The sequence below is a fragment of the Struthio camelus genome, chromosome 2 (assembly GCF_040807025.1).
Source record: "Struthio camelus isolate bStrCam1 chromosome 2, bStrCam1.hap1, whole genome shotgun sequence".
In the NCBI taxonomy this organism is placed as follows: domain Eukaryota; kingdom Metazoa; phylum Chordata; class Aves; order Struthioniformes; family Struthionidae; genus Struthio; species Struthio camelus.
In genome coordinates, this window is record NC_090943.1 from 109,814,880 (window position 1) to 109,886,968 (window position 72,089).

General features: G+C 37.2%; 1 protein-coding gene and 1 long non-coding RNA gene across 4 annotated transcripts; both read right to left on the bottom strand.

Moving 5' to 3' along the window:
* Positions 1–20,351: 20,351 nt before the first annotated feature.
* SOCS6 (suppressor of cytokine signaling 6) lies at positions 20,352–49,639 on the bottom strand. 3 transcript variants are annotated; one of them, XM_068932072.1, is made up of 3 exons: positions 49,362–49,639; positions 27,158–27,259; positions 20,352–26,317 (listed from the first exon to the last, which is right to left on the bottom strand). In XM_068932072.1, exon 3 carries the CDS (start codon positions 26,190–26,192, stop codon positions 24,588–24,590), a length of 1,605 nt encoding a protein of 534 aa, XP_068788173.1. In that variant the 5' UTR covers positions 26,193–26,317; positions 27,158–27,259; positions 49,362–49,639; the 3' UTR covers positions 20,352–24,587. The 3 variants fall into 3 exon arrangements, with proteins under 3 accessions (XP_068788173.1, XP_068788172.1, XP_068788171.1); XM_068932071.1 differs by having other exon boundaries at positions 27,133–27,259; XM_068932070.1 differs by lacking the exon at positions 27,158–27,259.
* Positions 49,640–57,047: 7,408 nt separating this feature from the next.
* LOC104143026 (uncharacterized) lies at positions 57,048–61,721 on the bottom strand. Its single transcript, XR_693822.2, has 3 exons — positions 61,636–61,721; positions 61,209–61,253; positions 57,048–58,746 (listed from the first exon to the last, which is right to left on the bottom strand). It is a non-coding gene; the product is annotated as an uncharacterized lncRNA (long non-coding RNA).
* Positions 61,722–72,089: the final 10,368 nt, after the last annotated feature.

The following is a 72,089-nucleotide window of genomic DNA, read 5'->3' on the forward strand; positions in this document are numbered from 1 at the left end:
CTGGGAACCTCCAGCATCCTAGAGTAAGTTCCACAGAGCTAGTAATTTAGAAGATAGAGGGAAAAAGCATGAATGGGTGGAGACAGGAAGAAAAATCACTGATGTAAATGGGAGAAAAAAAGTGTAAAAATAGGAGCTCCTATAAGGAAGAATGATGTTATTCAAATTACATCAAAGAGGAAGGAAAGCAAACTGGGGACTGGTGTCATCTGGAGTGACTAGACGCCTGCTACCATCAGTTAGCTTGACAACAGAATTAATAATTTGTATTTTTTTTTTTTTTTTTGGAATGGATAGTGATTTAAAATAATCACAGAAGTGAGATGCTTGGAGAGAATATAGCCATGCTCAATAGTTACAGTTCCACAGCTATCCTCAGTTTTTGAAGTTCCAAACCAATGACTTCCAGGATAAACTGCTTCTAACACCCAGTTCCACTGCGTTAAAGGTACAATATTGTTCATGAGGTCAGAGTAAACAAATTGGGGAGTAATCACAGGATCATTTAGGTTGGAAGGAGCTTCTGGAAACAATCTAGTTCAGCCCATGCGCAAAGCAGGTCTGGTTAAAGCAGGTTGCTCGCAGCATTGTCTCATTGCCTCATATCTCTGAGGGTGGGAGTTCCAGTGTTTGACCACCCTGAAGATTAAAAAAATAAATTCTTTATATCTAGAAGAAATTTCTCATGTACCAGCTTATGCCTCTCATCCTATCACTATGCACCCCCAAGAAAGGTGTGGCTCCATCATCTCTACATCCTCCCATCAGGTAGGTCTGGATAGCAGTCATATCTCCCCTCAGCATTTTCATCTCAGAGCTGAACAAACCCAGTTCTCTCAGCTTCTCCTTGTACATCATGTACATCTGAACATCTTGGGGGGTGGGGAGGTGCACCCAAAACTGGATGCAGGACTCCAGATCTGGTCTCATAAGCGTCCAGTGGAGGTAAAACAATTACATCCTTTGACCTACTGGCTATACTCATGCTAATACAGCTCAGGATGAATATAGCTTTTTTTGAAGCAAGCACACACTGCTGGCTCACGTTCAGATTGTTGCTCACCGGGACCCCAAGTCCTTTTCTAGGAAGCTGCTTTCCAGGGGATCAGCCCCCAGTCTGTACCGGTGCATGGAGTTATTCAGTCCTACATGCACGACTCTGCACTTGACTTTTTCTTCAACTTCATGTACCTGTAAGCCTATTTCTCCAGCCTAATAAGATCCTTCTCAGTAGCAGCTTTGCCCTCTATCATCTGCTGAGAGTTCAGCAGATGTCCCATTTCTGTCCCATCATCTAGGTCATTAATAAGCTATTACACAGAATCAGCCCCAGAACTGACCCCTAAAGGTCACCACTAGTAACTGGCCACCAGCTGGACTTTTTACTACTGATCTCTTTGAGACCAAAACTCCATGCTCAAATGCAAAAGTGGACAATTATGGCTCTCAAACTGCTGTGACTTTTGAAAGACATTGACAGTCTGTAACATTGACAACAGCAGGCTGTCCCAGGCCAGGAGATGCTGGGCAATCCAAGTTCCCAGCTGTGGGAGAAAATGAACCAGCCAAGAATGCCAAGAGGCCCACACTAGTAATTCACCTGGAAGCACACTGTTAATTCAACAAAATTTGCCACGCTGAAGCGGTGAAGTTTTCTGTGAGCTGTTATCATCTCCTACCTGAGACCTACTTCTGAGAGGTATTGTAAAGTGCAGCCCTCTTAGTAAAAAGAGTCTTCGCTTCTGGCCAAAACAATGTACTAGAAACATTGTCATTCCAGTGGGATTTTGAGCAAGTATCAGTGAGGCAAAACTGACTGCAGGAAAAAAGGATACATCAGTAACTGAGATACAAGACCATGAAACTCTTAGGAGTATAGACAGTGAAAGCATCCATATTTTATTCAAAACTGCCTTACAAGACCTAGATAGCGGCCAGGTAAGGAGGACCTAGATGGTGCTAGGTATGAGTGTTCTTTATTATGAATAGTCTTGCCCTTTATTTCAGGAAAGTACTTGTAATACACTTACTCTGGCTTAAAATCATGAAGCATTGGATGGGCTATAGGACCAAATCATGCATTGTATGAAGGAGGGAGGATTGTTTTGTTACAACAGACCCACAGAGCAGGAAATCTGGGTTCTGTTCCCAGTTTTATAGCAGACTTCCTATGTAAACTTAATCAAGCCTCTCTCAGCCGTATACTCTTCTAAAATCTACGTAAAAACACTCTCACAACTTTTCAGAGAATTTCAATGAGTAAATTAATAATAGAAAATAGGACTACTTCTTTTACTGAAGGCTCCACATTTATTAAATACTATTCATTCTTATTAATAGCCACAAGTTTAACCAACAATCTCTGCAAGGTTTTTGAGATATTCAGTGGAAAATGCAAAGTGTCATTATCAGTCAGTTACTGTGTTACTCCTTTCAGAGTGTATTCAGACTCAGGCACTGACAAATCTCCAAACCAGTTTCCTCCATGCCCCAGCTCTTCCCCTGACAGTGCAGGGCTTATACTGCTCCCGTCAGCTAGGTGGATCTTCTCACCAATACTAAGAGTGAAGCCACCCAAAGTTTCACTTTGAAAAAGGAAACGCATTTTCCTGAAAACATGCCAGACTCTACTCCACCCTTTACTCTCTGAACTGATTAGTTACACATAGTTTAATGTCATGAAAGCTACTGGAGAGTTAGCGATCCACTACCACGCTATCACTGCATTTTTAGTGACAGTTACTTATCTATTGTACTATAGAAAAAAGTAGAGCTGAGAAAGGGCATAGTAGTGAATAGTGTACATAAATGAGCCCATGAATCCTAGGTTACTCTACAATTTTCTTTTCCACATGAAAAACATTATGCAAAATGTCAGCAAAGATGGTATTCTTAAGATAAAAGCTAAGAAACAGTAAACGCCAGTTTTGCAGAGAAACTATTCCTAGGAAGACTTAGTAATGAGTGTATAATTTAGGGTAAAAGAACTAGGTTGGATCTGAGTTGTTTATATAAAATATAAAAGTCTTGATATGGCAATATCAACCAAGGACATTTGTGAAATTCCACTAAGTGTTATGCATACCATGCTATGGGTTATATACTTGCTCAAGTTAGCAAAGTTTCTAAAGAATAAATGAAGGGGCAAAAATAACAGAGCGATAGAATGACATTTTTAGTAAGATATTTTTTAACCAAATCCGCACCAAACGATTAACTGAATTTGTATCTTAGATATAGTTTAAATCATGAAAATAAATCCCAATTTTTCCTACCAATCACTCATGATTTCAGGAGACCTACGGTTGACTGAAAGCTATTATTTCTAGGACTTATTACTAGATGTATAAATATCTCTTATTTCAAGGTTACATGATTTCAGCTGGAACTGTTTTGTGTAACACGGCTCACAGAAGTAATAAATGAATAATTCTGTGATTCTAGATCTAAGCTCAGTCCTATAAACCATGACACAATAGGATCTAAAAGAAGGCACTTAAAATAAATTGTTTGCTCAGAGAGCCTCTGAATTGCTGTTCAGCATCAGTTCTTATTGAATAAAAAACAGGAAGTTTTGTTGTAATTTTGCTGAGGATTTATTTGTTCATTCTAACACACAAAAGTTTTGCTCTTAACTTTTAGTTTCACAAACATCTAAAACATAGAACTGGAGTTTTTGAATGATTTAGCTTCCATTAAGCCCCCAGACAAGATCCTAGTTTCAATTAGGTGGGCATAAACACAAAGAAACTTCATTGATTCTCTTTTGCATTTCAGAAGATATGAGCATACTATGTATATGAGTTTCCTCAGTTGTGTCCTCTTTTCCTATCCATAAATTTTGTTCAGATGAAATTTGAGGGATTTGGATATTCCTCCAGGATTTTTTGGCACCCAGTAATGCTGTCATACCACATTTTTGAAAACACATAATTTGTCTGTTAGAGTGCCTGTTTATATCCTGGATTTAGGTGATTTCAGGTTACAGTTAACATAAACCAGCCTGGGACTGGAAGTAGTACAAGTCTATGCACATGGCCATGGGCTGCATTGACTTTGCACAGACACTGTATTTTCTGAACTTCATTTGCATAGGTTTGTACTATCCATTCTTTTCTCTTGGGTATCTAAATCCTCCATTACCCATGAAAGTGAGAGTTAATAACAGTTGGTTCTCAAAGGAGATTTGCTTTTCAGGGTCACAAGCACACCGGTGGTAGAGCATTGCCCTTACCTCCCAGAGCGCTATAACCTTCAGATTCCGGGGAATTAAACAATCCTAAGTAAGTATAAATTTATCTAAACTTTTTAGCCCAAGGTGATTCACAAATTTGGTTTCAAATGTTCCAAATTCTTGCACACTTATAACATTCCACATCTCTTATTTAAGCAAACACACTGCTGTGTTTTCATGGGTACCTGGTAGCACGAGCAAGGACTAAACAATCCCAAGATCCAGCTACCCCAGGCACTGAAGGAACTTTGGAAGGGACTACAAACAATAAGATACTTTTCAGAGCACTGAATACCACAACAGTTACTAATACTAAATCTTGCACAGTCCTACATCAGAGAAACAAAAGGACTTTACCATCAATCATCTCCATTCCACCAGTGCCCACACTACACTGAACACCCTGCCAGCAGAAACAAAAATAAGCACACGATAAGCAACAAAGATAAACAAAGCACACATTTTGCTGTAATTGCAGGATGTCTGCCACAAAATATTTGCTGTTCTTCTCCTGCCACAAGAGTCATATAAGATAAGACTTACCTTACTGGTTATTGTGATGGACAAGCAGAGGGAAAGGGAAGAAAAAGGAGAGATGTCTCCCAAGAGCTACAGCTATGGAAGCAATATTTGAAAAAGCTGGAACTAGAACACTCTTTTCCATCTCAGAAATGTGTATTTTCTCTTGGTATAAAGTAGCAGCTAAAACACCTCACACGCAACTACTTTGCTCCTAGTTTTGCAGCTGTCCTCTTACCCTTCTGTAATCCATGTGAATAAGAGCTATATAAGTATATAACCCCCCCCTCAAAAACACAGTCCTTAATGGATGAAATTATGAATGATAATGAATCATTATGAAGTGCTATAGATGTGAAGGTTTTATGAACTCAATCAGGAATAATATAAAAAAAAGTCATTGTTAAGATTCCATTTAATGTGATATTTTAATTAAGGACTTCAGAGGGAAAGAACAATCCATATACTTTTAGGGTTAGCTAAAGGCCCACCTAGAAATATCTCCAGGACAAATCATCCAAAAAGTAAAAAAGATATTTTGGCTAAAGAAGTGACAAATGACTCTGCTGAGCAAGTATAATAGTTACCAAAATCTTGTGTGTCAGCTGTACAGCTGTAGTCTTACCTTCAAACTCTTCCTTAAAAGGCTTCTGTCCAAAAATTGTCAATGTAGTTCCTGCAGTTCTCAAAACAACTGTCACTATTCTGTACATTGAGTAGATAACTTTCTCAGATATTTTCTTTTCTGTACACGGCTCATTATGCTCCATAGCACATATCCACACTTGGAAACACTGTCAGCATTCACCAAATAATAAGTTATCTCAGCAAAGCTTTCAGAACATTTTGTCTGAAATGTAAACATTGCCAGATTATGTTGACTCAGCGAAACTAAATTGTTAAATCCAGAGATGTCATGTTGTAAAAGGACTCTGCACCTTTTAAATATATATATTTTTATTTCAATAAAAAAATTAGATACAAGAGATACTGACATCTATAGGGCTTAGTTGCTGGACAGCGGCCTAAGACATGAGAGCCTGGTCTCCACATTCCTGAGGTTAAAAATCGAAGACGAAAAATCTTTCTACCAAATAACAGAGACTTTAACCTGTATCTCATGCAGATCATATCGGCATTCTAGATGTCAGGAGAGAAAAAAACACTTGCATGCAGCCTTAGAAGCATTCAGTAGATTTTATTTGCATTTGATCTACATGGGAATAAACACTTCAGAGCCCCCAAGTTGTCATAAAACTAAATTTTCACCTTTTGGTTCTTTAACTAAACTGTAATACAAAGCTGATTATTTGTATGAAGGCACCACACAAGACATGACTGGAAAGCTAAAACTCAGGCATTCATCTGGCTAGAATAAGGATGATGGCTTCTATTTGCCTACTCAGGTAAATATGTACAATTCACTTCAGTCTAACCACCTACCACCAGTAAATGCCCTAACCGCTAGCTAGTAGGTATTGCCGTGTTTAATACTGAAGAATCAAGCCTTCTTTGTGGATCTAGCTCTGTCCCTTATAGACTGTCTTTATATGTCTAAATCATAATCCACTTATTTCATTATTTTTCTCATCTTAGTGCAGTGAATCTTACTGAAATTTCTCATTTTTTTGTATACTTTACTAAGCTATAACGACATTCTTTTATCATGAAAATTAGGGTCAACTTACTTTGTGTTTGTTTCTCCTAGATTTCCAGTATTTGCATACAATCACCCTAGGAACTCCCTTTTCCCCTGAACTTTATAGGGAGAGTTTAAGAAGAAACAGAAGTTTATGCCAAATGTTTTCCATGTGATGTAAATACATAGTCAGAATACTAGTTACATAATTCGTTCAACCAGCACCCAGAGAAGTTAATGTTTAAAAGTAAGAAGGCTAAAGGAGGCAGAATTAATCTTATCTTCAGCACGAAGAAAGTTTACTATGATTTCTCATTGTACTTAATTTAATAAGTGAGGGATTTTCTTTCCAGCCACTTAATGCCAGGATTGTTGCTAACTACCCTTCACAAAGCTTTAGGTGGGTTCCCTAAGCCTTCTTATTCTACTTCTGCATAGAGAAGAATTTATATATATATATATATATATATATATATATATGTATATGAGGAATTTATACACTAAGTTAACGATTTAAGAGATCCTTCTCAGCCGCCACTTGAACTGACTTGTGCCCTGTAGTATGTGGCACACTCGTCTTCATTCCATAGTCCATGCCAGAATAGTATCTCAAACTTTTTTGAAGACACATTTGTGAACTTTCAAAAGAAGAGCACTGTTTGTGTTGTAAGTGTGTCAGCAGATACTTGATTGCTTCCCAGTCATGAGGGCAGGAACAGTAGCCATAGGCAGAGTAGCTCCATAGACCATCGAACAGTCAATTAGGTTAGGCTCCAGTTCAGCTGATTTTAAACTAATGGTGAAGAACTGAGTCAAGATTTAAACCAGAACCAGTAATAAAAAATGTGGAAGAGCAAAGGGGGACGGGAGTAGACTCACATATCTGGGAACCACTGGCTTTCATTGTAGTGTAACGTATCAGGTCAAATGATAACAAGAAAATATATTCCAGTCTCATTATCTTGGCTGAATATTGGAGTGAGAATAAACTAGGTAGGCCTGTCTCAACCTTGCCATTTTGTGTCATATTAATATGTCAAAGAGAACAGAATTAACAGCTTATCCTTGAACAAATTACCTCATCTACGCATACAGAAATACAATATAGGCTAGTGTCTCATTTTCTCTTCCAGCCATCCTGCACCGTAATCACAAATTTATGGCTAATTGTCGAACAGCATCCTTTATGAGTAATTAAGTTTAACAGGGAAGCTTACATTCCCAGAAATAAAATGTGTGAAAGGGTATTTCCCTCTATCACATATTCAAAGATCCTTTTATAAATTGATGTTACTACAGTTGACTTTTCCTTCAAATGCCAAAGCCTTTCCTATGTAATAGCACGTGAATTCTAAGTAGAAAGACATTATCCTTTATGAACTGTTTCACTGCAACACCGTAAATCACTCTGCTAAATGATTTCTCCATGTTACATGAGAGAAATGCTGAACCTATCAATCCCTCTTTCTTTATGAGTCTCAGGATAGCAAAGAGGCATGAAAGCTGAAGGAGTATACATTAATCCTTTGGAAAACTCAAGACTCAGCTAACGTAAAGAAGCAAGTATGCCTGACATTGCACATTTGAAAACTAAAATGAGTAAGTCATATGGGGAAGGTATTGCTGTCACATTCTCATGAGGAAATGTAACATATGGCAATCTACTGTGTGTATATCAGCAAAATTTGATAATGTTAATAAATAAATCCTTCTTGCTTAAGATATTTAAATGGATACTCTTGCTTTATTCTTCCTGCTGACTGGTAACTGTACATTGCAATCATACTCTACAATATTTCTGAAGGAGATTATTAAATCAAGATTTTTTAAAGTGTTACAATTACAGCAGTATTACTAAAATTCCAGTGATATCCTATAAATTCCTTACCACAGTCAAACCACGATGATACAAATATTCCTCCACCTGACAACAGCTTTTTACAGTGATGAGCTGGCATTGTGCCAACAAACGTTTTCAGAGGTTAAAGAAGGACATGGATACCACACGATAGCACCTTTGCTCCACTGGCAACTACTACTTTCTGAATCTCTCTGGGAGATTTGTGTGATATCTTTGGGATATTAGCTACACCAAAAATAAGCATAAGGAACAGAAAGCAGTCGTCTTAGCTGACAACTGTTAACGATCAACGTACGATTAGCATACTTTTAAATTTGATTTTAAGTATGTGCCTACCTTCCTCCTTACGTTGGATTTTTCTTTTAAAAGAGATAATATTTAATTTCCTAAGGTGTGGAGTCAGTATTTGGCTAACTGCCAACCACCTTCACCAGGGAGTCCCACTTACATGCATACCAATGCTAGACAAATATGACTTTTTCAGACTTTTTTAATACAAAGGTAATGCTGAAGTGATCATTATCCTGGCACATGCTTGTCTCATAAAGAAATGGAAGATAGAGCTGGCATCCAGTTTATGACACTATCTAGCTGACATTGTCTTTGATTAAGTTGAATAGAAAAACAAATACCAGGTGGTTGATCAGAGATTTCTCTTCGTACACTACAAAAGGTTAAATAGAGCACTCCACAGCCACATAAATGACTGACGTCCTTGGGGGAGCAACAGCTTTATGTGAACAGGATCAATTCTAAATTAGAAGAGTGATTCAACAAATCTACTGATCAATAATGATCTGATAATTCCTTAAAATACTTGTCCACATACTACTGTCTCCTTTGTCACAGGAACTATCCCAGCTGCTCAATTATATAATAAAAATAAATAAAATGTATTGTGGAATTTGAAAAAAAAATTACTCAATGCTATTCTAATACCTCCAAAAGCAACATTCTTTTGATTTCAATGCAAGAAGAAATAGGACAACACCAAGATGAATTCTCTCCATATTTCTTTCTAAGCACATACAAAACTTATGACACTCTTAAGTAATTAATTCAATTAAAAAATAATCTGTTTATCAGATAGTTTCTAAATCATAGTCTAATGTATGGTCTATACTGCGATAAACTTTGAAACCTCTGGTAAGGGACAGAACTCTCTCAGACTCATTCAGTTTTAGGCTACTACTTAATTCTTCTTTTCAACACTCAGGAAAAGCTAAAAGGATGGACATAATTTTCACATCTTGAACAATGCACTCATAGGTATGCTATATTTCATTTATTTTCACCTCCAGATTACCACTAGAGTAATCATCAAATTATTTAGGCATAGAGAAATCAGAGCTGACAGAGCCTAAGAGACAAGTCTAATAATATGAAGAAAAATGTTACTTGCTACTTATAATTCTTACCAAATCCTAATTCCCTAAAACAAGTCAACATCCACTAACCTAGAAATGTTATAAAAACAAATAAACAAACAAGAACCCTTACAATACAGACACAAGTAGTTTCTTATACCTCCCCTCTCTGATAAATTAGCACTTCTGTTTTGCTGGCGTAATCTTTTGGCTTGATTCAGATGCTAGATATACTTCCATTACAGTTTTGATATATACTTCTGAAGAAATTTCATCCTTGTTTAAAATATTCCATTAAGCTACTATCAACATCTACAGAAGTAGAATTGCCCCAAAATCTTGACTAACAACAGTGTCAGAACTGTGCTGTGCCTCATTAATATTCACAGCTCATATTGGCTTGCTAAAGCAATGTCATAGCTTTTAGTGAGAACATCTGTCGTGATAGGAATTGTTTCTGATTTTCTACCCAGACAGGTCAAGTGGATATGCTTGTCCATACTTATGGTTCAAAGTAATTTCAGTATTATTCATATAATGCAAAAGAATCTGAGAGTATGTTTTGGTCACGGATCATGAATTAATGAAGGCAATTTTTTTTTAATGTCAAAATGCCACATGTAAGCCCAGAAGATACTACTGCTAATTTAGTTTACAAGGAAATATTTAAAAAGTTCCACTCATTCACTGAGTTCTAGGATTCATCTCTTAAGCCACAAACACTTCATATCATGTAGCCAAACCTCTAACTCCAGTAGTGAGCCACCCGGATTCCATTTCCAAATTCAACTGCCAGAAGAAGGTATATCAGACTTATGTCTTGCACCGAGCGAACTTGACATAAGAGAGATCCTTTGGAGCTTAAAACAAAACAAAAATGAAACAAAATCCATTCATCTAGTCCAAAACAACTCTTTTTGACACACATTGTAAAAATCACTGCATGCACTCTATTTTACTGCTCCATGTTATTCCTTCAAAAACTGCACAGCTTTAACTAACTAGTCACATATACCTATCATTACAGAAATTCTTGTGCTAAGCAAATGCTTGTACACACGTTACCGTGAAGTAGATAATATGTTTGTAATGGCATAATAGTAATGCACAAATGATTTTAAGGCTTTAAATGCTCATCTGAACTGTCTCAACATCTTCAATACCCTTCCTCTCCCAGTCATATGTATGTGCACATAGATACATGCACAGAAATGCAGAGATCTATTATATATTCAGATAAATAACTCTTTGGGATTATTCCTTTGAGCAAGTCAACTACCTGAGTAGGCTAGATTATCATTTTGAAATCTGCATCCAGTCTATTGTTTGCTTCCCTGCCCACGCCAAATTACTCACCTCAAAACCTAATGCTTTGCATTGAATTAATTTTGCTTTCCTAGCTATTTTATTCCATGATCTTCTGGTTTTGTCCAGTTGTTCTGCCAAATTTATTGAGGCTCAAGGAAATTAAATAACTTGCACAGGGTCACCTAATAAGTCTAGGCTCAGCCAAAATTAGCACCCAAAATTAAAAACAGACATATATATGCATACAGAATAGAAAAAAATACATATAACCTCATCATTTGGGGGCTTTTTAAAGCTACAGATACATTGAGGTAGATTTCTTTCCCATTCAGAAGAGGTTGTCTTCTTTCCTTCCTCCTGGCAGGCCTTTGATTGATTCAACTCCTTTCACACAGGAAAAGCAAGGTTCATGGCAGCTTTTCTCCACTTGTATCATCCCTGAAGAACAGAGGGAACAAGTGAACAATGTCGCATTTGATTTTAAAAAATGGAAAAGCATCAACGGCTGCTGGTAGCTACATTAAACCCTTTGCTAGACAAGAAGGACATTACTTATTGTTTTCTGTCTTGGAAGCTGAGAGGAAAAACAGGATGCTAGTCCTCTGAAGGGAAGAGGATTACCTCATTTTTGGTTGCAATTTTTAAATAGCCTTATATTTTCATGCCTGCAGATAACTGCATTTAAGACAATTCAGAATGTGAAACACAGTAATAAGATAAAGGATCTTATGAAGTAATAAAATATTGTCCTTATTAATATTATTGTGTACCTGAGAAAAAAGTAATAGAAATATTTGAAAAAAAGACAAGCAGGGTCCATGACTCAGACATTCGAAACGCTTAAGGTTGGCTCAAAAATTGTTAATGTATAGTCCCAAAATAAAGCATGCTCTACTAAGGTTACATATTATAGGAGGATAAAATAATATACCAACCTACTATCAAAGATATATGATATTATAATAATATATAACCTTTATGTTTTGTGTATTATACAATATATATATAAACATGTGTGTGTATATATATATATATATATATATATACACACATATTATTTACAAAATATGTCTTCAGTTCTTGTCATCCTCCCAGCTGCATGCCAATTGTATTAAGACTATTTAAAGTATTATTTAAAGTATATATGTTTTTATATCTAAGATTTGAACTGTGTAAAGAGTTTGCAGAGGAGAAAAAATCCGAGTTCATATTTTTTCCTCCTTATCTCCACCCAGCCCCCCCCCCCCCACCAAATAATTTGGATGTTTAAAATAGAACAGTGACTATAACTTCCTATCAAAAGAATAGATTTAAAAAACAAAACAAAGCAAAACTTTCATTTACTGTATCAAGATACTTGATTTTCTTGCTACAATACTGTCTCCAGGCTCAGTTCCAAATATCCAACATCGTCAGCTAATTTCATCCATGAGAGGGAAATGGCAATTGCACAAGCATTGAAGGACCTACCGGAACTTTCTTCTACCTCCCAATGCTGCATATAGTAAACTTAGATCCTCCTAATCTTCTTTTAGAGTTAGGAAATGACTCACTATGCATTCACTTCTTTTAATTACCTCCTACCATCTTAAAAAAAAACTATGGTCAAACTCCTTGGTGGATTTTAGTTTCTCTCCTAAAGAGAAATGTACGGTATTTGACATGCCCTTCAGCAGTAGTACTTTTGGACTAAAATACATCTTGCCTTTGTTCGTTGTCAAAATGTATTTATAAATTTCCATTGGGAAATATCTGAGATTCATAAAGCAATGAGCAAAAGCACTAATCCGTTCATTAGCTGCATATTTTAACTTTTCCAAGACTATCCAGGAAAGAAAAATTAGGCTTCAGTATTTTTCTCCTACAGAAATCTAACCTTTAAGAGAAAAGTAATAAACAAAAAAGCTATTTTATAATAGAAACAGAGTCTTTGCAAATAAAATCTCTGAAAAATCTCCAGAAGCAAGCTACAAATTGCCTCCAAGAGAACAAATAGATATACAGACATAAACTTACAAAGTTTACATATTATTTACATGATAGTACAGCCATGAAACGCTACAACAAAAACCAAAACTGTAACATAGTGTTGGTATTCATCTTTATCCAAGATGTCTTGAACCATTCTAATGGTATTTCTTCTTTTATATTTATATATATACATACAGTAAAGGAGAAGGATGGACTTTTTCCTCACTTCCTGCTGGCTATTTCATCACCTCTGCAACCTAAAGAAAACCTGCAATATAACATGAAACAATGTTATGAATGCCAGTATGCTTCTAATCATAAGAACGAGCAAGCAGGATTTTTTTCTGGTATAAATTGGTACACAGAGATTTCGATGATTTTCTGTGCAGGAAAGTACGCTCATGGAAGTAGTGTTCTGGCAAGCACAGGAGAAAGAACATTAGTTCAAATTTGCTCCTGCTCTTCTCATGTGCTGAAATATTTATACTGCACCAATATTTTATGTTGGTTCAAATACAGATTTCTCTCTTGGATAGGATGTTCTTCAAAGCTTTCAGTGCTCAAATGAATCTGAAGCAGATCTTGAATTAATTTTAACATTGGCTTTGCACTAAAAAAAGTACAGAAGAGCTTCATGAAAAATCTGTTAGATGCTCCAGCTGGGAGCAATCCTTTGCCTTGCGAATGCCAAATTACTTACTGTTCTGTTTAATGTTTCTTTAAAGAAAATTAAAAAACACTTTCCACAAAGTGACGAAGAATGTTCTCATCCTTAAAATTCCTACTGATCCTGAAATATAGCGCAATAGCTGTTAGACAGGAAAGGATTTCACGATTCACAATCTCTCACCCAATTTAAAATAATAGGAACAGACACAGAGTCAGACCAAAGATCCTTATAGACCAAAACTGCATTCATCCAGTTAGAACTAGATTCTAGGAAAGATCACGAGAGTAGGTAAAGCATACGTGGTATTTTCCTCAAATGCTGTCCAAACCATCCTGAGCAAAAAAGGATCTCTCTGTATTTAGCAGCACTTAAAGGATTTCTAATACATAAAGTTACCATGTTCTCATCCACATATGTTCTTAGGATATAAAACATCTTGTGAAAAGGAGCTTCACAGTTTACCATGTGCTCTATGAAAACCCTCACCTCTTATTTGTTTTGCACCTCCTGTTTTGTCCCTCCTACTTTCCCTTTACGTCCCTTAGGTCTTGTTCGGAAAAGACATCGAATAACTGGTCCCTATTCACGTTCACCATGTTGGTTAGCTGAAATAACTTCATTGTCTCCATCCACCAGTCCATGTCCTACTTTAACATGGGGCAGGTTGCAGTGACTCAAAGTAACTTCAGATCACTCTTAGGACAGGTATAAACCTAAGACTGGGGTTAGAAGCATTGGTTATAAACAGAAGCTTATTTCTCTGCCATATTATGCTTTTTCTTGTCACAACAACTCTTGAGAACTCCTATCTTAAATCATGAAAAGCCTTTGGCACTAATACCTATGTGGAAAATTTCTACAGAGACTTCCAGAAACAAATACCTAATCTGCTCACTAATTTTAGGATAATTTCCCTCAAGTTGTCAAGCAAAAATCATCGCCATGTTGCTGAAAGCAGACAAGATTTAACCCGGAAGCCTTTATAAAGAGTCGTACAGGGTTATACAAATCTTGATGCAGTTGATGCACATACAATACTAGCTAACTGAATGATGTTTATATTGTTACTTCCTCCCCCACTGTCGCACCAGCAGCCCCCCCCAATATGAAACGAGAGAGACCAAAGAACACAGTTTATCTTTAAGTCACATTACAGCTCTTAATAAGAGTATCCAATACAGCAAGCATAGCAGAAATGCTGCAAAGGCAGCTAGGGAAAAGGACCATAAAAAGAGAAATCAAAGGCTAGGAAAAGACTGAGTTGTAAATGATCAGCCTGGGTAAAAGCGGGGAAAAGTGCCAGAACTGAGAGTTACTGCACTGAAGAGAACTGACGCTTAGTTCTACCCATTCATATATTCTGATGCAGGTATGTAGTGAAGAAGCATCATAAGGCACAATGACATTTAAAAAATAAAATTAAAATTAAAAACATTATCTGTTACTCTTCAAGTAGATTTTCTTATATAAAATAATATATTTTGTGAAGGAAAAGAAAAATCCATTAACAACAAAAAATTCCCAAAATGTCAATCTCTAAAAAAAAATTATAAAGCCATTTCTTCAAAGCTTTGTTCTAGGAGCCTAGAGCTATTATTTTTGTAACCAGTTTGTCCCCTTGTATTGCATTGTACATAGCATACTCTATACTATAAAATATTGAAAGTTTTACAAGCACAATGTTGTCCCAGTGACCAGACATTACCTACTGTAAACCAGCAAATCTCTATCAAGGTAATCATTTTTTAACTGAATCTGTGCAAAATGCATCTCATATTTTTAAGTAGCAACAATTGGAAAACAGTTCATAAAAAAAAAAAAATTAAAACCCCAAAAGCATAAAACTCACTGTAAGATAATTCTAACATATTACAATTAAACCTATATAAAGTTACCTAATAATTTGTGTATTAACTCGGAGCCATTGCTTACCTAAAAATCATCCTGTGTTGAATAAGATTGTAATTCGCACACGGAGGGATAACTACTTTGTTGAGAAGTTGCTTGAAACAGTTTTGTAGGTTACAAATTTTCCTCAAATTCATTCTTGAATAAAATTTAAGCTAACAGAATGAGTATTCAATGATTACATATCAAAAGCTATATTCTTATCCTGTCATGTTTTCCATTTAAAATATGCTTCATTTTCATATGTCACTTTCAAATGACAGTATCATTTGTTTGCATATTAATAACAAGGCCCTAGAATTATAGAACTGGTTTATTAATGCATCATATGTGCCGTTGAACTCTAACTAGATTAACCATACTGCAGCACAGACAATTAAGATTATTATTGTAAATCTAAGTGCTAATTATTTTCTTGCAGATCTTTCATAAATCTTTCACACTCACAGTGCTGCTGTACAAAAAGAAGGATCTGAGATTTCTGAGGTAGCTGGAGATTGAGATTGTGTCATTTACTTAAAACAGACTTTTCTTTATCATTGAACTACGATGTTAGTCATGATGTCAGGAAGCTCCCACTTTGTGTTTCAAGCATTTTGGTAAGACAGCATCAGTGAAAATTCATCTATCACATTACCCTTGGAAATCCTTTTTATTATGTTATATTAGAATAAAACAATATACTACTGAATTAATATACTATTGCTTTTTTAGAGATGGGGAGAAAATAGTCATTATGGGGAGAAAATAGCCATTAACCCTAATAACAGTACTTACTGTTTCTGAAATAGCTTTTGAAATAGTCTTTACTCTTCTGAAACAGTCTTTCAGTTCTAATATTCTGCTTCTTGACTACCCTTAGGAAATTCTCTGTGCTAGGAATGCATGTAAAATTAATTATATCTGAAACTTTTATTGAGGTTAACGTTCATTTGAAGTTGTGACAGTGCCAAAAACTTTTTTTTTTTTAATGAATATGAACATGTTCCAAAATCAACAAGTTGAAGAAAAATAGAATTTAAATAAACTTTTCTCAAATATTACCACTGTTGATTGGAGAAAAGGTAGTGATCTAATTATGAGAGGGTATGAATTTCATTTTAAGTATTCAATTATCTTCATAAGAAACTTGGATATGGAGTAAATTAAGAACCAAAAGATGGTGGTGAGGTTATCTTCACTTTCAACATCATATTAGTCCACACTAGTAGTTAATTAGCTCTCAACTAAAATGATACTTTGATGCATGCTTCCAAACATCCAACTGCTGTGAACATGTCAACAATATCAATATTAAATGTCATGTTACAGTCTATAATCAGATCAAATTTCCCACTGAACATGAGACAATAAAAACAGTTTCTATTCTGTATACTCATTACTTTTTTTGATGCATCCATTGAAACTGCAAAGAAAAGTGAAGACAAAGACAATATAAGGACAAGTCAGAAAAACTGAAATTGGTCACTGAATGTCAATGATGAATGACAAAAAGAAAGTATAACTGAGCAAATCTGTGATGAATGTGTGCCTTGGTGTCTTTTACCTTAAATTCAGTAAGTACAGCCTAGAAAGATAAAGAGTTTCTCAGAACGTTATCAGCTAGTAATACAGTTATTAGTGGTAAGATCTGAAAAAGATGCCAAAAGCTAAAAAGGAACTCAAATATTAGGAGGTCGTAGATCCTATGAACTCTCTCAATACAGACAGAAAACACTTCAGAGTTCACACCTTCAGTATGACATACTCTGTGCACCAGCCGCTTGCTCTCTTTCATGGACGACAAGAGTTCTCTTCTGTTCTGCCTGGAGTCAAAGAATCAGTCTCCTTAACACCTCCTCCTTTCAACAGAGCTAAGCAGATGTTTTCAGCTTGACAACATACAGTTAGAAAGCCTGAACAGGAACAGTCTTCATTTTTCTGGTGTTGTTGAGCGTCCCCATCCGCCAGTACTTCCATGCAGAAGTTCAAAAATTATATATATAAAAAGATAATGAGATGAATTTCACAGGCTTTTGGTTTTCCAGTCTTAACGTTTTCCAGGTTTTCCTTTATGTTCATGAGAATAACACCTTAAATGGCTGTAAGTCTTGAAGCTGAGACTTTCAGGGATTTCAGTATCATACCAAAGAAAACATTACTCACACAGAACAGTTCAGGTAACTTTTCCAGTAATCTGCCTCGGTCTTGAAATGCAAATGGGACTGTTCCACAAATTATTTCACTTCAGACAGGATCACGTTTAAGGAAGGTGAGAATGTTTACGGGCTTGTATATTTTTCTGCTACAAGTGATACAGGAACAACTACGAAAGAAAGGCGTTCTAAAAAAATGTATTAAGTATGCTTTTCAGTGGAAAACTGAGTTAGTGGTAACGAACACAGAAAACCTTCTGACAGTCTGAGAAATCCAAGGGCTGTTTTCCTTTCCCTCCGAACTGAAAGGTATATAACTGAAAAGATGGCAATACATTTCATTAATGGCCATAGTACTGATGACATGATGATAGATGCCTTAGGCCCATGCACCAAGAATTCTGGAAAATATATCTGAATTATTTCCTCCATCTATCTAAGCAACACTTCCCACTTAAGATAGCTTTAACTGACAGGGGTTGCTTAACCAAAAAAAAAAAAAAAAAAAAAAAAAAAAGGCAACCCCCAATCCCCAAAATCTTCCCCTCGGTACTGCAGAAGACTGCCGAGAAGAATGCTATAGAGCATCAAACAGCTATGATAACTAGAACGTCTAGCAAGATGGAGTCTCACATATATATTTATTCATGTTTTCAGGACGTAAAATTCAGCAAGTCCTCCATCAATAAACGTAACAATTAATTTAAATAAGAAGAACTGCAGCTAAAGAATTCTGTGAATAAAAATGAGAATTAGACAAAAATTTTGCTAACATAGTTGCCCCCAACTTCTACAAAACTTGCAATACCTTTACTACAGCTCCTTTTCCTTTCACTGCATGGTAACTCTTCCCTTCTCAACAGTTGCCCAAACGGCAGTCAAACCACCAGCATCAGGAACTGTAGAGACTCTAGCGAATACCTGTCCTCCCTGTGCATCTGAACACATTCATGTTCTGACCTACTGAAGCAAGTTTCATTTACCTTTCCTTCCTCATTTTGTGTAAGAAACACTTTTTTAAGCCTGTTCTGTACGGGCTGGCGCCCTGCCCATCTCAAACCCTCAGAAGCAGCACTGTCTTCAAAGCTTGCATTTCAAGTAATTCAGTAGAGTTTACTGACAACACGTGGCAAGTTCGCCTAAGAGAATCACAGATCCCAAGCTCAGCAGGAAGAACACTTCCTATTTCCAAGTCATCCCTCAAAATTAAAATAAGTTTTTAATTTTTCTGCTCTCTACAATATCCTATTCCTGCTTTACATGGCTTTGACCGGAAATAGCAGAAATTTGCTTATCAGAAAAGACAAAGATGTGTGTATTAATGTGACAAGAGATCCCAAGATGCTTGGCTGAACCTTAGTGTTTACAGGAAAACATGTGAGGTAAAGAATGCAAGCAAAGTCTATGCGTTGGAGGGAAGTAATAGAACACTGTTTCCTAAATATTAAGAATTTCTACTAGATCTTACCTTACAGCTTTGCAGTCTCTGAGGTCTTAATTGCAGGAATGACTTCACCATGCCCCATAACTCCTGCCTTTCTATCTTGGTACAAATGTTACAGACCAGACATACAGCAAGTTTTTGGTATGTGATAGCGCCTTAGGTTTTCTCTTCTACTCTCACAACTATGAAGCAGATGAAATGTGAGGTACAAATAATTAGGATTACAGGCACGTGGTGGCAAACATTTCAAATCCTTTTGAATCAAGCTAGGCAGCTGTAACATCAGCTCCTACTAACTTTCACTATTTATCAATGAAACATTTGGGGATAGGTTTCTTTTGCACCAGACTTACAGGAGTTAACGGAACTTGAAGAGCATAAATGCAGACTTAACAACACAAAATCCCAGCAAACCTTACCTATGTAAGGAAGTAGCAATCACACATCATGTTGAGTTCTTAATACTAGTCCCATCAGTAGGAATACAAATAGCAGCTGACTCAACAATTGCATTGGCATATATTTAGATTAGTATCAATCCAATAATTAAAAGAGACCAGTTTTCTCTAAAAATACCAAAACCTATGAATTACTTTTGGTTGCTGTTTTAGGACTTAATTTGCAAAATACATAACACAGTACATGTCAGTAGTGGACAATAATTACTTGCTACTACTTCAGATTTTCTTTTACATGGTTACAACTAAAAGCTAAGGAGCAAGTGGTATTCTCTGGGATTTGAATAACGAGTCTACTAAGTCAACAGTAGATAAAGACACATGAACACCTGCTCATGTTTTCTAACATACAAACTGTTTATCCTTGATCATCTATTTGTACGAATTCCCAGAGTTTAAGATGTCATTCCTCCTGAAATTGAATCTAGGGTAGTATCAAGTGAATATATGGAGAGCAACACTGTGTATTACCTTTTATTTTGGAACTAGATAAGAACTACTTGCTAGCTTGGAGCCCAGGAGAATGTATAATAAGGGAGACTGGTGGGGTTTTTTGTTTTGTTTTAATCAAAAAATACAAGGAAACTTAGCAGAAAGTTAACCTACAGTACGTGTGCAGATCTTCTAAAAATTGCATTCTAATTATGTTCTGACAATTTTTCATCTTGCTTTGAAAAGTAGGAATGAAAAAAATCAGTATATACAAATAGCTTGGTGGAAAAGAAATATAGCATAGTTCTAATTATAATCACTAAAATATAAATGCATAAGTCAAATGCCCAAATCCTACAAAGTCTTTTGCTTTTTGTTCTTCATTAAAGTATAGAATACTCCACAAATCTTTTTGTGAATGAAATTTTTATTTACACACTGTATCCAGAAGCAGATACATAAATCCTTATACAATTATTTTTCAAAAATGTGCAAGAAATTACTATAATTTTGTTTACAAACCAAAACACATTAAAATCAATGGACTTTGGATAATTCACCCTGTGGTGTGCTTAGTACAAAGAGTGCACACCAGGTCTGAAACAGAGAAAAGTGTAAACTACAGCAATCTGGATTGCAAGTATTAACTTCATGGCACTCCATCATCACTATAAAAATTCTTTAAGCCAACACATATTCATACAAAATTCTCTAAGAATTTTTCCTTATCTCTGTGTAGAATTTAGAACACTTTGCAGATACAGTAATGCCATATTTCTCATTTTATGAACTACCGCTTAGCCCATTTTTTATTTATAAAGAATGCCTGTAATTTTTATTCTTTGTAGTTGTAAAAAGATTAAAGAAATTAAATAGGTAATCACTTATATCCATAGCTTATTTCAGAATTTGAAAGTTCAGTAACGGAGAAATATTTCTCATTAGACTCATAGCCCATATATTGCTGGTATACTGTTTTAAATTTATAATTCTGGTATTCATTTAGATGAAATGCATCACAAGAAAAACAGCACATATTTCACTTAGCCCAGCAGTCAATATTTATAGAAAGAAATTGGCTGTAACAAGATGTAAAGTCAGCTCATTTGAGATGAGCTTTGCAGTTCTCATCCTTCTAAGAGAAAAAGATTTTGATAAAAAGATGGCATTCACTATGTCAACAGCAGGGTAAGTGCTATATCCTTCAAATAGATCAAAGAATACAAATCACTTTCAGTTGTTTATAACACTGGTTTACCAAAAAAAAAAAAAAGTGCAAATTTATTTTTCTGTATCTAAATAGAAGAGTAAAACAAAACCTTGGAAATGGTAGAACAGCCAATATCATCACTAACTTCAGTCATTTCATAAGCTCAAAACACCCCCACCAGTTTTATTTCAAAGTTTCACATTCCAAAACATTTTTCCATAATTCAGTTGCATTAAAAGTATAACTTTTGAACCTTTAGACTGTTGTGCTGAATAAATAGGCATTTTTCTACTCTTACAATGATCACAGTCAGTTAGGCTTTAGTGTTAGTGAATCTGTCTCTAAAGGTATGCAAAATATCCTCAATCATTTTCCTTCTGTTTGTCAAGGACACTTTGTTCGTCTAATTTTTATGAAGCAGAAGTCAAAACAATTTTTGTGGTTACTCTGAATACTTCTATATTCTCATAACTAAGTATTACTGTGATTTTTTTTTATTAATCTTTACTATAGGAAATTGTAAGTATCCTTAATGCTTTCAAAGTCATTCTTCTGTGTTCCTTCTCCTGGCAGGAGAGTTATCCCAGAAGGAAAAAAAGGTTCAGAATAATGAAATTTGTAAAAACAAAAACAAAAAAAAATTGTGTTTACTTACTAGTGGATTTAAAGTATTTTGAGTTTAGCAGGAATATCATCACCATTTTTTATTTAGAAAGAAAGTGCCATATGGTTCTCACATCTTAGGCCTCAACTACTTGAAAGTGTTCCGTCTGCAGATGCTTTATGGGGAAACAAAAGTAACAATGATAACTTGATCTGATTAAGTTAACAAATCAAGAACACAGTGAGGAAGGCAACTCAAAAATTGGATAGCTGAACCAAAGCATCAACATGTATGAGTGAGCAAACTGAAATTTATAAAGCATGGGCAAGAAATTTAGCACGCGTGTTCTTACACCTTTTCAATTCAGCAATAAAACTGGGATATCATAGCTTCAAATATTTACGTTTCAATGCAATGACTGCTAGATTAATGCATGTGGCATAATATAAACATATGTTTAATGCATTCAATAGTGGTATTAAATGGCAGAGAAAATATTTAACATACTATAATCTTTCAAAGATTCTGTAGAATGCATAGACCTCTAGCTTGTACAGGGAAAGAATTTTTAAAGTGAAGAAAATGCCAGAGGTTTTCTTCTAAAAAGTATGTGTCTGAAATTCATAAAAATGACTTTCTTCCCCCACCCCCACAGACAGAATCAGAACATTGTACCATGCAATAGGTTATTGTGCCTTTTTTTTTTTTGAATCAAGTTAGTGATCCTGATTCAGAGCGGAGGAAGAAAGTCAGTACAGGAAAAAAGGAAACAGAATTCACACTTGCATACATATATCTCGATGGCAGAGCCAACATATCAGGCATATAGACTGCTCTAGATTTTTAAGTTTAAAACTTTATCAGACTAAAGAAGAAATCTTTATTCTCTCCCTCAAAAGTAAAGGCAGCCGTTATCTACCTTTCTTTTTTTTTTTCTTTTTTTTTGTTAAACATTATGGTCAAAAAATAAATTAAAAAAATATAAATTTAGTCTATCAGTTCAGGCAACCCAAGATGTAGTGCTACTGCACCACCTTGCAGCAATACTGTATTCATTACTAAAGACTCATTTCAGGGGACAAAAGGCTAGATCAAACAAGAAGAAAATGACCTAAAAAAGAAAGCTGTATCAAAGATTAACAGCCTCCTTCTCAGCTGATCTTTACTGACCAGCAACTCCTACCAATGATGGGGAAGATAACATTCTCAAATATAAAAGGGGGGGGGGCGCGCGGGAGGGGGAAAGAGGGCGTTGGGGAGCGAGGACAAAGTAGGCCTCCTTCCGGAGTTAGCCAAGACCCCTTTAACGAATAACTCATAGAAGTGATAGACCATGGGGGAAAACAAACAAAACAAAACAGGAATATGCCATGGATTAACCTTGCATGAAGAAAATGTTACAATGTAGAAGTTGTACTCCCAACTTAAACGTCATTTTTTCCCTAAAAAAAGGGTCAGAATAACATTAAGCTTTTCAAATGCCAGAATCTTTGATGGATATCAGAAACATTTACTTAATTGATTCAGTATTTCACATGTCAAAACATACTCCATGACAGTTAACTCAAACATTTTCTGTGGTCAATGTATATTAAAATCCAAACTCCTTTTCCCCTGTAATTTCACAAGCTATGAAAATGGAGCTTTAGAGATAACATTTTAAGCATCTTCCATCCAAATTATCATCAGTCCCGTTCCTCCCTCCCCAGAGAAGGGCAAAAAGGGAAAGAAAAAGAGATTCAAAGGACCTTAGTGTATTACTGAATTTCAGAAGTGAAAATGCAGAAAAAGGGAAAATGTTACAATTCCACACAGTTTAAATATATATTGTAGAAATCATCCTGGAGGAAGGGAAGCTATTAGAAGTTTTACCACATCTCTAAAATTGCTTGTCAACTTATGTTCCCATAATAAGGATCCCTAGAGTCTTCCTACTAATCCATGTAATTTTTTTTTCAGGGTGAGGTAAGAGGGGGAAGGTCAGGAAAGAGAGGAGCTGGTAGGTGTTCATTTATTTAACTGATGCCATGATTTTAAAATGTTTTTCATGATCTCTCAATACTGCAACTTCCATATAGGTACTATGCATTGACTTTCAAAGACTTTTTTTAAAAGGCCATTTTTAGAAGGACAAAATGCTGAGACAAGAAGAAAGCTGAACCCACTTCCTTAAACATAAAATAGTGTACAGACAATGCAAGGTTTAGGAGGAAGGTTTTTTCCAAAGATATGCTGCATAACCATGTTCTTATCACACAGCTCTGTCTATAAGTTCTACATTAGGGCATATTTCTATAAAAAGTTGTAATTCAGATGCAAGGAAATAATTTTTAACATATATGCAAATTCTGTGATTTAGAATACCAATATGTTTCCATTCACGATCATCTTTTTCAAATAGGCTATTTTAAAGAAAAAAAATTCCATTCAACAAGTTTCATTTGACTTTACTTATGGTTGAATACACATGAAATGTGCTTTCAATGCATAAAAATCACAGTGGATAGCAGCAAAGGACTTGGGGGAAATTAAAGGAGAATTTGATCATTCACATTGTGATTAATCTGCACATTGATGAAAGATAGCTATTTCACACTTCTAAAAATAAACTTGAGATCATTCTTTTCAAAAAAAGCCCCCCAAAATACACAAAAAAAACCCAAAACAAACAAAAAACCAAATGCATTACTTTTCTTTTACACACAAAAATGAAATATTGTTATGGCAGCAAAAGATTTTGATAATAATGAAAGTCTGTAAACTGTAATTCAATCTCTTTTTGTTGTTGTTGTTCCCAAAGTGCAAGATGCAAGATTCCCATAAGCTTTCAGTAGTGCTTTTCCTGTAAATAATCCTTCATTTTGTTTGGCAAAGGCAGTTTCTGAATCAGGTCTATTCTGGTATACTGACGTATTACAAAACGACACAGGTACTGTAAGGAACGCACCTGCATAAATCGAGATACTGGATTTGTCAGTCTCACTGGATAAGTTGCAGATCCAGGCAATCGGGATCTTGAATAGCAGAAAGCTCCATTTTCAGAGTCCCTGATTGAATGTTCAATTAAATCAACTATAGATGTATGCCCCTCCACATCTGGTTGTTCGTAAAAGCTAAACCTACCATTTGAATGTTCAATTCTAGTGTGAAGTGTTTTTCCATGGGAACGAAAACTCAAACTTAACAGGTAACGATCATCAGAACTATCTCGAACGAGAAACGAGCCATCAGGCACATTTGCTAGTTTTCCCTCTGCCTCCCAACGTGTAATTGGGCCCCAGTACCATCCTTGTTTTGCAAGTTTTTTCAGTTCTTCTGTGAGACTTGTCACAACCATGGGACCACTGCTCTGTACAGAATCATAAACTCTTCCAACTCCTGGGGCTGTGTTAGGATCAAAATTCAAATGGCAGCGCATACTTTCAGCCACGTGCGCATCTGTGCCATTCAATCCATTAAAGCTCCTTTGGATTTGATTATTCTGCATTGGAGGTAGCAAAGGTGAGAGTGGAGGGACATCACTGTGATTAACTCTTGGGCTTTGCAACATGACTCCTGTGGTACCAATCAACAAACCGTTCACCGCCGGGTCCACAAAGATATCTGATGCAACAACTACATCCTGATCCACTTGACTCTCTTCTTCATGGAAAGCATTTCCCCCCACTTGAGACGAAACAGTTGAAACTTCCATGGGTGAGGAACTATCCAGACAGTAACTACGTGATCCTTCCAAAGGATACATTCCCTCATCTAAAGGCACAGTATACTGAATGTAGTCCTGAGGCATTAATCCAATAACTACAGGCACATGTTCGTCAATACGAAGATGTAAGTCCCCATTCTGAGATTCTGTATTTTTTAATGCATTATTTTGTTCCTGGAACACGTTATCTGACTGCAAGTCATGGAAGTCCTTTCGAACACCATTCAGTGCTGGGCTTGGATTAGAGGAGTGGACCAAGGCCTTGACTTTCACTTCCATTTTGATACAAGTCTCTTCTGAATTTGTAGGTCGAAGGGGCCATGGAGTTGGACTATAATGGTGATTACGGAGGGAAGTGGATCTTAGAGATCTTTGAGCTCGCACATCTTTGAAGGTTATTGGAGCAGAAGATGAAGAAAAGGTGTCATCATCTGCAGAGCTTACAGATGGTGTGCTGCCTTTGCCCTTCTGCTTCTGTTTTGCTGAAAGCCTCCTTTTTAACGTACCCATTAAGCTTTCACTTTTTGATCTATTTTTGCCTCCTTTTTCATCTTCACTATTGACTTCACAGCTAGCCAAATCTTTACCATAGCAGCTGCCAAACAAGGAGTCATCTTTTCCAAATTCACTTAATGACGGCTGCTGAACCACTACAAAGTCACTTTCATCTTTGCTTTTATTTAAGTTAAAGGACTTGCGAATTGTTTTGAGACTAATTTTCTTCATTATGACAAGTTACCAAGTCTGGTTGATCAGCAGTGCTTCTAGAGATACAGCCCTAACACATGCAGAGCAGCTTCTGCTTCATTTACGTGTTTTATCCAGCCTCATTTAACTTCAGGAGCCATTTCCTGGAAACAAATAAAAAATAATTAACTTCACAAAGGAAACAGCAAAAATTATCGATAAGCTCCCTCCCCAAAACAAAACAGAAATTGTAGTACTTAAATAACGGGCATCATATAAAAGTAAATATAAGAGCTGACTTGGAAACCAATCAAGATTTAAAAAAAAAAAAAAAAAGTAAGTCTACTACATCTGTCTTGAAGATCACTAGTCTTTTTCTGCGCTCACAATCCTAGTTTACGTATAAATATATCACATATATATGTATGCATACACATATATATGATATATATATACACATACACACACACAGAGGCAAATGCATGCATATAAAGGTTTCAAACACTGAAACACCCCTCTCTCTTTCAGTAGGCATCTTGTAAAAGAAACACAAAAATAACTATAGAAGATAAAACTACAGAAGATATTATATCCAACAGGATTCATATACCCAGGTTCGATCACACCAATGGTGTGATTAGTCCTAACAAGATGGTCTTACACGGTCACACTTTGTTTGCACAGGAAAAATGAACAGTAATCGATAATCATATAATTATAGGGAAATTAATTGTAATTAAATAAATTGAGTTAAGCCAGGCCTTCGAGTTAAGCTGGGCCCTCGAGTTAAGCTGACGCAAAATAGCATTTATTTAGAGCAAATCATTGGAATCTCTTCACAAGTTTCTATGAAAGAAGAGATGAAAGATTTCCAAACTCTGTTTTAGGCATGAAGGAGGTCAGATCACACGCACTCCCGCCTAGCAGTAGTGCCTTTCTTCCTCCAGCACTTCTGCCAGGACTAAGTGGACACATCTACGTAAGTCCCAGTTGACTGCTCCAACCTGGCATCTTCCAGAGTCATGTTGCCTGTTCCTTCCTCCCAAATTTGACTTTTCAATTCGTTTTTCTTTGATGTCTGTTTAAGTTTCCAAAGCAAGGCAGCTCTGCAGACAGGGGAAGAACAAGAAGTGGAAGAGCAGAGGGAGTTAGATTGCCTGGCTGTTTCTGTTGCTTCCAAGGAGTAATGGCTACTACTAAAGGCAGTTCCATGTACTTCCAATTACATACCGCGTTAGTTAAGACAAACTGCAAAAGCAAGCCTGGCTCTGTGCTGAATACGGCAAGCTGGAGGAGACTAAGATCAACCTTTCAAGAAGTCTTTCCAGTTTGGATGACCATGGGAGAGGCAGAACAACCTTTACACATGCTTTTCCCACTTTTCTACCATTAGATCACAATACTTGCAACTGATAAAAACAGACAATGAACAGAAATAAGTTGCATCAACTATACACTATGTAATAATGTAAAAGAATGAAAGGATAACCATTACTGTAGTCAAAGAGCAGTTCATTGACCATTATTTTCATCCAGCCCTACTTCAATGGTATAAACACTAAGAACTTCCTAAAGAACACAAAGGTAAAAGGATCTTATCTAAAGCTATCTAAAAAACAGTGCAAGGAACTGTTCAAAACCTAATCTACCTCAAAAATTTTGAAGTGAAGCCCTGCTGCTGGGGCAGCAGGGGAAATAGTATTCTTATAAGCAGCAGAATCCCAAAGCTTGATTTACTATGGATTTTTTCCCTCGTTCTCTCTCTCTTCTTTCAATTCCCCACGCTATCCACATTGCAATACCTCAGGGACCTCTTCTGCCTTCGCCATACCCTCCAACGTTCTCCAAGTCCATCTTTAAAATATCTTCAGTTCTTCCCACTTCCTTTTCTTGATTAACAAACTAAATAGCACTTAGTCTCTGCTCTCCTTTCTCTCAAAGGGGAGAGACTTACAGATTTGTCTTCTGCCTATAAACTCATTCTCATGACACTAGCAAAAACTGTGTGTCTTTCAAAGCATTTTCAAACACATGCGACCAAAAACCCTTATTTCCCTAAAAAAATGCCTAAGAATAATCCCCTACTATAAACAAGTATTTAAACCTTGGAAAAACAGAACTAGTAGTTTATTATCTTATTTTGGGCATTGCTGAGTTTTAACAAGTCTGATACTTCAGAAAAATTTAATTCCCTTACAAAATTTGAAGAGGATAGGAGTACTTTCAAAGACCAAGACTCTACTCGTTTATTTGTTTGTTAAGATAGATATATGCAAAACCATCAAATTTCATTTTTTTTAAAATGCTTACATTTAATAGGAGCTTTAAATGTTTTGAAAGAATTAGGAATTATGGAAAAACTGAAAAAAGATCATGAGTAGAATACACTAAACACTTCAAGGGTTTTATATGCCTAAAGTCTGGGGTATCAGAACAACTGACCAAGGTCAGTAATTAAGAAAAAGCCACAAATATAGAAAATGGGAAAGCTACGCATCAATTAAAAGTAGGCTCAAAATGCTTCATTGGCGTTCTGCTCCTAATCGTTTAGATTATGACAACTAACCAATTTACAGACCTCTTTTCATCAAATGTAACAAAATGAGCCTATGAAAAGAGTGAAAAAGATACCTTCATGATTTTAGGTGGTTCCTAACCAGAATAAATCAGAGCATTTGCTCATTTGGTAAATTTAACTGTGCCCATGTATCTAACACCAGACGCCTCAGAACACTCACATTAGCCCCTACTTGTGAAACCCACAACATTCTCAAACTGGTTTTGACTAATGTCCATGAGCTGCTATTTTTTCCATCTTCCCAAATATGTTCCCCCTCATCCTTGCAAGATGTACATCATACTGCTTGCAGTTCCAAATCCTATAATAACAAGCACAAAACAAAGCAAAATCTCCCTTATGAACTCGGGACGAAATAAAAGAGAACACTATCACACAGTTGAATGCACAGATCCCCAAAGTGTCTGATTCATTTTGTTTTTTTTCTAATTGGTGGGCGTCAGAAGAATTAGAATTAGCTAAAATTTGGCTGAAGGAGCTATCTTTCTTTAGCTTCTCCATAACTAAAAGAACTAAGCGAACCACTTCAAAGAACAGATTTTTATCACGTACTAGCTTTTCTGTATCAAAATGTGTTTTTACAATTGAAAAATCAAGTATCTAAAAATAGTCTCAAGAGATAAATCTCTATGGTAGCAGAGAAAAGTTGACATTTTGTACTTTGAGAGCAATCACTGAGCATGCCTGAGCACAAGTGTTCTACATCTGTCAGCCCACCTTAGTAGCCAATATCTTTATCAAGCAAAAAACTATCCATATGCATGAATCACTACTTGTATTCTTATTATATTTCATATAAAGAATACGGGCTTGAAGTTCAAGTAAACTGCATCTGCCACAGAAAGAACCTACATATATCCAGAAGCGCAGTTCATTCATCCAGGAAAAGACAATAACATCTCATGATTGACCGTCCTGGTCAAAACTCACTGCAGTAAACTGAAGACACCCACAGATTAGACCAAGCCTCCAACCAAGTCCTCCGTATGAAAACCATTCTATGTTGCGACATCCCTCAGGATTTTGTTATCTAAGACAGGAGAAAGCAAAAATATCTGGAAGTCAAATACCCTCATTGATCCAGATACGCTTCCTTCTTCGCATAACTTTAAGAAATACCAATAATTCTGCACTACATATTCATGCACTTGAAAAGCTCTTTATAAACAGCCCTCAATATAAGATTTATTCATACACTTGCAGGAGTAAAGTTATTCACTGTCTACATCTAGAAGAGCTGAAAAAGAACAGCTAAGCATGCATTTCTTCCTGGAATATACTAAAATTAGCTGCTGAATTTCATCACAACTCTCACCACTGCAACAGCTTCACTAGTATTCTGTAGGAATTATGGTATCACTGAGGTCTCCCACAGACGCACTCTTCCAGTGCCATCTGCTGTACAGTGAATTTAAAAAGGCTAACTATAGATATCGCTAGAAAGTCTTTCGGTAGCTATTTGCAACTATAAGCAGACTTTGAACTATGATACAGTACTCTCAAAGCTTGGCAATTATCTAAGTAGAAATACTCAGAACACGTTTTTTGTTTAATTATTTGCAGAAGTATTAGGGTTTTGTTTTTTTTTTCCCCCCCCCCCTCACTAAACTCTGGATAAAATATATCCATCCATTACTTGGAAGGTGCATCAGTAACAGTATCTTAAGGCAACAAAGATTTAAGTGCTGTACTTTGGAAAATCCCAAATCTGTAAATTTATTCCAGAATTCCTAAAACTATTGATGTCAATTGCTAAGAAGTTGTTCTAGGTATGTGTTCCCATTGATTTTACTTTATTGCCACAGTTATTCCATTAGTGAAAGTTTCCTCTTCAAAACAACAGCAGAAAATGCTGGCGCAAGATATTTTCTGCTTGCAGTTTCAGTCTATACGAGCATAGAAGTTATACATAAAATATTCGTTAAATAAAATCAGATTAAATACCTATTATTTCAAACAAAATCAGTTTCTGATGGAACATATAAACAACATGGCAGCTTTCAGCTGTCTTACTACATACCAACAAGTATATTGAAGACGGTGAGGTTTTTCCCGTCCTTGAATTTCAAGTAAATTCCTATATTATGTTATTCTTTAATATGGAGGGATTGTAAACAAAGCAATTTAAAATTAATTGCATACTTTTATGTTGATGCTCCATACTACCTTAAAAACAACAAAACAGATTAACAGTTTTAGCAGTGACTTGCTTGGTAACAGATGAGCACTGTTTTAAAGTAAGAGTGCAAATTTTGTAAAAGCTCATCCCATCTCCTCCTGGACAGCTGCTTTGCTATTGATTATAAAGAAGCTCACATTATGTCATATAAAATTGGAACCAGATTTTAGAAGAAGCAGATGAGAAGCCCATCTGATAGTACTTTGTATTCTTCCACCATTCAGGAGTACTTAGAGCCTTCTATTTTTAAGTTAAACAAATCAAAGATCTGAACACTAAGCAGGTATTACTCACCCCATGTGTAAAACTTCCAACTTCTAACATTTGAACAGCTAAGGAAAGTATTGTCCCCTTCTCTAAAGGCCAGTACAATTTAGGAGGTATTATACAGATTCAAATTTCAATCAAACAAACAAAAAAAAGCCAACAGTAAGTCACATCAGTTCTGCTATTTTTTTTTGTTTTTACAAAGGTTAAAGAGAAAACAGTCCACAGGCACTACTGTTCTAACAACTTACGAGAGTAATCCTAGTAACTATTAGCAACCTTCAGCAGCGAGTAAGCAAGTCATGCCTTTAGTAATAAGTAGAATAGTAAGGTAAAATAAAAATGAAAACTTGATACACAAAGGGGGATTTTTCTTCACCGCTATTAGTGGAAATAACTGTATGCAAAACCAGTAACAGAACCATTTAAAAAGTCTGAATACCTTGATGGCTTGCCTCTGGCCTCCTGTTAAAAAATGATGTCCCTGACATCTGGACTGCCCTGACCTTTTTTACTTCATCCATGACCGTCTGCAGCAAGTCCTGTTCTTCTTTCCCATATTTGGTTGCAGGATAGAATATTTCTATCTGATTGGTAGTTTTCCTCTGGGGAGTAACCAAAGAGTGTTAAATGGCATCTTTGTATTACAGTTCATCTGCGTGATATGTTCAGTCTTGTGACTACAGCAATCGCCTAACTACACTAGCCAAAAAGTTACCAACATTAAGGGCCCTTGCCAGAGGTTTTATCACCCTCACACAAGGATGGCTGCTTGGGAAGCCTATCTGCTCCGGAGCTATCCCAGGCACATTAACCTGCTATGTTAAAGTGAAGTCAGCGCTGGCTGACATCAGCACAATGGGCTGAAAACGCATCAGCTCAAGCACAAATCTCATGAGAGCACTACTGCTGTTGGAGCAGGATCCTCTGTGGGGTGTGTGTGGATGACAGCTACAACAGTCACTGTTTCAGTCGCTCCTGTTAAATCTCTCACCAACTGGGAAACAACAGGCAAACAGGGAACGAGGCAGATTCTACTTTGTATACCTTTACTACAAATGGCACTAGTACCACCTTACAACACTTTTGTTTTGTTTTGTTTTTTAAGTAGACTTCTGGTAACAACGTATGCTGCTAACAAAGCTTTTCAGGGACGAAAAAAAGTGAGGAAAATACAGGGTAAAATAAAGTCACAACTTGGCTAAGACCCTGATGAACTGACAATAAAGGAGGAAAAAAAAAAGAAAGAAAAAAACACCCCAGCAAACCAATTTACTCCAAGTCACTGAAAAAGAAAAAAAGTGAAATATTTTTACTGAATCAAATAAGAAAAGGCATCAAAGAAAACTGGTGTGGCTAGTATGTGTACATGTGTTTCATTGTAGGAAACATCCACTACAGAATCCAAGTAAATCTTTTTTTCTTTTTCACACAGCTGTGCCGAAGCAGGCTAAGAATGGGAACAACGCTCAACCAGGCTCAGTCTTTATTTCTTCTTATTTTACAAGACTGCAGCAGCCTGTTTTGCAGCAGGCTGGCTGTCAGGAAAAATTAGGTTTAGCTTCACAAGCAAAGGTTAGATTTACTGGGAGATGATAAATGAGAACTCTTTTTCCTGTTAAGGCTCCAGCTCACTTCTCCATCCCGACAGAAGACGAATGCACCAAATTTTTTTTTCCTCTTTTGCAAGGTATGGTGGCAGCCTCAGCATGATAACAGGGAGGCTTATTTAAGATTATATATTATATAACCCACATATAGCAATATATACATGTAAGTATGCACATATGTACATACTTACATATACATATATCTACATGTGTATATCTATGCAGATATACGTTTATATGTTATAGCTGTGCAATCCTCTTAAACCTTTGCACAGTTATGTTAGCAGTCAGAGAAACTGACTGCAGAAGTCCGAGACTGCAGCGCTCTCCAAAACAGGTCCTCAACAGCAGCAGTCGGGAACAAAATCACATTCTGTAAAAAGAATAATTTTTAAAGTAAATTTGCTATAAAATTTTATAAAGTTACTTGTAGAAGCCTGTAGACAAGTTCCTACAATAATAAAATGCCCTAGGCAAGGGAAAGATTCTGTGCCTACTTATTTGAGAACAGATGACAGAGTATTTGAAATGTATATAGCAAAAAGGAAAGGCAGAAGGAGAAAGACAATCAGTAAAACCATAAAAATTTGCATTTCTCTGCTTCTTTTTGTAGAGTAGTAGGCATAAAAGCGTGAATCCTGGAATATGCGTTGAAAAAACATAAGCTGTCCAATTCTATGGATGCAGGCACCACAAACAAATTCTAAATGGAGCTTGTTTTTGAATTCTGATGCATTTCAAAAGTAATTTTAAAATGCTGTCCATCTATTTAAAGCATACACCAGAAAGACAGAAATAATAAACCAGAACATTTTCTCAGTGTTATTTTCCAGTCAGCATTGATCTGACCATTCTTTTAATACTAATGACTAAATAACATGATTGTTAGAAAAAGTTGTCAAGCCCTTCCCAAAAAACATTCAGCAGACGTGCAATAGCTGAACATTACTACTTCATACTGACTTGCACTGATGCTGGTTTTGTTATAACCGCTTATATTGTATGTTGGTTACTTCATGCTAGTAATTCATCCACAAGCAGAGAACTACTGTCACTGTGTGTGACTTTCAAAACATAAACAAAGCCAGCTGAAAAGGGCCTACTGCCAATAGGTATTTTGATGAGGAGCCTTAAAACAGGTACCATGAATAATGATTTCTACATGGCATCAGAACATTGAGCGTCTCAGGGCAAACCTCCACCGCACGCTGCACAGCTACTGAAAGGACAATACAGAAACTCACCACTCAGTTAATGCATATATGTGCTAGCCTGCACCTAGGAAAACAATGCTAAGAAAGAGAGGAAGATGACGTGAGGGGAGGGGGAGGAATACAGTAATAAGAGTTAAAAAAGGTAATAGAAACAGAAGCCTCATACTATTTTTCTGCTGAAAACTGTAAAGGTTTACACAGGATCACCATATGCTTCATGACAGTCCAGTGTATTATTTGCTAGTATAAGCACATTTTTGTTGCCGTTCTCCCTAAATTAAAAGCTAATTCATAATAAAGTTTGCTGTCTGCCTAATTTATCTGACAAGAAAATTGAAATTAGTTACAGTTCCAAAACTGGAGGGTTAAATAGCACTTACACAATGTAACACCAAACAAAAAGTATGACCAATAATGATAATTATTCTTTCCTAAAGTGCAATATGGAATACTCCCTTCTTGAGACACAGGGTCAAAAAAATCCAAGCAACATCTCAGGACAGCTATACAGTCACATTCATTTACAAAAAAAAAAAAAAAAAAAGGCAAGCTAAAATTAACTTTCATTTTAAAACCCTGATTAGGCAAACTCTCTAGCCAACTAGTGATTTCATAACATACTTGCAGAACTAGTATTTTGACCAGCAAGTTGTAAACTGCTGACTTTCCCATCACCATTTATGCTTATCTGACAGATGAAAAGAAACCCTGGCCTGAAATATATATATAGGTAAATTGGCCTTTGCTCCTACAACGGACATTCAGCTGAGATCAAAGATTCGCAAAAAGTGAAACACAGTTCTGCACAAATTCCTTTAAGGTAGTGCAATTACTTTCAAAGCGCCAGGGGAAAAAAAAAAAAAAAATCACCTTTTTAAAAATATCCCAAGAACTTATTAATTAAAACAAACCGGGAAGGAACATGGTCTTCTTCAAGCAATAATCCAAATTTAGATATCTGAAATCTATCCTGCTAGTAACAAAAGAAACATTGTTAAACTCTAAGAGAGAAATTTATTCCGCACAGAGTTCACTAATGCTTCTGTTACAAGAGCTGAAACACAAGGAGTGGAAACAGGCTTTTAAAATAAGTGGTATCTAGTAGGAAAATTCATAATGAAGAAAGAAAAAAGAAAGGATTCTGCTTTTCCACCGTATCAAGCACATTCGTATTCTACAGCTAGAGTATCTGTGCTCGAAACAAGACTCATTTTCTCATTTCAGACTCCTCTAGAGCGCTTGCATGACCGCACAGCAACACACTGCTCTGCGCGGCTTCTGGACCTACCACACTGCCTCCGATCTTGTGATTAATTACAGCTGCACCTGTGGCTTCACATCAACCTCAGCTGGGTGAGTTTCCGACAAGGGGCTGAATTACCTTTTAATTCCATACGATCAGGTGAGATTTCTCAGTTCTTTCTAGCTGTCACCTCTCCCCACCTCTATCATTTCACTTTCAATAATAATAAAAGCTTTCTTTCATTAGAAGCTATCACTCTGTCCTCTCAATTTAAGCCACGCTGCAGCAACCCTTTATTATTTTAATCCAGTTAACCCTCAGTAAACGGAAAGATTAAGTGGACCCATTTATGGTCTACGAAGCAAGTGAGCACACTGCCTCGATTAAAGAGAAACAAAAGTGGAACGATCTTTCATATACCATCTGTGCAACATTCACACAACACGAGAAATCTTCTTCAAGTGTGCAGAGGAGGAAGCAGCAATTAATAAAAAACACTCCTTAGACTCACAGAGAGGAAGGAATTAACCTCTGTTGTGTGATTTTCTTTACTAAATTATCAGAGACGGAAAAACAATTTGCTTGCTACAATCACACCATAAGGAGCCCTCCCTTCTCCTCCAGATCGTACAAAAAGTTTAAGACCAATACGGCATAATACTTGTCTCTCATAGACAAAGATTTAAGAAATTTCAAACTTGCCTAAAGAATCCTACTTCTGTAGATTTGCTTTTTTTGTGCACGTAAAAATCAGCTAGTATCCATAATTTCTAATAGTGGAAAATTCTGACACAAGACAAACAATGACAACTGATACTCTACTCATTCCCTGGGGTGCAAAGTAAGAGGAATCGCCTTTTTCTGAAATTCACACAGCTGTGTTTTATTTATTCATTTATGACAATGACATTTTTCCACAGTAATAACCAATTATTTTACTACAACTGCACATCATTAACACAAAGATAACAGATGTGTAACATGAAAGAATACATACCTGTTCAGAATTAAATACATTTTTAAGTAAAATACAAGTACACAGAGTATCTGGAATTGAAAGGCATTGGCTACATTTAAATAATAATTACTTTCAGTCAATCAAGGACTTCCCAATCCCCGAAATAATCATAACCAGATAAAAGCCTTCTATATACCACTGTAACTCATACAAACAAGGGGTTACTACTCAAGAAACTGAGTTCCCCAGCCACTTCTCAAAGATTCAGAGTTAAACTCATATGCACTGAATAGTTTGTTTTAGCCTTATTTCCTGTAGAAACAAAGCTCAAACAAACAAGGCTCTTTGCGTCTGTGCGCATTCCATCCCCCTCCGGGCTGTCAAACCAAAGTTTTACAAATAAGCAGAGAGGTAGTATCTCAACTGAGGCAACAGCCATAGCAAAAATTCATATATGCTTAAGTGTATAACGAGTCCAAAGCAGGGGCGTTTCTAAATACAGGAAAAGCCTTTTCTGGAGTTCACATATATCTCCAAAACGAGTGAGAAAACTAGGATTAAACTGTTTTGTTCCTCACAGAACCAGGCGTTTCACAAAGCTGCTTCACTGTAAGGCACAAAAAATACTTTTATCTACAACCATGAATATACTGTGTATGTCCATAAGAAGCAAAAGTGATTTGCTATTGTGATTTGTTTTGTAATTTCTGAGGGGAAGCTTTTCTTATGAAAGAAAAAGGCTTATGCAATACGTTTTATGCCACTAAAACGAATCATTACCAAAAATATTAAAAATTGAAAATATTCTCTATCTATCATATTATTTCAAAGTTTTCTGAGAGTTTTCACTTCTGAAATGATCAATAAGTTTCACTAGAAATTTTATTTTCCTGAAAAGTTTTGAATATAATCAGTTAAATAATCAAAGACAACTTCCATAGCAACTTCTAGTGGTCAGTAAAATCCTTTGTGTCTTCTTTCTTAAGCAATAGTATACTGAGAAAGTCATTTCATAACCTTTATCTGAACTATGTATATAGAAAATGTATTAGATAATTACATTCAGGTTCAAAGATCAAGAACTCAGAAGTTGAGAAAAGACAGAAAGGGTTGCCTGTGCTCTTCTCTCCTCTTAGCAGTTTCATATACCGGACAAAAATGTTTACATTAATTCTACTCTCCCTCACCCTTTACAATGTATAGTCCCGTCATTTGTTTATAGCATACTAATTAAACCCCAAATTCCAGAGTCCACAGAAAGAATTATTAGCTTCATTAAGGATGTTTTTGCAGTCTCTGTATCTGACACTTAAAAGTTAATGCATACGCATTCAATGCTCTGCTCAGCACTTCATGACCCAGAACACAAGTGAGCTCAATTTCCACTTTTTTAAAAATGGAATTACAAGCTGAAGACCAAATGTCTTTTAATTTAGAATAACGCATGCACTATCAGGCCAAATCAAGCTCTTAATTGAGAAAATTCAATTCTGAATTTTCACAGTTTAGAGTGATTTCACATACACATATGCTTTTGACCTCTAGGGTCTTTGAATAACTACCTGCTTAAAAATACAACTAAAACCTCCCCATCTCTCCATGGAAGCATAAGATGGCAACAGAACCAAAGGAATGTGACTTAACAGAGTAGCCCATTGCAATAGCGATTTGTCACCCACCGCGGATGGTTGGAAGGAGATCATTTAAAGCCTGTGGTCCCTTTCAGGCATTTTCTGACAATGCAGGAAGAAGAAATCACAGGACTTTGGGACTATCATTCTGTGGATTAAATACTCGGCCTTTCACGATACCTGACCTCTACTCAGTGATGATCCAACTTCCTGACATTCTTTAAAAATTTAAAATTCAGCAGATGTTTCACAAAGGTTTTTCAGCCCAACTGCTTAAAGTTTATCAAATCAGTAAGCAAATGAACCACCCATCTTACAAAGAAGCATCAAGTAACTTGGTGAGGAGCAAAAGCTCCATCAACAATATATATCTAAAGGAGTTAAAAAGACGCAGAAAAACAAAGAATAAGATACAAAAGATATAGGAAAAAAACAAAGAAACCTTCAAAGTTAGTTTAAACCGTTAGTGAAAAGGTAACCTGCAAAGAAAGTTAAATTCAGACTAACAAATAGGCCAATAATATTTCTCTCCAGAGCCTAAGTTTTATATGTCACAAACTCCCGAGTCTGTTAAGCTGGTGTCTCCAACTAAGCACAGCATATTCTCACAATCCCTACCACATTCTGCCGGTGACACAACAGATCTGAGGCTGATGGCCTGCTTTCCAAAAATACAGTTCAAAGCAAAGTACATTCTGACAAACTGCAAAGGTCAGAACCACAACCAGTCTTACCTAAAATTGAGATGAAATATCTCATTTTTGTCTGAGTTAAGATTTTTTTCAGTACCTAGGCACAAGCAACTCCTCTAAAAATCAACAGGAACTGCAAGTAGTCCGGGCACAGTAGGTGAATCAGACTCCTAAAGGGCCTCAGAAATACAGAGCTCATAATCAAAAGGTTGTTCATCAGAACCCCTCTCCTTCACAGAGCTGCTTAATCTAGGAAGTACCCAAATTCCAGAGGGAATTTTTTTGTTTTTTAATTAAAAATTCCTCAGTAGCCCTTAGCCCTATTTTTGCATGTACAAGCAGAAGTATTTAATCTTAACAGAACGGAATCAATGCCTACCTCATGGCTAAGCTTTCACCTATCTCCCCAGACAGTTCTGAAAGTGAAGTGTGAACCTGCCAATCATCCCCTCACAGAATCATGCTGAATGAAATATATTTGCAACTACATCATGAGACATGGCTGAACAATCACAGAACCCCTCTGCAACACATAAGGACCTCGCACTACTTGAGGGAATTCAAACTCCAGATTTGAGCGACCTGGATAGCGGTCCTAGCCATTGTGGAAGAGAAACGCTCACTCCTTGATTAAGATATCCTACTGTGTAGAAACAGATGCAAGATGAACTGGGCCAGGAAGAAGGTCCCCAGTTTTCCCTCTCCAAGGCAGCTGCGTAATCCTCTAGGCTGAGGAAACACTATCTCCAGCTCTTTCTTTTCCAACTCCAATTAATCTTCTGCAGAACAGAACAGCTTTAAGAAGGAATAGAAAGCACTCCCCGCTTCAGAGCTGCCGACAGGCTCGTGTTCAGGCGCTCTGCAGACACAAAGGGTAAAGGAGAGAATTACCCTATCTTTTGTTCTGAATGAGGGCTTTAGCCACCAGGCTATCATAGCCTCTATTTTAAATTACGGGTAAATGCAGCCAGTAGTGCTGGCAGTCTGTGAAACCTGTATGTGCAGACCACAAAGGGAATTTTTAGCTATATACTTTTATGTTTAGTTTTATATTGCGTTGCAGATGAATTTTGTCATATGGGCCCTAAGCCAAATGTCCGCCTATTATGTGGCTCCCCATTAAAGAACAGTAACAACAGCATACTTCACTCATCCACTTGGGAATCCACTTTAAAGGCCAAAAGAGTTAAAATATCAAGTGTAAAGAACCCGCTCTTACATACAGTTATATTTTTATCTCATTTTTATTCTGGAACACCTGTGCTATTTAAAAACATGCAATTCAAAGATTAATATCAGTTCAGTCTAAGCGTTCATAGTACTCTGTGAAAGGAAAACAATCCGAGACAAAACAACATTATTGAAAAAATGTTATTCGTAACCTCTCTCCAAGTGAATTCAGCTCTCTCGCACTATTATTAGGAAAATTTTATCCATATATAATAGTTATCAAATTTTTTCTTAAATTCTTCTTCATCATGCCTCTAAGAACCTATAGTTTAAGGCTCAGAGAACCAATATGCATAGAAAAATAAGTATGTTCAACACTGTGTATGTATCTTACATAATTTTACTAATTATATACAAATCATCACATTGCCAGTTAATATTATGAAAGGAGATTTGAATGACTTTTTTTTTAAGTCATAAGTCTTTTTAAACCAAAGTCCAAATATTTTTTGTTGAAATAAAATTGCTCATTTGCTGTCATCAGAAGTTTGAGTGACTCAATACCTTCTACTGATCCAGACAGCTTTCATTTCCCATTACTATTAAATAAAATTATTCCATTTTGAAATAGACAGAAAGAAGCAAACACTGAAACTGACTTCTAGTTTTAGTCACAAGTTAGTATGATAGAGAAGCAACTTAATCCACAAAGTTGAAAAGAAATTTCATTTTAATCCAATTTTCTGGGAAACTAGTACATCGAAAGTGATCCATTCAGCTGAATTTACTGGTATATTCGCAAGTGGAGAAAAAAAAAATCACTTCAGAGCAATGAACAGGACAAAAGTTAAATTACCTTTTAACAGTGATCTGAAAATAAACCCAAGTATTTCTTTTGCATGAGAAGACTTTTCTCCCATTACGTGTACTTATATAGGATAAATGCTTATCTTAAAACTACCAGCTCTGACAATATTTGATAAGTACACAAACTCCCCAGGGCATACTTCTTCACTTGTAAGTATCCTAAATATTACTTTTAAACTCAATTAAATACAATCACATTTGAGGTGGGGGAAGGGGGAAGCAGTGTCCCCCTCTTCTAAAATTCAAAGCACCAAGGGATTAAGAACATTTTAAGAGCTAGTCACTTTCTCCATGTTGTACTTTGATTAACCGATACCTAAGTAATATAGGTAAGTCTAATATTTAAGGCTTCAGTAGTGAAATAAGTTTCATACAAGACAACTAGGGAAGGTGTACATACTATTAGGTTTTTAGAATATAACATGCAAAAATAAGACTGAAGAGCACATGCAATACAGTTCTCTTTTTCACTATTAAGATTCCAAATTATTTTTACTGTAATGCTCATCCCAATATACATGTCTCCAGCATCTCCAGCATTTTATTTCCTGTCTTGGACTCTACATGATTCCAAAGCCAGGTTTTCAACTGCCAAACAAAGTTAAGACATTTTTAAAACTTTTGTATGAGGAAAAATCCTTAAGAACAAAACATTTGAAAGTGATCCTTCTGAAATGTCATGATTATTTTATTAAGTGCATATTCCTCATTTAAAAAAGAAAAATCAATACCTGTGCTAAAATAGATACAGGAAAATCAGGTTAGGATCATTGCCAACCTGAAATCCAACCAGTTTTATACAGAGAACGTTCAACTGTGTCAGATACTGAAGATCAATCTTTCACTCTCAATAAAACTGATCCAATTAATAAAACAGACCTCTAGAAAGCAGAGTTTATCTTACAGGCAAATCACCAGAACAGGACAAACCAGAAAAAAAAGAAACTACTAAATTACTTTATTCCCTCTGTCTAAAGATGAAAGACCTTCAGTCACTTTGGGGCCTACCAGGAGAAGGCTTCTTCCTCACCAAGTGCCTCTCATGACCAGCTGCTCTGAGAACACACTCTCGCAGCACAACCTGGATCTGTCAACCAGAAATCGCCCCAGTGAGTGTGTGCTGGCCCCTCATGCTTAAGGACTGACTGCTTTTCCAAGTTTCTAGGACTGCTGCACTCCACTACAGATACTAACACAAGCTCTACATTTGCGAAAATGAGAATGTAAGACACTACTTATTTAAAATACTGTCCTTCCCATTTTCATCGGCAGAAGGCCCGATAACAGCAAAGAGTAAACTAATTATCTTCCTGATGGTTTAGAGCCCAACCATATATGGGAAACAGTAGAAACGGCTGTGCTCAAACCACTGTCAAAAATACACAGTAAACACACCTGTAAAGAGACTATTATCTCTATCTAATCTCATAAAATTACTTTATTATTTTGTTTCCCTTAACAACAGGAGGTGAAACATTAAATTGTTTTCTAAATTGACAGTTCTTTTAAGTGTGGAGGGCGCTTTTAAAAAAGCACAGGCATTAATACCGCACAACTAGTCCACTGACCAAAACGGGAACGGAATTTTGACTGCATGGGCAAAACTGTATAGAAAGCTTTTTTATGAAGTTCTCATTTCTCAGAATCAAATCTTTTTATAGGACCATACCCATTCTGGCAAAGCTTAGTCCTCCTGCAAATTTTCTAATTTTGCATCAAAACTACAGAGACTCTTAATTATTCATGTTTCAGACCAGGAACTTCTACTTTTTCTCCTACACCCACACTCCAATCACCTGGAGACAGAAACGTCCAGCTACCCTAGCTGGCCCATCTGCTGGAAAAAGAACATTGCAGTTAAAGTTTTCAGACAGACATCTTTTTGCATTTTATCCTAATGAACACTGAGAAGCTTTTGTTTTGTTTTGATATAATATTTCACAGAAGCAAAAACTCATTTTCCACCCAGCCCTAAACAATCTGATTTTGTTCATATCGAGTCCCAACCCAGCAAAGACGAATTTAACTTAAAGCAGACGTTTAAATCAATGGGACTGCTCAGCGAATATTATGTTTAGCTTGCCCATGAAGAATTAGGACCTCATATTGAGTAACTTCATACTGGCATATAAATTCTCATATGCACGATCAAAGACTAAGTTTTCACTGTCTATATGAAGTAATATGCTGTATGAGATTTAAACAAATTCAAAACCCTTAAGAGAGCTACCTCCAGAGTTAGGTCAAATGTCTGCAGAGCCAAGAGCACAGAAACTCTGCTGCGAAAACTAGCAGAGCTCTAAGGTTCCAGCATGTAAAAATTTATATACATATACACATCCACACAGACTATTCTGTTTTTTCTCCTGTTCTCTCTGACATACACTTAAACTTACACACACTATAAATAAATTGAAAAAACTGTGTTAACCCAATTAAAAAAGAGAAAATAGACACACACTTTTCAATGCTCATACACAGAATTTATGCTCCTGTTTTCCATATTAAACATGATTTAAAATACTGCAGATTCCCCAAAGTACCTATTTTTGTGATACATAAGATACCTAAGGCAGTACTGATGTAACAGACCCCTTCCCCTTTTTCGGTCGACAGCAGAATAGATTGCAAATAGGACTACTGCACTGATAGTACAGATCCCCTTCTATTGCTTCAGTAAGAGATTGAAGAAGTGGATATTTTCACTTGCATTTAAGCATTTTCCCAAGTAACTAGATATTCTGCAAAAAATCATCCCAGAGGCCTATGACTAGTCCCAAGGCAGCGTACGCGCTTAGAGTGAGCGCCTGCAAAAGCTTTAGTAACACAACCAAGAGAGATACTGTATCAAAGTGGTAAGTAGAGATATGTTCAAATGATCTGTTTTAAAAATGGAATCTTGAGTGATGTCAGTTGCCCTGACATAATCTTCCTTATAATTTCTGTAGCATGCTATTGAAGAATGTTTATAAATTATTGTAACCTTTCTTCAACCAACAAAATTCTGCGAAGGGGAGAAAGTGCTTTCTTAGGCATGCGTACTGCTAATCAACAGCTCTCTTGGCCTTTCAAAAGCCAAGAGGAGAAAAGTGAAAAGTTTCAGAGAATTTTGGATCAGCATGGTTTTTGCCTGTGTTTTCCACAGGAGGAAGGAAAAAAAAAGGGGGGGGGGGGGGACTCGAAAAAAATCAGGCACCTACCGTGCAAAGACCCAGACTTAGAAACTTGCACACAACCAAGAGACTTGCAGGTCTGAATGCATAAACCAACTATTCTGGAATCGGTCTCTCTGAGCTGACCAAAATTCCAACCTGGAAAACTTTCCCAGCACAAGTTTCATCAAAACCAACGTGCTTGCACAAACAGCTTCTGTTCAGCGAATCCAGCGAGAATTCTGCAGTCAGCAAGTTCCCACCAGCTCTAGCAAGAGCAGCTTCACCCTCATAAAAATCCTACCCTGTTTCAGGAGTACGGCTTCCACAAATCTCATCCTACAAGGCACACTTTGACAGCTTCCCTCTTTCTGCAGTTCAAAACTTCTCCCCGATGCCACTGGTCCCCATTTCTTTACTTCATTTATTAAACCTCCTGATCTGATATCTGATTACCAACCAAAAGAGTATATACGGGATTCTAAAGAATACTAAAACCTATTACCAAAGCCAGAAACTCAGTTAATATTATAGATTTTAACTGTCCAGCCTTGTATCACTTACCAAGACAAAGTCTGGTGAGACAGGATTCTCCAAATCAGAAGGAGATCTCAGGGTCAAACAAACTTGCTTAGGGAAACGCCTGGAATAGCCTACTCATTTCTTCTCAACCTAGTTAGAGCTTTAGAGTAGGGGTGTGGAGGGGGACTCAGACCCCTACTCAGGCTTCTACAAACTGTTGTTTTAACATATTGGCCACAGAACTTCTAGATTAATCTACAGAGATCAACACGTCGTAAAACCAGCCTGGATTGGGGCCTCATTTCTAACAATGCTGTCATCACGAGTAGCAACCTATATACTGTTTTAAATAATACATAATATACTAGAGGAACAATAACAAAAGTATTAATATTGCAGTCTCTAATCATAAAAGTAATCAATTTATCTGATAGCTGAATTCATCACATTAACCTGAGACCATGAAAATCTTGTACACAAGTTTTCTTACAGATCAGTATCTCGTAGCATGCAAGTTAAATAACGCAAATATAGCTGATTATACACCGCTTTGTAAAGCCAATAAAAATACCACAGATCAGTATGGTTTACCTAACAATATTACTAAGTTCATTTTCTTTTTTTTTTTCTTAAACTAGAGACCACTTAACAAGCTCTGTAAAAACACTGCAACATCTACTACTTACACCTTCACTGCCAGAGAAAATGGCTCGCATCTAAAATTGTTTTACGGTAGTTTACAGCAGAATTATTTGTTTATAACAAAAAAACCCACATACTTTACAAAGCTAAAATTTTCTATAACTGCCAACCTACTACATATCGCAGATTAAAAAAGAACAGATCATTTAATCAAAAGGCAGGAAGCCTCATCTGCTATATGTAGCCTATGTATACACAATAGGAAACAATGCTTGAAAAGAAGCACCTGGATAGAAATGCATATATATAAGATAGCATCCTTAGGTTGGGATTACCTGCAAGCAAGAAGATATTTGTTCTTTGCAGTTTTGAAGCCAGAGGGAGAAAGAGTCAGCTAATCCTATCAGCATCCTTGCTAAACAAAGACTTGTGTTTAACTTGTTCAGTCTTCTCTGCAATATAGCAACCAAGAAATAATTTCTTAGGTAACATGTGGCTTACATCCTTGTCATAAATGAAGCCAACTGAGTTCCTGAGAGTCCAAAGTGTTATGTGAATGATTAAAGACAGGGAAAAGGGCCAATAATTTCCACAGTATTTTATCTTAATATTTTCCAGAAAAAAGCGTGTGTGTGCGTGTGTAGCTTTAACCCTATATCTAAAGCTATGTCTTTAAATGTATTATGGCCTTTAAATAAGGCTGATCAGATTTGCAAAGCCACACACCTCAAAACTTGCTGAATTTATCTGGAGCTTCAGATTCTTATTGTTTGTATGCCTGTACATGACACAAGTAAGAGCTGGAAGACGAAGAGGACCGGGCAGAAGAAAAAAAACACAAAACTTTTACTTAAGTGAGTTTAACAAGTCTTAATTTCTAACACCTTGATCTCAAAGTTTTATGTCTCACAATAAGCAGACTAAATCATATTTTGCATCACGTTGCCTTTTTAGGATCAGTCTGTGTAGACTCTGGAAACGCTTGTGCAACCTTCCTTATGTTTTTGATACATGAATAACACTTCACATGCCGTCAGTTTTCCATTTTCATCCAGGGCCATAAGGCAAGGACATTTTGTTGAGGTTTTGGTTTTAACTGCCAGGAGATGCTGAAGCAGGTGACACCTTTTTATTTCAATATATAAAGGTTATTAAGCTACAGGAAAAGAGGGGGAAACAAAACAAAACAAACAAAATCCAAGAGTCATAATGAGCTTTTAGATGTTTCAAAACTAATCTAAAATAATTATCACAAAAGTTTATCCAACTTGCACAGTAAAGAGTTTTTGTTCAGAATTCAACTATTTCTAGAGAAAAATGAAAAAAATATGATAAAATTTATTTTGTATCAGTAATCTTTACCTGCTGTTTTATCAGAAGTATACGTGTTTGAGTGGTATGGAGCTGCTTTTTAAACTTGGATAATGGATATTCCATTACTAGCGCTCATAATCTTACTATTTTCTAAAAGCATACTGCTGGATGTATCTTGCCACCTGAAACTGTCAAGGAAAATTTTCAGGATAGGTTTGCTGAAGGATATTTACCTGCCTATTGCTACTGCAAATTTATTGGGAGGCACAGGAAGACAGGCTGATAAAACCTGGGAGCTTTGTGTCAAGCACAGTTACTGTCTTCTGAAGTCTGATATACATTCCCAGAAAAATAAACGTACATTAAAACAGAATGAAATTAGTTTTTCGCACAATTACAGGGATAAGGAACATTATCAAAATATTGTTATTTCCCTTAAAAAAAAAAAAGGAAAAGAAAAAAACCTCAAAGTTCTGCATTTCTTCTCAGTTTAATACTTTACACTACAGAAGTACATACCTGAGTTGCCAAAGAAATCTCTACTCTGCCTTTCAGTCCCAATCCTATCCAATTTATCCTCAATGCATTTCAGTATTCACAGTCTGAAGTCAGACTGTATTTACTTTTATATTACTTATTCTTCTCCTTTGGAGCATCACAACTGCTCAAGCTACCCTCCTGGTACCACTGCTAACATATATTAAAGACAATCAATAAAAAGCTGAGACACACACCAGGAAAGACTGGCCTCCTTTTTAACTATCTAATGCTACCGCTCACCTTCACACAACACTTTGTACTACTCAAACGCTACCAAAATAGCACCATGTAGGCCCAGGAAGGAAGTAAAACAACAGCAAATAAGGCACTTGAGTAAGGAATTACCCTGAACTGTGGCCTTTGTTGCATTATTACTCGCAGAACTAATATGCAGTCAGCTCAAGGTAACGCTACTAAAAGCAATCTTTCTAATGTTGATGTTGAAGCTACTGTCAGACTACAAAACTTTTCAGAAGAAGTGGCAGACAGAACGAACTTGCTTTCCCCCAAAGAAAACGTCCCTTTTGAAGAGTAATCCAAGCTGTTTGCCTGACTTAGTTCATAGTCTATGATCAAAGAAATTAACAACATGGTCTAAATTAATATACATCTTCTGCAGATTTCAATAGGACAATTTTTTGGAACGTTTGAGCATTATGCATTATATTTCTGAAACGTGAGAACACTACGATGCTGCACGTATGTGGTGACACGAAGAGACGCTCACAAAAGCTCTGGAAACAATACAGGGCCACTTCCTTAGCATTCCGTAGCCTTGAAACTTCTCAGGAAGTTACCAAATGCAGATATCTCTATATACCACTACATCGTGACAACTCATGTTTCAAGTAGCCAGGCTTAATTTAATTGCATTTTAACTGTAAAACACTCCACTTAAATCTCAGAAAACTCAGTATATAGGAAGGAGGTACTTGATTAAGCATACACAGCAGATGAACCTGCTCTAAGCAGAAACTCACTTCCAAGTATAGCACAATGCCACAATAGCATGGAATATCTAATAGGAAATGAATAATCCATTAGAGAATTGCTCAAACACTTCATAAAAGAAATCATAGGAAAATTTCAGCTTTTTCAAAATGCTAAGTTACGCAGCAAAGTGTGAGCTACAATTACTCTCTTACTGCAGAAGACTCCAAAAATGCCTAGACATCCTTCACTAGTTTAAGTCTTCCAGCCAAGCAAAATAATTTATTTCATAACTACACTGAAACTTCCATATTTTCTACAATCCGAGGATGGGTTTATTAACATGAAACAAAAATAGTACTGTTTTTTCCACCCGCAGCAGCAATGTAGAAACATTATCCCTCAAGTACTTCTGTAGACAGCAGCTCTCTCTAAGAATGGAGGCCTGCAGCAGGCATTTTTTTTACTGAAGGTGTATTAAAAGGTTGGACTCGTCGTAAATATTTTTGGTAGACGGGAAGGAGGGGTTGAGGGGCACTTGTGAAAGGATGCAGAAGAACTTAACAGTTAATAAGAGAAGCTCCTCCTGACCGAAGGGTATTTATTCTACTACCGGTGTCTTCTCTTTGGCAGAGTAAGCTGCTCTGCCGAAAACTGTGTTCAAAATTAACATGGTTTTGAAAATATGGGGAGAAAAGCTCAAAGAATAAATGAAAACCACAGTCGAAGCAGCTCACCAAGAGGTATTCTCTCCATCACCTAGAACTTCAACGTTTTGGAAGGGGTTTTTTCTTAAGCGAGAGGCCAGAACCAGTGGTTTCGGCTGGCAACGGCACCGTTAGGGTAAGAGAACATAAAAAGCAGTTGGGAGAACAATGAAAAGTCTTATTTTTAAAAGTTGTTCTTGTTTTCAAGCCAAGTTTTTAAGTGCCCCCTGTCACAGAAAGCAGCGTTTCCCTCGCCCTGGCCGAGCCCTCGGGCTTACCGAAAGGCACAAGCTCCCTTAACAATAACATGACATTCAGCTCCTCACCTTCCCCGCAGCTAGAGCCCCGGCGGCGCCACATGCCACCCCTGCCTCCCAGCCCGGGGACCCCGCCACCCCCTCGACACCTAAAAATGGGGGCTGGGAGGGGGGGAGGGGAGCGGGCTGATCCAGCCGCCTCCGACAGCGGGGCTGGCAGGAGCGGGGTGAATTCTGGCAGCGGCCCGGGGGGCCTGAGGGGGCCCCTGAGGCCGAGGGGGGCGGGGGGCGGCAGAGGCCGGCCCGGGGCCTGGCCCCCTCCTGTCACGCTGGCGGCAGGGCAGGCGGCCCGGCCCGGCTCCCTGCCTCCCGCCCGCCGCCGTGCAGGCCGCGCCGCGGCCGCGGTGCCTCCGCAGGGCCTGGCGGCGCCGCCGCCGCCGCCGCCGCAGGCTCGGGGCGCCGCGCAGACAAAGGCGGAGAGGCCGGGAGCAGGGCCGCAGCCCGCTAGGAGGCCGGCGGGCAAGCCGAGGGCCGCGCCGGCCGCGGCTCTCCCGCCCCGCCAGCCCTTCACCGCCACCGCCGGGCAGCGACGGTGCCGCCGCTCAGCCGGCGGAGGAGGCCGCGGCGTCCCGCTGCCAGCGCGGGCCTCTCGCCGGGCACCTGGGCGGCGCGGCCTGCGCCGGCATGCGGGCCGGGCGGCGGGCGGCCGCCGCTGGGCCGCGGAGCGGGACTCACCGAGCAGAGGGAGGAGCTGGCGCTGCTGGTGCTCCTGCGGGGCCCGGCCCGGCTCAGCCCGGCCCGGCTCCGGCTCCCTCCCTGTGCCGCCGCCGCCGCCTCCCTGTTCCTGGCGCCGCCGCCGCTTCCTCCGCCTCCTCTGCCCCCACCCCTCCGTCCTCGGAGGGGCGCAAGGGGGCGGCGAGCCCGCGATGGCCGCCGCCTGCCGCAGGGACGGCTCCGCCGCGGCGCCCGCGTACAGCCCGGCGGCGGGGGCAGCAGGGCCCGGCCGCCCTCCTCCCTCGCCTGCCTCCGCCGCCGCCGCCGCCGCCGCCCCCCTCCGCCCGGCGGCCTGGCTGGCCGCGGCCGGGCCCTTTTTCCCTGCCGCCGGCCGCCCCGTGCTCTGCCCCGGGGGCTGGGCGGCCGCGGGGAGGTGCGGGGGGCGGCCCGGCTGGCTCAGCCCCGGCCGCCCTCCTCGGCGCCGGGCTGCCCGCGCTGGGGAAAGCTCATGGACCAAGCGGGCGGCGAGGGGCGCGGCGCTGCCGCTGCCTTCGAGGCCGGCAGCAGGCAGGGTAAAAAGGTGGACTCCCCCCCTCACCCCCCTGGGTTTAGAGACGCAGGCGTGAGAAAGGGCATGTGCGCGCCTGGCTTGGCTTCGCGCAGAGCGGCGCTGCGGCCGCGCTAGCGGGAGCTGGGCCAGGCAGGCTGCGCGCCGCTTCCCGCTTTCAAACCTGCGAGGCGGAATCGAGAGCAACGAAGCGATTCCTGACTTGGGAGGTGGGAGCGTGACTAGCAGGGGGTGCCAAACTCAGGTCTGTGGGCAGTGCGGGTTCTGAAAAGTTTTCGAAAGTGGTGTGTGCTGATGGAGGTTGAGCTGGCAGAACGCTACCTTCCGCAGCGATCGGGCCCTTCGTTTCCTCCTTGTAAGCGATGCAAATCAAGAACCCGATTTTGCAAAGATACACATAATTTTGCTTACTTACGTAATTGCCCGAGAGGCGGTGAGCTTATTCACGTGACAAGTTGCGCCCCTACTTAACTGCCTTCCAGGTTAACAAGAAATCACTAACACTCGCGAGGCTGCGAGAATACTCAAGCACGTTCTTTTGCCGGAGTTGTTCTAGTGAAGTCACGGTGTTCGTGGCTTGAGGCCTCTGAAGTGTTTAATTGCCTACGTTATTTGAGCTCAGAAAGTGCGCTGATAGTATTTGCATTCTTCTATCCCAGCCATTTACTGCAGATTAAAGGTTTTTCTTGAGTTTTATCCAAGGGTCCTATGGTTCTTTATGAGTCTGGTCCAGCTCACCTGCTAGCAGGCCAAATCCATTTCAGAAAACTGTGATTCTCGTAGAGTTGCAAAAAGAAACTATTTTTTAAAGGTAATATTTGTTGATTTTTTTTCAGGTATAAAGTACCTAGAATTAACTTTTTTTGTTCTGTGTTTTGTATTAACAAATGATTATAATCATAATCATAATGATATAATCATAATTAAATGTTATCAGTACTATAACAAAACTAAGAGCTCATTTTCAAATAATTCAAATCTTTGGTCACAGATAGGTAAATATTTTAAAAAACGTTATTAAGCTGAGTATTTGGTCCAAAGGCAGAGTTAAACTAGGAAGAATAGCTCCAAGTGGATCATTTGGGAAAGCTTATGGAGTGTAGCTAGTGTTTATCAAACCAGTACTGCCGGTTTGAATAATATGAGTAACTTTCTAGGTTGGCAGTGGTATTCAAAGAAAAAAAATAAAACACAATAAATTATAAAGGCTGAACACAATAAATTATAAAGGCTGTTTTTTTCCAACATAGTAAATCCTCCTTTCTTAGGTAAACTGTTAGGAATTTGATGAGTAATCCAAAAGGGGATTAAAAGAGAAAGAGATTCATATAAGAAAGGAGGGCTTTGACTAGTAAAGATTTAGTTTAATTGTAATACAGTTCTGTCAGTTTCTCAAACATTTTTTTTTTCTGTTCTTATATTGTACTCATGCCCCCTTTTTCTTTGGACCCAAGCATTTGAATGAGTTGTTATTTTCAGGATATGCTGGCTGCAGGTCAATAGCAGCAGTAAAGGAAAGCATAGTTTCAAAGTTCTTGCCATAAGTGAAGAAGCCAGTTGAGTTAAAAATGTTTTTCTCCTTTTAGCCAACTTTTACTTTAGGTAACATCTGCAGTAGAATATCTTGCATATGAAACAGAATAAAAATTTGGTCTTAGGAATGTTGTTTTGCAGCCTCCTACACTATTCAAGGTAGAGTTGCAGACATCTTCTTAAAAGAATGTTGATTCTGGATAATAAAGTTATCCAGCCTGTGTGTCAGCTGAAGGCTTTCACCTGTCTGAAACTGCCCCCTTGTCCTCCTTTGTGACTCTAAAGGCTTAGCTTTTTGCAGGCATGGTACTACTAGACAGCCTTACAGTGCTGAAGGAAAGTAATCCGAAAACCTTTGTAGCGTCTTTCCCACAGTTCGTCCTCCATATGTTAGCTTTCTCTTCATTAGAGATGAAGCTAAAAATGGCTAAATTTGTATAGCTACCAAAAGTGACCTTCCTCATTTTCTTTCCGTTTCCCATCTCCCTCCTTCCTTTTGCCACTGCACTCCTTTCGTTTTCTTTATTGCGGCTCCAGTGCTCATTGAACCTCTCTAAGCCAGCTCAATTAGCTAAACCTCTTGAGGGCCTGACAATAAATCATATTAGTTCAAGTCAGAATAGGTGCTTTCTTTTTCCTGTAACTGAGGAACTATTTTATCATCTGTCGCTGCAACATTTTACAGGAACTACATTTTCAAGTGGAGAACTGCATTAAGCAGTTTATGGAAAAGCTGAATCTTTCAAGGCAGGGGAGACACCCGCATTAAAAGAGCAAAAAGCAAACCATATTTTTCAACTAGATTAATACGCTGATGTGGTCAACATGTATCAGATGAGTATCACAACCTGCACGAAAAAAAAGAGGTGGTTTGTGCATCTGCAGCAGTGGTAGAGAGAAACGGGGAGGAAAATTAGGGACTCTGATCTTCTCTATAAGGTACCAATGTGCTGTTAGCTTGTCTCAGCCATAACATGTAACTTAATGCCTGGAGTAGTCTTTTTCTATCCAAATGTGTCAGCAAACAGCTATCTCCCAATAAGAGCAACAATTTATTGCCAAGGTCAGCACCTAGGTGTGCTACTGGCCTGCAATGTAGGTGGCAGTGTAGGAGGACATTAGCAGGATTGCTCAGATAAAATTGATTCTGGGCATTAAAACATGTGCTGGGCAGTTCATACCTCCAGATCATCTTCTTGTAATGTTCTCCCCGTATATCATCTATTATATTTGCATCACAGTTGCTAGCTTTTGTTCAAAAGGACGAGGACTAGAAATTTGGTTTTAGTAATGCAAATCTTTCCAATCCTATGTCCCTATACCCATGAAATCCCAAAATCTGGAACTCTGCTTAGTTCTAATTACTTTGACTAAGGTCTGCCTGGTGATGAATTCCTTATTTTGATATATTTTTCCCCTTTTCTTCTACTGAAAAGTATGATTATAAATGATTGCATAACTTCAAGTCCAGTTTGTGCGTATACAAACCTGTTGCTCAGAGACGCAGGTCAGAGACCAAATTATGAATGTTCGTTGACAATAAAGCCAATGTTATAGCCACTGTATCCATGTTTTATCTTCTTATTGCTATATACCTCCTTGGCATAGCTTTCCGTGGTTTTCTGACAACTATTCTCTTTTTAGCTGTTTGGCCTGAGTGGTGGTTGGAAGTTAATGCCTTTGTCTTTCTATTGCTCTTTACAGGCATGTAATTGTATCTGATTGCATTTTAAGGAAACGCACTGTTGTGCAATGCTTCTGCCATTTGGACTGGCTATATGTTGCATTGCTTACCAAGTACCTTTAAAAATGAATAGCTTCAACAATAACTTTAGTTTTATGTGAATTTAAGACAATTAATCAAAGGTAAAGGGAAAATTAAAAATCTAAGGCAGATCATTTGTTTAATGATCAATGTGCTGAATGCCTTCTTTTCCACTTCCATTAAGTATAAATCAGAAAGTGCATTTGTCGTCATCTTATTGTAACCTGAAATTTATTGTAACTGTTTACAGGAACCCAATTTTTTAGATGGTAAATGTTCAGGTAGTTTTGGAAAATAATAGCCTTTCAAAGAAAGCAATATACACAAAATCATTGTAGACTGTTGGTCGGTTTTGATAACTGTGGCCCTAATTTTCTGTTTTTCTAGTTCTTGTATTTTTTAATGTAAATATTTTATATATCATATTGTTTTTATTTATATGCAATACCATCTATTTATATTTCTACATTATAATATTTATTAAGAAAGTTTATATATAACATCATCACATATAATTTATGGGTATCACAGTAGGATGAGTGTTCCACTTTATTTTCTCATGTATTCCTGTAAATTTGCTGTAAATATATTCCATTTCCATTACAGGAGGTAATGTATGTAAATATTTTCAAAATATTATTTTTTTCTGTTTTGGAATGACCTCCCACCACCCCAGCTTAATCTTACTGCAGGAAAAAAAAAGGCAAATACGAAGTATGCAGGAAGTTCTTTCCCCTTTTGTCTCAGTTTGGAGTTAAAGTTGCAGTGCTTACTGGTACTGCTGAAATCAGCTGAAGACATAAATGGAGTTAGGATCTCGTTATAACTACTGAGGATAAACTATCCATAACATACATATAAATCAGGTGCCATATTTTAATCAAGGAAGTGCTATTGCTCCTACTTCATCCTTTGGTTATGTTGTGATATTCTGTACCTTTATTTGTTATGCATATGTCTAGAAAAAAATCAATGGTTATTTATTTAAAATTGTCTTGGTTTTTTTTTTTTTTTTGAAGAATTGCATTAGTAAGGTTCTAATTTACTCACGGTATCTATGATAAAGACTCATTTTTTTCTGCTGTGCTGTTCAGTAGGTATACAAACTCAACAACAATTTTTTTTTTTGCTGCAACATACATATGTATATATAGTTTGGGTCATCAATGACCAATTTATCTAAAACAAATTATTTGCTAGTGCATTACATAGCAAACAAGTGTTAATAAAATAAAACAGAAAAATGGATGGTTTGTCTGATGCTATTCTGTAAAATAATTCTTCAGAAAATGACTCAGTTTTTGAAAAATTACTTCCTAGTATCTCAGGGGAAATTAAGGAAACTTGGGAAAAACAGCTGTCATTAAGACTGTTTACAGAAAATTCAGAAATAACCTCCTTCGAAACAGATTCCTGTTTCTAATTTTCACCTATTTTGAGTGCCACTCTCATCTGTTTATTTCATTTCAAGAGGAAATGTACTTTTAAATGATTGATGAGCTTTTCTGAAATTAAGATATTTAAATCCATTACAAATTTTTCTGTTGATGATAGTGGTGTTTGTTTCTAGCATGAGCACAGCTCAATATTCTTTGAAGATCAAAGTTCTCTAACAATTTTATTATGGCAAACAGCGGAGTTAAAACGGCACAATGTCATAGCTGCACAGGAAGACTAAAACCTGCTCTGTTGAGTAGTGGAGAAAGGGAGGAGTCACTTTAATTGGACCAAAAGCTGAATAAAGTCAGGGTAACTGGGCCTCACAAATGGGTTTTCTTTTAAAGTCAGGGAAATAATATGTCACTTTTTTCTTCTTTGAAGACGCACAATAAATAATGAGAATAGTTGCTACAACCCATCGGATAAGCAATATGGAAACTCACTGTGAGTAGCTCTGTACTGTTAATTTAGCCCATGGATCTTGTGCTGGGATTGTCCGTGTTGCCTGTACCTTTGCTTGTAGACTAGCTCAGGTCTGCAGTGAGTCATGTAGATTTACGGATGCAGAAAGGGGGGCAAGGCGCAGAACTGGCCCCAGCTCACAGCTCGTCTGTACAAGCACTGTTGACACAACCTATCCGAGTTTCTTGGCACAGTGAGTTCTCACCTGGATTAGGACACAGCCAACAACGACATAGGCAAGTATGAAGCCTGTATACTCAAAGCTACTGCACTGCAGTACATGCAGGCTCATGTTACGCATTTCCCCATCAAAATACTATACAGAAGGCTTCTGTACCATACTTTTCTATACCGTAGAAGAAGAGCAGAAGCCTTATAAAGTCTTCTTTCTTCAGCTTGTAAAGCTTACTCCTTTAAAAGTGAAAGTATATGTACAGTCAGATTTTGTAGGGTTACTAGTGTCAGACTCTCCTTAAAGGAATACATATAACATTATTTTTATCCCTGTAGCTAGATTCATTCTATTTAAATTATTTATCCTTCCTTACAGTGTAGTTCACAGGCTTAGCTTTGTAGCCTTTACCTAAGTATTCACACTGGACTAACTGGCCTGAGGATTATAGAGCTAACCACAAGACAATAATTTTTGAAAGCAAATGTCAAAAACAAAACAAAACAACTCCGGATGTCGCTTTATAGTGCTTAAATGTTCTGAACTTTTGGTTATGCAGTTGTCATAGGTCTGGAGGATCAAATGAAATTTATGTGATTTGACTGAGATGGCGACAAAGGAATGTGTTTCTTAGTGTCTCTATTTCCAAGTTTCCATGTGTGGAGGGTGAAACCCATCAAGAAAATCTTGCTGACCAACTGTTTCTGCAGGGTAGAGCTCATCAAAAATATGTGCCCCAAACTTCTAAAATATGAAAACAATTTTTTAAAAATAAACAATTTTTTTCAGAAGCTTATTGTTAAACAGGAATGCTTAAAAGAAAAGGAAGCAGTAGTTTATTTTCTCGTCTTTGAGGGGGAATAGAGGACACAATAAAAAAGTGGAAAGGTGTTAGAAAAATGATTTATTCTCCTTTTTTCATGGGGAAAAGTCTTTTTGAAAACCTAAAAGGTAATATTGTTTTTGCCTTTTTTCTTCAACCAGCTCCTGTTCAGACTTTGTAACAACTAAGCATACAGCTGTAGCTAGAATCTTTTCATTAAACTAACTAAAAATGAAAGTTGGTTAGATATCAAGAATCATACGCAGTTCACTAGACCACATAAAAGAGAGCAATGTAAAGTGTAAATATCAAATCAGAATGTTCACTACAAAGGATTATATTAAATTAAAAAGTATCTAAAAACAGTAGTAGCAGGTACGCTTAGAAATTGATGTTGTTCTACTCTCTGTATATTGACTAATTGTTCCTCTTGGTTTTAAGTGTTGCAACCATTTCCATAGTTATGAAAAAGAAGCTCAGGTGGGTTCTTCTTCGTTGTCTTAAGTGTACTTTTTAAAAAATTCTTCAAACCATAGAAAATACTCAATTCATGGGCAACAGTATATTAAAAACAGACAAAAAGCCTCTGCCACCTAAAATGCATTTATAGTTGCAGTCAATCTGCAGCTGAGCATTTTGGGTCAGCCTTGATCATCCTTTATCTTCCTGTTCATAGAAAAGACCCACATTTACTTTAACAGCACAGGCTTGTGCCTCTAGTGCCACGAGCAATTTCTCTTGATTTCAGAACTCCCACTGACTTTAATTAGATCTAGAGTTTCTTCAGTATTTTCATTTCTCATGGGCTTATCATTACATAATGTACTTTAAGCTAGATCAAGAGTTGCCCCAATACTATTGTTTCTCAAGAGCTTATCATTACAGAATGTACCTGCAGCTGCTAGTTTTAATTGAACACAGTCTGTAAATAATTTTAACTCATATTTATTATGCTTACAAAGCTCAAATTCAAAAAATAATTGGAATTACTTCAGGCTACATCAGCCAAGCAATATGGTTCGCAGACTTCTGGAATAAAATTCCCTATCATGGAAGAAATAATGTTTAAATCTAGATGGCTCACAGAGGTTGAATATGGAACTTTTCACATTTAAGTCAGGAATCCAAACGTGGTCTTCATTAGCTACAAATAAAAACTATCAGTAACTGGCATCTGTTACACAGCCAGTATAAAAGGAGTTGATGCTCTACTTTTCTGAAGTGGAAAGTGCATCAGTCCTAACTGGTGAACTTTTCTCAGCACAGAAGGGTCTAAGTGTGCTCTTAATATGCATGCTTAAATATGGTTCTTCTCAAAAATGAAATCTCTCCAAAAAAAAAGTCAACATTACAGGCTTTGCAATTTTCCAGAACACCGTTTATTGATGTTGTCCCAACAAGTAATAAAATATTACTACTAAAAGCTGTGTTGTACCTGAAACTTACTTTTAACGTTGCAATTGCAGCTTTCAATGACAGTTCCTCTCATAGTGTTGATTTCTCACTACAGGTGAAGCCAACGGGTCTTACAGAGTGGAAATGCCTCCATTGCTCACACAAAAGTGTGGCTCACTTTCTCTATAGGCCTTGGTGTCAAGTCAAATCACCATGAGATCCTTAAGTGGCATTAAATTCATTAGAAAATATTCTACTGTGCCTCTACATATTATTTTCAAAAACATCTTGATAACATTTGTGAAGAAATATATGCAAGTATAGATAGACACATTTACACTCACATGTGTGAGGAGGTTTCATACAATCAGTTCATGAAATTTGGGTTCTTCAGAAATAATACTGTTTGTCAAAATTATCACAAAAAGTATCTTGAATTCTTTTCAATAATACACAAGAGGGCAATGTGAAGTTTCACAGCTTCAGAAGCAAAATAGTGAAAAATCTTCACATTATGATTATTATGTTGTTCTTAGTATGCAAAACAGCCAGAAAAAATTCAACCCGCTTCGCTGGCTGCTATTCAATGACCAAACACAGAGTTCTAGTAGTAAATGAATGATCTTTTGTACAAGCCTACTTCTTTCCCAGAAGCTTTGCAGATCTCTAAAAAATTTCTCTGCTTTATATTTATGAAACTATTTTTTTTATTATGCTTATAGAATATCAAAGAAAAGGGCAGCACAGAAGATGTAATGTGCTGTAAGTGACTATTACCGATGCAAAATAACATTGCAGCATCTTCTTCCCACTGTAAATACAGTGGATTTGAATCTGCTCCTCAGTACACCCTAAGATGTATGTCTGTAAAGGCAAAATAAAGATGATATAATCTTAAACTCCAGGACTGAAGGCTTTCAGCTGAAACTGATAGAGAAGGCTATTCTTTCAGAAAAAGGCAGTTGATATGTTTGCAAAATGTGCTCACAAAGTCAGTACACAACCATAGTCTTTTCTGTGGGTAAAAAATTAGTCTTTAGCTGGATTTAAAAATTCGGAAAAGAAAATGTTTCCTGTGATGGAAGTAATGTCAACCACGTAGCATGCATTCAGGACAGATTTTCAAAGACGTCAGTTAGGTGCCTTATGGATCTTCATGCCTTTGAAAAAATATTCTTCCTTGCTGTGTTAGGATTTTCTGAACTGAAAATTTCTTTTCTTTTATGACTCATCTCTATCAACACTTTCCTGTAAATAAAACATTATCTTGGTTTTATAAATATGTTGATAAGCAATGTGGAAAACATTCATCACTGTAAAGTTGAAGGTTACTTAGCAAAAGTGAACAGAATGAATTGAAGAAAATTGATGTAAGTAATATTCAACAACTACAAAAAACGCTATGCACTCTCACTATTATTAGACCAGAGAGGTTATTTTATCGTACATGAAAAGGATAAAATCTCTATTTGTCTAATCTGAGACAAAAAGATAATGAAACAAAAAAATTCAGAAACATATTATACAACACTACTTTTAAGTAGTGATAGAACACATTAACAGAAATAAAGTTTTACTTTCTTCATAATGATAGCCATGTTAGATAAAGAGAAGAAAGGTTTTAAAAGCTTATAATATATAAGTATACACCTTCTGAGCAGTTTTTATGCTTGGATACTTAAGGCAGATACTTAAGGATCCATCAGCATATAGTGTTCTGTAGTTGGTGGTTAGAAACAGTCTTAATTCCGTTTAAATCCTTTGCAAAATTGCTATTCTTGCTTACTTCAGGAAGACTGTGATTTCCTCATTGTTGCCTAAATATTAACTGAAGTGTCCAGTATAATGTACACTTCTGCATATTAAACACACTAATAATTGAAAGGTAAAAATAATAGAACATCATTTTAAAATCTTCCTGTTTCATATTCACAGGAAATTGAACTCCTTTTTATTAAAAACATCAGAATTATCTAAATGGAACATCTAAAGCAGAATTAATGTAAACAGAAGCAGGGGTTTTTTTTATTGCTTTAAAGGAGGCCAGTGCTCTTGTAAAAATGCTCTATTTAATGCTGTAAAATTTTTTGAGACGTATTTTATTATTACATCAAAGTATTGCTGGGACTGTTCTTCATTCTTAGTTAGCGAATCAGTATCAATAAATACTGTAAAATTCAGCTCCTTTTTCCGGAGCATCCAGATTCCTAAGAAATCTTGCATTTCCCTGTATTCTGGGGAGGAAAAAAAAAGTGCTGCACTGCATCATAAGTGAAAAACTGTACTTATATATATCAATTCAAAGAGATTTAGCCTACTCATAATCACAACATTTTTTTTTAGCTGTATTAAAATATCTATTTTTTTTTTCTGTGCCTGCTTTATTTAGTGATTCAGAATGCCCTGTATCTGTCCTGTCCTCTTGGTTGTTTACTGCTCCCATGGTCTTTATGTCATGGGCAGAATTTACTGTTACTTTTCAGCTCATTGATAAAACGTTATACTGGGTCAAAGATGAATCTAGTGAAATTCCATTAGAAATGCAGATGTTCCATGGCAATTCTGCATTTGCTTTTTTATTTTCAGATGTCTAGCAAGCTTTTATTTTGAGTGTTTCTAATTTCTTAATCAAACTCTTATTCAATATTATTTCCTTTAGGAAACAAACTACTTTCACCGGAAGTTAGGTTAGTTTGATCAGACCTATTTTTCACAAACTTATGATGTTTGGCAATTAATTAGATTTCTCTCCTTCAAGTCTTGCATCATTGAAACCCATAACAGGCTTGTCATTATCAAAGTTTCCCGTTTTCCTTTTTTAAACAGCAGTGCATTGTCAGCTTTTTCCTCATTCCTGCACAATTTCTCCAGTGCTCCTGATCACCCAGAAAAACTTTGTGGCTGGTTACAGTTAACATATACATGGGAGTCACGTGTGTGGCTGGTGTGGGGAGGAGGGAACTGTTTTCAGAGTTTTAGTAGTGATTATGGCATCTTTTCTGGATTATCTATTTAAGTAAAATATATATGTATGTATTTAGCAAAGATAGTAGCATAGTTGTGCCTGTACGGCCTCTGTTGCAGGGTGCGCAGCTGCTTCTTGCCTCAGAGTTTGAGGCACGAGTTTGAGAGGACGACACCTCTCAGGAGCTGTGGTTAATTTAACTTCCTGCCCAATCTGAACCCTGTGTAACACAAAACCAACGTCCATAAACAGGATGGTGATTTTGAAACCAGTTGCAATACTATTTGTGATTTGAGGTGCCATATTACGCTTAAGCTGGTATAATCTGCAGATTTCTTCTCAAAAAAAGGGTCCTATTTCCTTCTCCACCCCTAATAAACCATCCCTGATACTTCCCTTGAATTGAATCTAGAGACTGTGTGGCTGCAGGTGACAGTCAACTGAGTCCCTGAACCAAATCCAGGGTCTTCCAGGCAAGGCGGTGAGTTAGTTTTCTGACAAATTAACAAGCTGATCTGACTCAAATTGTTACGTGATCACTAGATTTGATACAAGGTCAGGGAGGGAAAGGAGAAGAGCAGAATTGTCCTTTTATCAGCAGCCCACAGCTAGACCAGATTAGGTGCAACCTGAAACCACAACCTTCAGCTGTGGTTTCACAGTCGGTAACTGTGAGGCTGAACTGCCTGAGCAACCCCACACCTCCTCCTCTGGCTGCTCTTCCCACTTTTGCACAGCCTCTTACCTGTGCCAGGACAACAGTTTATGTGGCTGCACAGGGAACCGGGATCTAGGTGAGAAAAAAGAAATTAAGAAACATTTTACTTTTTGCAGAAGATCCCACATCACTTTCTCAGCCTGGTTCCCAGTGCAGCTGTATTGCTTGCAGCGTAGGCGGTGACATGGGGGACAAGTGAGACAAGAGGCAGCTGCTCCTTAAACCACTGCCCTACACGTATTGTGGCTGGTCCTACCTCTACAACAACAAGAACTGGGGTTTGGGGACCTCCTAGCCTACTGTCCCTTGCAAATAGCCACTTCCCCTTACCACCTTCCCTCTAGGAGTCTTCCTTCCACTTCCTTTCCACTCCAACAGTAAAAGTCCTCCCCACCTGGAGAGCTGATTCCCATTACTTCGCCCTTCTCCGTCTTTCACAGGGGCTGCAACTTACCCCACTTTTATGTGCAAATGTCTTTCTTTCCTGTCTATCCTCTCCCGGTTGCTCCAGCAAGCACATCAGATTCATTCTTCCCGGAAAGCCATATTCCAGTTGCAGAGGAAGAAGAACAGGATGGAGACAGGCAAAGCCAAGGTAGGATGGACAGACAGCTGGGCTATTGCTGCTCTTACTGCTGCTGCTGTGGAGGAGAGGCAGAGGCAATGGCAGCTGCTGCTCTGAATGATGAAATTCAGGTCACGAGCTGTGAACTGCACCATAATGTCTAGGAACATCGCTGTGGGATTTTTCTGCTGTCAAAACTAGAGGCGGTCAAGCACATCTTAAAAATGGGGTTTTGAAATTTTTTTAAAAAATTCTTTCATTTTAAATGATTTTTACAGAAGAATAAGTAAATGTTGGCACTTCTTAATCACTTTATAAATTGCTTAATAAAATATCACTTTATACAGTGGGAAAAAAAATCTCACATGTTCTGCAGGTCTTTGAAGTGGGATTTCCTTTGCCAAAAGCACACCCACAAAAATGTGAAAATATACTTTTAAAGAAGCACTTTGATGGAAACTAAACATCCTTATTTTCTCTAGATTCTTCATAAAACAGAAACGGTTTTTTGGCCCACCCATACATTCACCATATTTTGTCTACAGTTAACACTGGACTAAACTGTATGCATAGTGCTGCTTTTTCTAGACAACAGTTCTGGAGAATTACGTTGTTATGGTATGAGCAGAGTGAGTGAGTCATAGGCACGTCACACCTGTGGAGGGTGACTCAAATGAGCAACTCTCCTAGTTGCTCTCACAGCACACAGTGCTGTGTCCTTGCTGTGCTGGTATTAGCTTCTAGAGCCTCTAACGGAGATTAAGAGCTCACCCTCTTGGGCCTTGCGCACAGGAAGTGACAGGCCCTGATTTAAAGATATTACACTGTGAGTAGTAAGACAGCTAAAGGATGTGTGGAAAGCGATGTGTTTTGACCAAGGTCAAATAGCACTTCAGCAGCAACGAGCACAGAGCCTTCCAAAGTATTTATATTTTTTTATCTGGCCACTGTTGCTCTGGCTCATGAATCTATATTTCTTAACAGGTAAGAGCTCTAAGGCTTCAGGAATACAGCAGGGGATGATCAATATTATTAAAAGCATTTATAGAAAAATGCTAGTTTTACTAAAAAGGCTCTAGGACAAAGAATCTCACTCATAGACATCAAAATAACTTTGATTACTCACAGGCCAGAGGAGGCCTCTTCTGAGAATCGCAGTGATTTCAGATTTTCCAATCTGCTTTGTGGATGTATGCTAAGGGAGTGATCTTTATCTGATGACAATCAATTTATTTCAGTGAAATTACACTATTCCACACTACCGGTGAACCCATTTTTAGCTAAACATTCATATGTGCAGTGGAAAGTGAATGTGAGCCTTGCAGTGAAAACTTTCAGGTTGTTAGCCCATAAGATAATCACTATGGTGACTTTGTTTCTTTATAGTTATTTATACTATTTTACCTATCACTACCCTCTAAGCCACTAGATTCATCAGTACCATATTGTGACTATTTATATGCAAGTAGTTCTTCTCTCCAACTCTCTAAGGACCCCTTCATATCAAAGCTTAATTTGTATATGATAATTTACTGTTACATGTCTTTGTAAGATTGCCCTAAGCAAATAGGCAATTCATCTGAAGGGTCATTTTTCTCTAAGAGTGAAATTTAATAGAGCATTACTTACACTTTAACATTCATCTGATAATCAAAACATATTTCACTCATGTTATTTTTAGATATCATTAATTCTCAGGGGAAACTTAGATGTTATATTCCGGTCTGTGACTCTCTTATACAGATTCAAAAGACAAAAGCTGCATTGTCTGCTTCTAAGAAAAAAACTGCTGGAGGCACTTCTTTTGTGTTTCTAATGAACACCATATGAAAACAACTACGGAATAACTATTTACTCACATGCAGTCATCTACTAGATTCTCATACATGGGCCACTTCCTTCGCCATGCCAATGAACACATGCCAATACTGTTACATTGGCCAATCTAGTTACAGGACTTTTTTATTATTCATTCCTTTATTTTTGCAATAAGGTGATTTATATATTACTTTGAGCTGAACTTTTAGTGATGGTGCTCTGTGCGAGGGTGAAAGATACTGTTATATATAGTTTACCAGACAAACACATCAAAGAGCAATAACATTTAATAGAGTTAAATATTACTAAGTCAATCTTGCTCATTTCCTCATTCCAAAGTTCAGATTTAGTGTTCAATAATAACACAATTTTTATTGTTCCCTGTCCTTGAAGTTTCTCATTTGCCTGGTTAGGTATGATTTGGAGAGCACATTGGAAGGGGAATACATATTCTTATAGAACGTCCTTAGATTAAAAATCTATTATATGTTTGGATGTAGATTTGGTGAATTGATTCAATGACATTTAGACTTACTTTCCAGTCTTGTATTTCCAGCTGTGTCTGATCCATACCACGCAGAATATTCTTTCCAGAGCCTACTGGCATAACAACACTAGTATGTTGTGAAATGTGTCAGGCTGTAGCCTCTATCATTCTGCTAAAAAACGGAGGGAAATAGTAGCTGCATGGTAGGATATTGTTATATGTTTTTTTTATCCCTATACACACCTATGCAGATGCCTACAATGGTCTGTACAGTGCTACGAAGACAAGCACTTTTCCAAACAATGCAAGTTTTCCATGTATATGCCATATATTTTCCAAGCATGTTCTTTTCTTTTTACAACTACTAACCAGTTATTCTTTCTAAATCACTAATTTTCTTACAGAAGTAAGAAAATCTAATCTACTTGTTTTAAGAAGTGTAATTTTTTTATGATGAAGAGTAACTTGTAGAAAATCTTCACCAGGCAATATAGTTCTCCATACTAAAATAAGAATACACAGTTCAGGAGTGACAGGCTGGACAAAAGCAAAAGTATGGAAAATGACTTGCAATTTTCCAGCTTCTGTCTGGAAGTTTCAGAACAACTAACTACCATCAGCTTGACATTACCAAGCTTGCTACTAAAGATATATAGCTTTCATTCAGTGAAGAATGGAGTGCAGAAAACTAGCATCAAAAGCCAATGAAGTGAGGCAATGATTTATTTATGTGCCTCCCAGGATGAGAAAGTGACTTTCAAAGCTAAGAGAGGTGTTTTGAAAAAATATTACCTCTGCCTGAAAAAAAAACATGCTTTCTGTTGAACACAATATTTTAAAGCGAAATGGATAACAAATATATCTGATTGCACAAATGTTCGGTTCAAAGAAATCACAGGTCACTGATAGGATCTGATGTGTTCCGGGTGATTTTTTCTTATGAAAAGCTTGACAACTGAAAACATAACTTATACAGCAGAAATAGCTTCAGCTATTTCTACTTAATTTTAATTTGAGCTAAATATTTGATTTCTGTTAAACATAAATAGTGTCAGTAAGATCTGCCCAATATTGCTATGAAATAAGAAACAGTATTTACATTGTTAGAAGAACATTAGCAGGGAAAGTGTTACATGAACAGTTATTTTAAGTCTTGCTTCTCCCTACTTACACCTTATCCTATTCTGTCTAAGACTGTAACTAATGGTGTGACATCTGGCAACCACGTTACCTCAGGCTATGACCTTGTCAATTCTTGTAAAACTGTGGGAAAAGTTTAACAGTTTAAGCATCAGGTTTGGATTTTTTAAAGTGTCTAGAAGCACAAAATCAAATATAGATACAAGCTACTTAGCTTTTTAGTCTCTAAATAGCTAAATCTGCCTTCATCACAACAGATTCTTTCAAGAGTTGCAGTTAGATCTGATGCAGGCAGAGAAAGTAAGCGGTTGGGTTTTTGGGGGGCAAAGAGGTCTTAGAGCTTACAGTAGGTCTACTTCATGTTCCCAGTTAATTTATGTCATCCATCCTGAGGAAATCTGCAGTGATACAATTTTTTTTTGCACAGATTGTGAAAAATTGTGAAGAATATTATAGCAAAATTTTGTAGCCAGAAAACTTGTTGCAAAATTGTGCAATTTTGTTATCTGTTTGAAAGGCATGCTGATTTCATTGCTAAATGTTAATATTAGGAAATGAGAGCTTTGTTATCTGTGTAGGCCTTTCGCATGATTTGTAGTTCAAACCATACATATCCTCTCTCCCACTTGCTGTCAAGGTAGTCATAATAAGAAGAGGAACCAACATCCTCAACCTGCTTTCTGCCAGAGGTCACTGTCTGTTAGATGACACAATGTCATACAGTAAGTTGCCTTGTTCAGTCTCTGTGGAGTTTGTTGCAGTATTTTCTCATTGCAGGGCAATGATTACCATAGAGCTTTTCACTTCAGAAATGATCCCTTTGCATTAAACATTGTGAGGAGTGGCGTTCAGAATAAGCACATCAGTGTAAACAGACTTTACAGTCTTCTATAATAGACGAATATTTGCAGCTCTCCACATTCAGAAACCCCATAATTACATCCAAGCATTCTTGTGATAATGGTATTGATGTTTGAAAGTTAGTTAAAAGTGTTTTCTGCATTTTTGGATATCTGAATTCCCAGCTGAGCTCTACGTGCTACTTTAGCTGGCATCTTAGGACTGCATTAAGACACTCTTAAGACATTATAAATGTGGCAAGTTATTGAAATGATGTTTATATTTTGTAAATATATACAATTTTTATGGAATTCAAAAAAATCAGAAATATATGCATCTATAAAACTGCACCAGACACAGTGCAGAAGGTATGTTATGTCCAGAAGTCCTAATCTATTCATGTACCTGTGGGAGCTGATTACATCAGACCTTCCTGAGAATTTGAGCACGGTGGCATTTCCAGAAGAAACCTACAGTGGCAAAATAATAACCAGCACCCCTGCAAGAAATATTCTTAAATGGAAGTTAACCAAATGAGCTGCTATTGACACAACCTTCTTTTACTGCATCACATGTCCATTAACATAAATGAATCTGAGCGTAAGCTGAGACTTGATGCAAAAAGGAATTCTTGGTGCACTGAAATGCACAGAGGTAAATGGTTCAATGGCACGACCAAAAACCTGAGCCTGGAAGCCAACAGATCCAGCTTTTTGCTGCTGTCAACTTTACAGGTAATCTTAAACAAATAACTGACGTATATTCTTTGGTAAATAACCTCTCACTTCAGGTATTAATGTATTTGGATTTAAATACTTGTGAATTGATCTTGAAAGATTCCTCAGCATTTCCAATGTCAGCTGAGGACAACAGGAAATGCAGGTGTTCAACACCTGAAAATCAGACCTAGGAAAAGCAAGGATTATCGCAGAAATACTCTTTGAAGGTAGTCTTAAAAATGTTGTCTTTAGAGAGGTACAAAAGAGCAACAAAAGGGAGGCTGTAGCCGTAACGTCCCCATCCGCCATGCTGAACGCATACCCACTTCGCGTCGCAGAGAAACAGTCAGGAGACTGTGCTATGCTCCTATTACAGGCTGAGCCTGAATCTGCCTTTGCCTTTAATCAGTCTGCTTGCCATTCCACAAACGTAAAATAATTCATATTCCTTACCTACCTCTCAGGACTGTTGTGAAACTTAATTAGAAATGGTGGCAAATTCATCCTGTGTGTAATTTCATTGACTATTATCCAGCTGGTCTAGCATCTGTAAGGAACTATCTCCAAAAGAATCATTACCTACGTTCCCAGTAGTATTTCCGTTATCAAACACTGATTTATGTCTGTATCAAGTAGGCTCGTGATTGCCCAATCAAATTCAGCACATCAGACTACGGCAGAACTTCCCTACTATTATCCTCCATTGATGTAGAGTAAATTTAAAAGCTTCTTGGAAAAAAGGAGTTTTCATTTCAAGGCATTCAAATTCTGGCCAGAAATGACAGTTTTCTCTATATTTGTCCAAACTATATTCTCTGCAGAAAATATACTCATGTAATTGTTGCAGTATAGTCATGTCTATACTGGAAAGGAACATCCACATACCGTAATATGCATAATATGAAAAGCTAAGTCAAAGACCATGGGAAAATCTCTGTATTAGTAATGTACAAAATAAAGTTCAATACTGACCATTTGTCAGAGACAGGTCTGAATTTATTAAACTGTAACCAATATCTAATCTATGTAATAAGGCAGGTAACAATCTGAATGGTATTCTGTTCACTTATTCAGGAAAAAAAAAAAAAGGGACTAAATCAACTAGATTAACATTTCAATACATGATTTTACAAGTCTTGATATTCAAAATCCAGTTTTTATAACCAGTGATTCCTTCCTATCAATCAAAATAACAGCCTCTTTAATGTTTAGGCGTATTCAGTTGTGATTATTTGAAAGCAGCATTTTTGATCTATTTCAAGATGACTGAAAGGCAAAGTAAAAAATAATATTAAGCAACTTCTTAGCTAATCCACAAAATCAAGATTTATAACTTCAGCTGACTTTACTAAAAAGTTGACAAGATTTAGAACTTCAGCTTACTTTACCAATAAGTTGACAAATATTTCGCAACCTAAATCTTTATTAGGTTTGTCCTTAATTTTAAGTGAATTTTAAGTGTCTGTCAAGTTTGGTGATAACTGAAAAAGCTTATAGTTAGCTTTATAAAACATTTGAAATTCATTTGTCTTTTCCTCAGTACTGACAGAGTTTGATAAGTATAATTATTTCACTGACTAACATATTCTCTGTTAGTCAAATCCACAATTCTATGAACTGTAACTAGCTAGATATAATCTGTTTTGAGCTGCAGGATTGAAAGCCAAATTTCAGGAACTGAAACTTAATATGAACTCAAACTAAAAAATATTTTCATAAAACCTGTCTGCAGAAAGCTATGCAGCTGTACTGCTGTCTAATTTATGACTTCTTTTAATGAGCAATCTTACCTTTACTCCAGTAATAAAATTATACCAATGTAAGTATACCTGTCTAGTAAAACACTATTAAACTATATTCCCAGAGGAAAACAAATAAAACATTAATATTTCTTTTAGTGCTTTAATTTTGTTTTTTTCTTGGATAAATTACATTTTGCATTGCTGACTTTTAGCTTCTGAAAAAATAATTTCCTATAACAATTTGGTCATTTTTTTATCTCAACTGGGACAGAGTTTACTAAATTAGAGCAGATCTTGGTTACAATTTGCACCAATGTAACCAAGTTTTGAGAAAATGTCTTACAGAATAAACAAAGCAATAAAGAATCAAGTGTTCTCCATGCAACAGCAGTTTAACAATAGTTTCACTTTATGTGGAGAGCCTTTGTTTCTGGATCTGGGAACAGCATATGGGCAATTCCTCTTACCCTCAAAGGTCAGAATCCATTATATCTGACCTCCTCATCACAAATTAGCAAACAAAGCCATTTGTGAGCCCTCACTGCTTATCATTGTTACTCATGCAAATCTGTTGTAATGTGCTATTTAGGACAGTCATTGTTATAATGAAAGCTACATGACAATGTATGCAAATAACCATTTGACTGAGATACAGAGACAGAAACAAGAAGTTAACGTTAATTTTCCCCACTTGTCCACAGCTATTGGCTTTAACAAGAATATCTAAAAAAAAAAATTTTTTAGCCCTTTTTAGCCTCCAGCCCTTAGTGGAGGAATGTGGGTCACATAAGCAAGGAACAATAGAGAGATGCCTGGAAAGAAAAAGGAAGCAAAGGTATAAATCCACTTTATTAGAAGGATCAGAATTCTAAAATCCACACCCCCCCAAAATCAGATATTTTGAGTTTTACATCGAAAAGCAAGTTCATTTCAATCTGCAAATGTTCTTAGATGTGTCTTTCATGTTTTGTTTTCTCACAAGGCATATTTAAAGGGCATTAAATATGATTGCACTAAAAGCACTAACTGATTTAAGCATCATATATCCTATAGAATATTTTAGGCATAGACAGTTACAGCCAAATGTCAGTATCCTCAGAAAGTACATGTGTTATCCCCCCTAGAGATTGCCCCCTTCAAGCTATATTAAACTGGGGCGGGGGGGGAGCACGGAGGAGGGCATTAGTCACTAGACCAAAAACAGCAAAATATTTAGGTATGCCAGTTAGATCCATTTAAATGTAAAATCTGTAGTACTGGGAATTCAGAATACATTAATCTCTCTTTGTGATGATAATGAAGTGGACTATACTGGAGAGTACAAAAAACAATTCTGTAATATCCAAGAGATGGGCCGTTTGATCCTATAAATGCATTCTGTCTATAATTTACATAATTTTGTGTGACTCAGCACTTGTTTACAGAATAGGTTGGCATTATATAAACCTGATGTTAGGAGCATAGTTTTTGGAGTCCTTTCAAGTAATCAACTCTGAGCTGAACTTCTTGCTAGTGATAGTCCCCAGGAATTTGACTTCCTATTAAGGATATTTCCGTTACGTAAAAGAATAATCTGTTGTATGCGGCTATAACAAAAACAATTCCAGAATTTTATGGTAAATTGATGAGGGGCATGTAGAATTTTGGTATAACAAATAAGTTGCATAATCTGTAAGATAATGAACGAAGAAAACCCTCTCCTTATTCCTAGCTCTTCCTGTTCTTGTATTTTACTGTTTTTTCATTATATGTGTAGGGGAATTATTATATATAATATGTGGTTGTATGTATACATATAATATGTAGTTGAGAACAGGTAGTAAGTTTCTATTGAAAGATGTATAACCAGCCTCCTACCTAGCACTGTTTTTTGCTTCCTTTTTCCTTAGCTTGAAAAATTTGATTTGAAAACCACCAGGAACATTTTCTTGTATCAGTTATATAAACGTAGTCAAATATAGTCGTTAGGACTTTCTATTTAGAAACTTCCCATATGTTTAGGATTTCCAACAGAGATTTTACAAGCCATGAAATCCTGTGGAATGCCATAGAAAAGAGTAATAATTCCTTTCAAAAAATAAAAAAGAAAGGAAGGGAAGAGAAAGGAAGAGAAGGGAAGGGAAAGAAAAGGAAAGGAGAAAAGAGAAAGATAAAGGAAGCACGATTACTAGGATGCTCAATTTTTAATATTGTACAGCTAATAATATAAGAAAGTGTATAATTTTGAGTATAAATGACCTCATTTTCCTGTTTCTTACAGGTAATGTCCATGAGGCAATATGAGGGAAACCCTTCACCTGCTATGAATCATAGTCCATTGACTTCAGTGATGGATAGGGATAAACCCCTCCATGCAATTACAAACCTATTTCAGTGCTTTAGTAAAATATATATCCATAGAAGTGCTTTTACCTTCAGTGAAGATCTCTAAATTTACCCCAGTCCGACCTTTTAAAACTTAACTTCCTTTGCTTATGAATAAAGAACTTAAGACTTTTTTATCTGTTTCAGTTACAATTAAATAGCTCATTATTCCTTAAAAGAGTATTTCATTTTTGGTTTAATTGTCATAACTGTCTAGTCAAATGAAAAGTTATCATCCATGAAGATCATATATCTGGCAATCCAGAGTACTTTACTGTATCTTTCCACTTTTTATAAGAATTGTTTCCATGTCATTTGCCAGGAACAAGCACTAAAGTGCATTTCAGCATCTTGAAATGCTGCACTGTTCATTGCAGGTCTTCTGATGCACTGCTGAGCTGAATTATCTCTAATATCAATACCTTTTCTTTCCAAACCTAGTCATATCCGTGCACTTAAGAGTGTTTACTTTAACTGGGCCAGTATCTCTTTTTGAAGTTACGAACAATTTTCTCAAACAAGGAAGTTCTATTAATATAAGTCTACAGGCAAGAAGGCTGTGTCTACATTTTTTCTCTGACTCATCTGTTATTAAAAGAATGAGTGGCTTCTTTAGATAACTGTATTTTACAACTGAAGCCTGAAACTTCAAAACTGTTTAGAATCTTTCGAAGTCAAAATTTTGCAATGTTAACATCTCAGATTAAACAAAGAATAGCAGAGAAAAAAAGTATCAGGCACATTAGCTTCATTTGTGTCATGGAAAAATACAAATACAGTATTTATAATACCTGATCAACATCCTAATTAACATCCTATCTAAACTTGGTAATCTATTTAAAGCTTTGCCCAGTGTGGGATGCTTCATCTAAAGAAGTCCCTTTGTTCCTTTAAATACCAAGACAATAATATAATATAGCTGAGAGCTTAGTAGATGCAACTACTTCTGAAATTGTCCAAAAAATAAGCTGAGCCCCTAGGCTTCTTTAATTCCCAGTACTCTGCATGAGACCATATCAACATGTGGTGACTGGCTCCCCATCATCCTCCTGTACTTCCTCCCTATCAAATACTTGTCTCAGCCTACAGCTGTATTTGGCTCTTCTCAACTAATAATAATAACTAATACATAATTCCTAAAAACCTGAAAATTAGAGAGAGACAGTGTAAAGAAAATCCTGACTTAATACTGGAGGATGAGGGTAGGGTTGCTATTCAAAATGCCTTTGACTT

Coding starts and splice junctions, on each gene's coding strand:
- SOCS6 (XM_068932070.1), bottom strand. CDS start 26,192: ATGAAGAAAATTAGTCTCAAAACAATTCGCAAGTCCTTTAACTTAAAT.